At 35.8% G+C, this 72,089-nt stretch overlaps 1 protein-coding gene and 1 long non-coding RNA gene across 28 annotated transcripts; one reads left to right on the forward strand and one right to left on the reverse strand.

The window, feature by feature from the left end:
* The first annotated feature begins 37,554 nt into the window (after window positions 1-37,554).
* Window positions 37,555-43,044, forward strand: LOC110873592. 27 transcript variants are annotated; one of them, XR_002555275.2, is made up of 13 exons: window positions 37,556-37,763; window positions 37,889-37,984; window positions 38,129-38,201; window positions 38,277-38,367; window positions 38,493-38,566; window positions 38,815-38,969; window positions 39,693-39,913; window positions 40,399-40,442; window positions 40,678-40,770; window positions 40,841-41,099; window positions 41,720-42,007; window positions 42,367-42,477; window positions 42,637-43,044. It is a non-coding gene; the product is annotated as an uncharacterized LOC110873592 (long non-coding RNA). The 27 variants fall into 27 exon arrangements; XR_002555280.2 differs by having other exon boundaries at window positions 41,761-42,007; XR_002555281.2 differs by having other exon boundaries at window positions 41,764-42,007.
* Window positions 43,045-48,251: 5,207 nt separating this feature from the next.
* Window positions 48,252-50,778, reverse strand: LOC110873591 (autophagy-related protein 8C-like). Its single transcript, XM_022122539.2, has 6 exons — window positions 50,623-50,778; window positions 50,443-50,502; window positions 49,729-49,784; window positions 49,594-49,646; window positions 49,039-49,157; window positions 48,252-48,509 (listed from the first exon to the last, which is right to left on the reverse strand). The coding sequence occupies exons 2-6, from the start codon at window positions 50,477-50,479 to the stop codon at window positions 48,415-48,417; spliced, it is 360 nt and encodes a 119-aa protein (XP_021978231.1). The 5' UTR covers window positions 50,480-50,502; window positions 50,623-50,778; the 3' UTR covers window positions 48,252-48,414.
* Window positions 50,779-72,089: the final 21,311 nt, after the last annotated feature.

The raw sequence follows: 72,089 nt of genomic DNA on the forward strand, positions 1-72,089 counted from the left end.
TACGTAGGACCATTTCCAGTAATCCAACGAATAGGACCAGTAGCTTATTGTTTACAACTACCAGAAGAGTTAGTAGGAGTACATGATGTGTTTCATGTATCCAATCACAAGAAATGTCTCACAGACGAATCCCTGGTAGTACCTCTTCAAGATATAGAGATAAATGAAAAACTGAAATTCGTAGAGAAACCCTTACAAATAGAAGACCAGAAGATTAAGTTTTTCAAAACACAAACGACTAGTGCTAGTGAAAGTCAAATAGAATCCAGAAGAGGACCAGAGTACACTTGGGAACTGGAATCAGAGATGAAACGAAAATACCCTCATCTATTTCAGTAAATCTCGAGGACGAGATTTTTCTTAAGGTGGGGAGGATGTAACAACTGTCACTAAAATCAATAATTAGGACGATAATTAATCAATAAGAAAACCCTAATTGAGACACCCAAGTAATTCTGCATTAGCCCTAAAATTTTTAGAACAATCGGAAACAGGATTAGGGCCCCCAAAACTCAGGGAGGTAAACCCTAATTGATAATTATCATCTAAAATCGCTGTCTAAATTGAATTTCTCGAAACTGTCGACTCACCTGAGCTAGTTGGACACGTACCTACCCTACCCTAAATTGACATCCCAGGCGATACGCGGCAAGTGCCACGGATTCTTCCGCGACACGCGGGAGGTGCAAATTTCGGTTATAAATAGAAGGCCTTGGGACTTGAATTCTGACACAGAAACGACGTCCAAATTCTCTGTAACCATCGAGTTATAGCGAATGTCGTTCACAACACACACCGATCACGAAGTGCTGCCGCAATCAGGGTAATAACTCGATCGCTATTACGATTCAACGTCCGATCGATTATAACTATCCAACGATTGTCCGAGTGCTGCTCAAATTGAGTTGTACTTTGATTATTCGTCGTGATTTCGACTTGAATATTTGAGTACTGTTCGAATTCGGACTATGCTCTGTTATTCGTTGTGAATCCGATTGAATTATTAAGTATCGCACTTGTTAATCGATGTGAGGGTTTGATCTCGTGAATTGACGTAACTGCTGAATTAGTTACTAATCCGTTTGTGTGTGTGCATTATTGTTAAATTAGGAATAATTAAGGCTAATCAGTAGGCTTGTACACTGCTCGTTAAATCTGCAATGTGAGTCATTCTCTTTTTATCAACTGTTTTACAATACTCCAAATTTATTTTCAAAAAGTTATAATTACAGGGACTAAGTCGTGGATATCTTGATTTATTGGTTAGTGGGGTATTGTGCACATTACTATTTCTCCCAGTTAGGTTCATTGACCTACTAGGGAGGAACGTCACTATTAGAGTTCATTGACCTAGTAGTGGTATGACCATCGTCACCATTGTGACTTGTCACCATTGTGACAGAAAGCCAGATAAAAATAAGATATGAACCATTGTAATCGCTCTTATGCTGTAAATTATAACTATGGGTCATTTCCTAAAACCTGAATGAACTCACTCAGTATTTCCCCGCTGACAAAACCTTTTTCAAACATGTTTCAGGTAATCTGTTGTGAGCAAAGAAAAGTGTCAGGAAGCACTACCAGCTTAGAAAAGTGGCTCAGTGTAAATAAATAAAGAAACATGTTTTGAAAAATAAAGATTTCCATTGAAATCACCGTATTGTAAATTATCGGGTTTTATCCCTAAATTATGTAACGTGCAGTTTTAATAATAAAAGATCCTGTTTTAAAAAGACTTCCGCTGTCGCCTAAATTAAATACCACGGGATTTCTGTCTCGCGGCTCCTGAAACGGGTCAAACCGGGTCGGGGCCGTGACACAAAACATTAATGATCTGTTCATAGACGCTTACATACCGGTTTTGATACTCGGATTTTCAAATGTTTTCAAGATACATTTGATAAAAACTCACAAATACATGATTTACGAACTTTGGTAACGATTTTCAACTTATGTACAAGTTAGAGGATGCGTTGGTCCTGCTTACAAAGACTCTTTTGGGCTCGACCCATTCTCTCTCGTGCAATGCACAAAGACTTTCGTGGGCTAGACCCACAGTTTTCAAATAACATGTCGAGAAAATGATTTTACTAAATTTTCTCCATAACTTTTAAACCGGTAAACAAAAAGGATTTGTTTAAAATCTTTTCAAAACAAACTATGAACTCGCTTAACTTTATGTTGATTTTTCGCATGTTTCTTTCTCAGGTTACTTTTCAAATCATGGCGCGGTTGGAATAGGAGAACCCATGGGAATTTGAGTACTTAGCAAGCGTTCAATTTCTAGAAGTCTTAGCATTATTAGCTTCCGCTGTGCAATGAAGATACCAGTCCAGTCATGCCAGCTCTGATATTTCGGGGTGTGACAGTATCACCTCAGTGTTTATATGTAACGGTATTTATCACATCAGTGTTTATATGTAACAGTATATATAACAACAGTGTTTATATGTAACAGTATTTATCACATCACCTAAGTGGTTTGATCTATACTATAAATAGAACATTTGTATTTTTCTATTTGAGCGAGTTTTCTCCTCCAATCCATTCATCTTGTACGATCAACCAGTGAGCTCAGGCTGAGGGGGAGTTTAGTATGTAAGCATGCATTTAATAATTGATTGTAAACCTTTGATTGTAATCTTTTGACTAATGAAAAGCATGTGTTTATCAAAACTATTTCTCTTTGATTGACTGCTGCTAAGGGTTCATCTCAAGTCATTAAAGACCTATGTTCAGGAAAATTGCATTTATGCTTTTGGTAACATAAGAGAGTTGAAAAAAACCTTAGGAACAAGATTTTATATGTGAATAACAATTTTGAAAAAACTTGCATCTAAAATGTGTTTATCAAGAACTAATTCTGCAGGAAATTCACAAGTCAAAATCACTTCCATTATCAGAGCAGCAAATGTTCAAAATAGCTGTGAAAGCTCAACCACTGATACACCAACAATGCTTGACCAAAGTAAATCTCATAAACCTTTGCCAGCTCACCCCTAACCACTGTTGAGAAAAATCCATCAAAATGGATAAAAATCATCAGTGTGCCATACCTATCTTTCAAAACCCTCTGTTTTCATTTCAAACAGCTGTTGGATCATCAAAAGTTACCAACAGTTGTTAGCTCAAATGACTCACATCTGTAGCATCACCTTTTAAACATCAATCCTTTTTAGAACTCATCCATTTTACAAAACACTTGACAACATCAATGAAAAGGAATTCCTACAAAAAGTCAATCCTAAAACATTTGTCTTATCGGCATTCTTCCATTCCTTCAACAAGTCAAGTACCATGGGGCACTAACAGACAGAAAGTTGGGTAGCTATTATGTAAGAGGAGCTTCAACAGTTCAGTGACAACAAGATTGAAAACTTGTACCACAGCCAAAGGATGATAATCTAATTGGTAAAAAGTGGGTCATCAAAGAACATAGCATATGTTAGAATTGGCATGCTGAACATGGAATAACAGAAAAAATCCTATTTTTCTAAGAATAAAGCATTAAAATGTTTTCAGAAATTCAAAAATTTATCCTTAAAATAGTTAAAAATGATAGAAATCCCCAGTACCAAGACAAAGGGGCATCAGTTGTAGACCCGCCTCAATAATTTAAGATTTCAGACTACAATACGCATTTTTAAAATCAAAATGCATAATTTCAACACTTAGTTATAAAAACTAAGATCACATGGTTATGATATTCTAATTTAGTCAACTAACTAGTTTAAAAACATTCAACATTTTGTTAGTTTTTACAAAACAAACATCGTCTAAAACAAGATTTAATTAGCGCGGAAGCTTCAAAACTTTGTGTTCGGTTCTTGAATTCTTGCTTGATCGGCATCCAGAATGAGACGAACATCACCTGAGGTCAAAACCACATCAATTGTTAGTTTTGACAACATTAAAACGTTTGTAAACAAGTTCCAATATCAAACAACGGAAACAAAATAAAATTTCAGCATTTTGGGTCTGTCGCGCCCCGCGACAGATCCCATATCAGCTTTCGCGGGCCGCGAGAAAGCCCCGCGTGTCGCGACAGGTTCAGGGTCTCCCTCCGCGTTCCGCGAGGGAGATGGTTTTCCAGCGGGTGCAGGCTTTTGACCTGCATTTATGCCCAGCTCCATAATTTCTAAAAATCTAACTTTGAAAGGCCATAACTTTTTACCTACATGTCCGTTTTAGTCGATTCTTTTTCCTACGCGTCCGTAATAAAAATACGGATCTAACCATTTAAATTTCACGCAACGAAACCTGGTTTATAAATGAATTGTTCACAAATCCTTGTTTCGATTATTTGACCCGTTTGTTTTGTGACATATTTGTCATCATTCAATTTCATTGATTTCTAAGCTTTGTTACCCATTCCCCGGGCTTGTCAACTATGGCGTATCATCACCATAACATGGTTTTACGCATGCACTAGAATTTCATGCTCGTTTTCTATAATTCGAGCAAACCACTTTATGCATATCTTGCAAGCGAATTCTAGACATTTGACCCAATATCAAGGGTTCATAAACATCAATTTGGTGCATCCAATCTCTTGGCATATCACCTCCTATTGTTAACATATAATGTGACTTCCAAGTCTCTACTTACTTTGTTATTTTGAAAAACCAGTTTTGACCCATTCCGTTGTCAAGTGAAAACCTTCACTTTGATGGCTACCAAGATTTATTCAAATTGACCCGTTTGATCTATCGAGTGAACTTTGTCACTTCAATTATATATCAAACATTCTTATCACACTACGATATCATTTACAAACATAATAAACATTCTTTGTAACTAAGCAACGGAACTAATAGTTACGTACCTTTAATGCACTCCTTTCAAACGCGTGTCTCCACCGGCTTGTCCAGTTGACGATCCGGATTCCTTGCCTATAGAGTTCAACCAAATATTGTTTAGAACTCTTTTCACAACATATTACGCATAATTTGTCATATTGTTCAAACATGTGTTTTTATCTCAAATTCGCTATGTTAGCTTTCTCTTAAGCATTTTAGCAAACACTGTAAGAGCTTGGTTTTCAATTAATCATTATCAAGTTCATGTCTCAACTATTTAGCCAAACTTTTATACATTTTGCAAGTTCTTTACTTCTAGCATGCATACTAATATCAGATTCGCTTCATGCAAGCCGTTAACATCAGTTTTCTGATTACATTATTAGGATTCCTTATTATTCACAAAACCCATTTAATACCTATATGGGTAAACATGAATATTCATAATTTGAGCATCAATTTCACAAATTGTTAGCTAGGGTTTATATCTAAACATGTTTCCAACACTATTTTCATCTAAACATCAACATATCAAGCTTAGATTTTGGTTTCACAAATCATCAAGAAATCTGATATGGAACTAAATTATGGAATTTTGCATACCTTATGACCACTTCACTGAGGTGATCACTAATTTATGCTTGAAAATCGATTTGGAACTGATTAAGGCTCTCAGTTTGATCAATTTGTTGAAACTAGGGTTTGATGGTAGTTTGGTCGCCCTCCCCTGCGTTCTATTCGATCCACACACACAAAATATGTGTTTGCTTTTTTATTTTTTTTGTTTTTATTAGGACTAGTTTGACCTTTAACATCTTTGGCCCCTCAACTATTAGTTCTTTCTTTATTTTAGATGTTTTTATTCAAACTTACATATTACTACAAGATAATTAACTAACTAGGTTATTTTTATTCCTAGTTAGTTTATTTCATTTATTGCCACTTAAATTTATAATCACAGATTTATATTTCTCGGGGTGTTACATCAGTGGATGAACCATTGGAGACTTCTCCTGGTCCAACTGCTGATACAATCACTGCTGGGGGGAAATCAGATGATCCCATTAGCTTAGGTGATGGTTTAAGATATCAGGAATTGACGGAGAGAGTTACCAATATTGAAACATCTGTGGAAGATATCAAAAATATGTTGCAACAGTTGTTACAATCATTAAAGTCTTAATCCACTGCTTCATCATCTGCTACCACAACAAGTGAGCTATGGCAACTCCTACAACCTCTGCTTTATCAACAAAGAAAATATGTTGATCAACAACATGAAATCCAGTTACAACTGTTTAGAAATATGATGGATGCAAGGTATAAGGACACTCAAGCTGATATTAAAGCCATCAAAGCTCAGTTACTCCAAACCACCGGTACTTCTCCTCCTACCATTATCTATGTAAACACTGATGATGCCAAAAAAGGGGAGAAAGGAAAGAAACGAAAGGAAGGTTTACACCTAGAGCCTGATCCAAAAGCTAAACCTGTTGTAGAGATTCCAAAACCAGATGGTACAAAGAAGGTTGATGACTATCAACCTGTTTGCTGAAGAAAAAGCAAAAGGAAAAAAGAGAATGGAACGAAAGGGTTCTATAAGATTTGAAGAGGAAAAGAAAGTTCTAATGGCAACAGGAAGACCAGGGTACCTCAAAAACAAGGAGAGCTACCAGAAAGGTCAGCCAACCTATTTCCACACCTTCCAAATCCATTGAACAATTCATTGAAATCCCCAAAAGTTCTTCACCTCAAACCACAAAGCTAACAGATGTTGAGACACCTGGTATATCAACAGTTGTTGATACATCAGTGGTTTCAACAGATGTTGTTTTAACCAATGCTCTCATCACTTTACCAACCACCACTCAATCCAAAGATACACATCCAAATTCAACACCTCCAACCACACCAAAAATCAAGAGAAGGAGGCAAACAAATGTCATACTTGAAGATGACACTGTACCTTCTCCACTTCCAATATCTTCACAACCTCTGATCCTATCCACCATGCAAAAACCTACTTCAATTCAAATCACTGAGGAAATTACTGCCTTGGTTCCTTTGGGAGTGAAATATCCTCTAGATCTTCCAGCAGTTAGAGAGGAGATTAAATCCTTCTATTCTGAAGATAATCCTCAAAAGAGAAACTTCCCATCTCTTCATGGTTATCCTTTGCCAAAAAACATTGATGAGTATCTTCAACTGAAAGCCAAACAAGCAGAGGATATCTAAAAAAGAGACACAAAAGGAAAATCTGATAAAGAAATACAGAGAAATCTGCAATATTTTCTTAGCCAAGTCAGAACACTAGAACAGTTTTCAAAAGATCTTTGTCAGCAGTTATCAGAAAGAGATTATGAAAGCCTAAGGCAAGATTACATTGAGCACATCATGGAAAACAAGAAATACAAGGCAGAAAGGTATCAATTCAAAGACTGGACCATAAGTGAGCTCAAGCAAGAAATTGGAAGAATACAAAAGATGCTTGATGACTCAACAATAAAACCAACCCCACCAGTCTGGTCCCAGTATAAAAAAATGTACCTGAAAGGGTTTTGAAATTGAAGAGAATGAAGGAAGAGCTTATAACTGCAAATTATGGCTCAAGGAATCAAATCATAAGGTGGACAGAGGTTAAAGTGATAGACACATACAAATTGGAAGAAAGAAGAAAGAAAGATCCCTCTGTTCCTAAAAAGCCAGATTATCCAACATCAAAGGTTTCAATCAAACAGACCCTACCAACTAAAAGATCTGCTAAATCCACTGTTCCATCTGCTATTGTTGTCTATCAAAGAAATAGGTAAAAACAGATGGACGAAGAAGAAGAAGAAGCACAAGAAGAATCTGAAGTATTTAAAGTGGCCATCAAGCAGATGTTGGTAGAAAATCCTGACTCAGCAAAGCTACAAGAAATAGCCAAGAGATTCATGAGTAGGCCTTCATCACCAAAGCACTGATGAAGATCATCCACTGTTGAAGACCAAAGCACTGATGAAGACCAAAGGCCTGTTAAGACAAGCACTGATGAACCAAAGGCCTGATCAACCAAAGGTGAACCACTGCCCAACAACAACAGTGGTTCAGCATCAACAACATATATTGCATCAATGTTTATGTTAACAATGTTTATATGTAACTGTATTTATCACATCAGTGTTTTATAGTCTGGACAATGACTTTGAATGTCAATATATATCAAATCCCCGACAATCTAAATGAACCTATTACTTACTAATTAATATAATGAAACGTTACTAAAACTACCCGTGTTTTACACGGGTTCGACTACTAGTTATAGTAAATAATGCATCCAAATTTTAAAAACCATCATTCTTGTAGCAATATCATAAACGAATATAAGAAAAGAGTTAATTACTTTTTTCGTCCATGTGGTTTGTTGAAAATAACTATTACAGTCCATTAGTTTAAAAATTAGCAAAACAGTACCAGTGGTTTCATTTTCGCTTCAATTAAACCCACCCACATTAACTCCATCCATTTATGTTGTTAAGTTTTGGTGAAATGACCAATGCATCAAAATTTTAAAAACCGTCATTCTTGTAGCAATATCATAAACGAAGATAAGAAAAGAGTTAATTACATTTTTCATCCATGTGGTTTGCTAAAAATAACTATTACAGTCCATTAGTTTAAAAATTACCAAAACAGTACCAGTGGTTTCATTTTCGCTTCAATTAGACCCACCCATATTAACTCCATCCATTTATGTTGTTAAGTTTTGATGAAATTACCAAATTGCCACTATCAATTAAAGATAGTTATATAAAATTCTAAAAAATAAAACAACTAAAGGTGGGTCCCATTGACTTCAAATTTCCCACACTATGTTTTCCAATCATCTTCTTCGGCGAGCTTTTCGTCTCCGGCGAGCTCTTTCAATTTTACAAATCATTGCAACCCTAATCCGCTTGAAACAAACCCAACAAAAAAACAACACAAAAAATCCATTTGGACCAGCATCATATTCTTGCCTTTCCCAATGTCGTGTATCATCTATGGTGATTGTGCACTTTAGATCCTTTATTCACGATATTAAGACACATATGTTTACTCTTACTCTTACATGCACCACACCTCCCTCAATACTCAAAAATACATTACTATGTGCAACTAAAACCATCATTAGCCTTCATCGATCATTAATTAGGATTTGCAGTTCGAATTTTGTGTTTAGAGAATGATGAGATTAAAGTAAATGAGTAATGATGTTTCTCTGATATGTTTGAATCTAAGAATTTCAAGTCCCCAAAAGGGTGGGGTTTGGCCTGGGTAGACAATGGTTCTCAATTAGTTAGGAAATTCGATCCGGAAGTGGTGACATTGTTCGCTTAGAGGTGGAGATTTGTGACCCGGATTGGATACAAAGTATCTAGGACACGACACATTTATTTTAGGGCGATGGTATATATGTCTGTTAAACTACAAGTGGTTTTAAAATGTACATTGTAATGGTTTAAACGTATCATTATAATCGTACAACTCATTTATGCGTCAGACCTTAACAGCTTAGATGCACTGTTGTAATGTTATATGCATCGTTCTAATTAGTTTAAACGTATTATTATAGTAAACTAGTATTGAAGCTCGCACTTCGCGGCGGGTTTGAAGGAGGGTGCTAGTGAGGATGTATTGGTTACATGATATATCGATGGGTTATTATAGATCATCAAGGAGTTAATCTTAATGACAATAAAATTAAGCAATAAATATGGTTAAATAAAAATGTCTAGAGTTAAAAGTAAGCTTGAACTATAATAAGGTAAATCAAAAAAAAATAATTAAATTTGTTACTTGGTTTATTGAAGCTATAATTTAGACCATATAGGCTTTAATCTAAACGGCGAGAAAAATAAGCAAGCAACACAATAAAATAACATCTCTTAAGTTAAAAGTTAGCTTTAATTAGAGTAAGAGCTTTAATTACAATAAGTTAAATAAAAGTATATACTTTTATAACTAATTTATCTTACGTAATATTATATGAATTTACAAAGGAATTAAGCTTATAAAAAAAGATAAAAGAACAAATTTTTATTAAAAAATGAAAAAGTAACTTTGTTAAACTTAAAGTGTCGTATATAAGTCCGGGGGCATAACGTAAATCATTAGTAGAAATAGAATTATTATTAATAATTCCGTATTATAATCTATTAAAGTTAAGGGGTATTAAAATGGATCATTTATAAAACAAATTATCAGAGTTTAAGCAGTGGCGGACCTAGGAATTTTCCCATGGGAGTGCGGAACATTTTTAAAAATTTTAGGCCCCTAGGTATATAAGTAAAAAAATCGATTCGTATCGTGTCAGTTCGGGTCGGGTCATGTAAAGCAAAAGAACATCAAACTAAATTTATATAATCATCAAAAACACGTCAAACATTGTTACAAACACAACTAAAACGTCGCCATATGGGTTTTCATTTTTTGAAATATATCAAAAACATCATCTAAAGCTACTCTCTTAAGCAAGTCTTTCTCTATATAACATATACAAATTCGGAAGATATATCAACTTTCCGAAGGCAGAGTATCCACATCAATGAATTCGGAAGATGTGTCAACTTTCCTCTTGAGAAATCGCGCCATAACGTCCCTACTTATGGTTCCTATCACAAACAAATTGATCCATAATTTCATCGCTCTATAATATAATGTTTCAATTTTAATTTTCAACTATTCAAGCCCTAGAAATCGTGTGTAATCACCCTAAAAATCATCTAAACAATATACTCACCCAAAAAATCATCTAAACAACCATAAACAACGTCAAAACACACGAAATTTCAAAACTATTTAAGAATTTTATTACACTTTTTCTCCTATAATATCTATTAAAATCATCAGAAAACATAAAAACTCACCCTTTATCGGATTCAGGTTGGTTTGGTGTCGGACGATGGCGATTTGGTGTCAGACGGTTGTGGTTCGTGGCTGCATATGACGTGCTATTGTGGTTGCTGCTGTGTTCGCTGATCCCTGGCAGGAGACAACGCAAGAGAGGGAGGGTGGGAGGAATTCTAAGGGACTATTGGGCTTATTTTCATTATTATAGTTTGAACTGAGGTTGGTTTTGGTCAATTGGCTAGGAATTAGTAGGCTAGTTATGTTTAATGAAATAGTGGGTTAAGATATTGGGTATTTGGGTTAAGTTCGATAGTATAAGTTTATATAATTTAGGTAGTGTTTTTTTTAATCAGAGTTTACTAAAAAAATAAATACAAATCGATAACATTTTTCATCTAAGGGGTACGAACGAAAAATTCCAATGGATACGGATGGGATTTTCGACGAAAAATAACGTTAATTTTTTTTCCTCGGGGGTGAACCTGCCCACCTTAGGTTGGGGGTGGGTCCGCCTCTGAGTTTAGGAGCCATATAGTAACTATATTAAAGTTTAGGTTTAGAAACATTAATTAATTAAAGAAAAAATAATAATATTGTAGCTATACAACCAACATTAACCAAAAATGAATTATAATTATAAATTAACTAAAGAAATAATAATAATAATAATAATAATAATAATAATAATAATAATAATAAGAGTTAATTTCCCGGATGGTCCCTGTGGTTTTATGTTTTTTCACGTTTAGTTCCTACCTTTTGAAACTAGCAGGTATGCTCCTTATGGTTTGTCATTTTGTTACTCGGATAGTCACCTGACATTTACTCATGGGACCATCCGAGTAACAAAATGACAAACCATAGGGAGCATACCTGGTATTTCCAAACTAATTGACATCTAGACAGTGGACTATCCGAGTAACAAAATAACAAACCATAGGGAGCATAACTGCTATTTTCAAAAGGTAGGGACTAAACGTGAAAAAACGTGAAACCACAGGGACCATCCGGGCAATTAACTCTAATAATAATAATAATAATAATAATAATAATAATAATAGTAATAATAATAGTAATAGTAATAATAATAGTAATAATAATAGTAATAATAATAATAATAATAATAATAATAATAATAATAATAATAATAATAATAATAATGTAATCCGACAATCAAGATACACAAATAATGAATTACTACTATGCACAACTAGAAATGTTATTATATAAAATAAGCTTATTATTAATACAATAAGCGTTTGTCTTTTATTATTATAAACATACCAGTTGATGTTTTCAAACATTTTGTCGAGCAATTTAAATAATAAACATCTGATAGAATAAATTTGGACCAAGTACAAAATTTAGGGATGGCACATGTCTAAATTCACATGATAAAAAAAATCCAAATAATAATAAAAGGTGCAATAGTACACTTATTTGATAATTGATGGTTAACTAATGTATTTTTAATATGTATTTAGTATGAGAAATTAGATGAAATTTGGTCCAATGCATAATTAGCACTGTTCATGTTTGTATTTGTCATTTGATAATTGATGGTTAACTAATTTTTTTTGGAAGGTGTACATCAGCTGGCAAATGACACAAGTCCAAACGAGAAGAACCAGGATCGAATCCCACACTTGACCGGTTGGTCTGACCGGGAGTTTCAAGCGGGGACTGACCCCCACCCCCCCACAATCCTGTGTGGGAAACCGCCACAGACCGGGATTGAACCCGAGCCTATGGGAAAAACCCTCACACCTCCGTCCAGCTGAGCTGGACATCATTGGCTTGATGGTTAACTAATAATGTATTATTAATATGTATTTAGTATGTCGAGAAATTAGATGAAATTTATGAAATTTGGTCCAGTGCATAATAGAATAGAATAGAATAATGTATCAAAATTTTAAAAACCATCGTTCTTATAGCAATATCATAAACGAATTTAAAAAATCTCTATGACTTGTAAAAATATATTAAAAGAATTGGTTGTCCTGGTAAAAATCTCTATGACTTTTGTAAAAATATACTAAAAGAATTGGTTGACCTGGTTTTATATAAAGAGAAAAAAAAAATCTACAATGTATAATGGTACTCAGTTTTTTCTATCATTTAACTCATTCTAACTTTCTATTATTTCCAATTCTAACCATTGAAATAGCAAAATTAACGCACCAAATTTTATCTTCTCATGGAAAATTCACTTATTCGAACTCTATGTGTGTGTTAAAACACAAATTAGCTTAAAAAATTCATTATAACGAAACAGGGCCGTCTTCAAAAATCTTCGAAAATATATAGGCCTTGTGCAAAGATAAAATACGAGCCCCTAAAATATAAACTTCTTAAAAAGAATATACAAAAAAGTTTTAAATATATGAAATGAATTAAAAATTTGTGGAATAACCCGCGTGTTGCGGCGGGCTACTTTTTTACATGGAAACGTAGATAAAAAGCACATCAAACGCGCATTTGGACAACGAAACGTAGAAAGAAAACACGTTGTAAGGGTAAATTAAGAAAATGTAGAACAGTTACGCTGTAACTTTAAAAATCGTTATTTACGATCATGTATAACAGTTACGTTGTAACTTTAAAAATCGTTATTTACGATCATGTATAACCATCCTAACTTGTCCAAATTTATTTAGAAAATACACAGAGTTGAAAAAGAAAAAAAAAACAAAATAAGACTTTTTTTCATAAAAAAAATGAAACACACATAACTAATTGTAGATTGAATAATATTTTAAGAAATTAACATAAATAAACATTTAGATTTGAGAAATAACTACGATTCCTATTTTGATTTAATATAACACAAGATTAGTCAACTAATGTCATTTGCATTTAATGCAAGGAAAAAAATCAACTAAAAATGAAGCTATCAAGAGTAGAACCTAAGACATATTTGCCAATAAAATGGCATGGTAACTACTAGACCATGGGCCTCATCTTGTCTTTATCCAATTCAGTAATTATATATTCTAAGTTTAGAGCGTAACTTTATTAAAAAAAAATTTGGGCCCTCAAAGTGTCTGGGCCCTGAGTCGTCACCACCCTACATCCCCTTCGGGCCGCCCCTGTAACGAAAATCCAATAGAATCTTAGGTCAAGTGATTTGTCATAACCTATAACCATAACCTAATATCGTTTCCAAAAGTTTTACAATTAAGACTTAGCATTTTTGTTGTTTGGGATATAAATAGGAAGTTGACATCGACTTGACGAAAAACTATCTTTTTTTTGAACGATTGACAAAAAACTATCAATAACTATCGGGTACATGTGCACTATTTGGTAAGTTCATTTATGGCATAACTAAACATCAACTTAAATTCTTGTTTTTTAATAACATTTATATTTAAGTATTTTCTGTTCATCGAGAAAAGTTAGTTTATTACGGTTTAAAAATGGACGGCAGATCCCCAACCTAATATGAAAATCATAAATATATTTACAACGGGTATTTGGATGCAAAAAGAATAATATATAATTAGTTAAAGGGGAATTGGACTGTAATAAACACACCTAGATCTTATTGGTCATTAATAATCCCATCTCGGAATATTCCCCCCACTAGTCCCACCTTTCACCTATTTTTCCTACAATAGTCCCCTGTTAAAAAAAAAACTTAACGGAGTTAAGCTTTTTTCCAAATCACAAACAGATTTTTTAGGGCTTTTGATTAGAACGACGATACGAATCCATTGTTGTAAAACTTGCCTCGAAACGGTGCTCCAAACGATGAAAACGACACTTCAATTCGGGTGTTTAAATTTCCAATTAACCAAAATCAAGTCACTTGGAGCATCATTTCGAAGTAAGTTTTACATCAATAGACTCGTACCATCGTTCTGATCAAAAGCCCTAAAAATATGTTTGTAATTTGGAAAAAAAAAAGCTTAACTCCGTTAAGTTTTTTTAACGGGGGACCATTGTAAGAAAAATAGATGAAATGTGGGACTGGTGAGGGAAATATTCTGAGGTGTGATTATTAATGGTCAATAAGATCTATGTGAGATTATTATAGGTCAATTTCCCTTAGTTAAATAAATTTTTCGTGTATATGAATACGATGATGACAATATACGATACTCGTCCGATTACAAGAAATGAAACCAAAAAATAAGAAAAAGTTATTTCAGTATTCTAAAATTAAAAACTAGAAATTATTAGAAGTATGAGATGTTTGAATTGGGTTTTTAAGGCGTTTTTAATATGAGATTGGGAATGATGGAAATCCCAACGTATAATTTTAAGCACATAAATTATAAACACGGATCCAATATATCAACGGGAATTCCGTGAATCCAACGTTGTATGAGTACACATATGAGATACAATTGTACTTTTGGCCATGAAAATGTGAAATATAAACTAGTCTCATATTCGACCAAATGTAGTTTCTGATTTGTGATTACCAAACTAGTGTGACCACTTATAAAAAAAATACTTATTTATTAAAAGTACGCCATGTGTATATTAAAAGTGATTGGGTGAACTAAAATTGAAATGAATATCGACCATGTAAAGTGATGGTGTTTAACATGATCTAATAATGGAGTCAAGTCCGTGTTTATCTCATAGCATATTAACAAATCTTGCATGTGGCACGTGCATATTGAAACATTCCTTTCTATTTTCATTGTTTACTTGTCATCTCTCAATCAATGGTTTAGATATCTTACTTGTTTAACATTTAGGTGTTGTTTGTTTTTTTCAAAAAGAGATTCCTGGCTTCTTTTGTCTACGTGGCGCAAACCTTTTGTTTTGCAGATTGTTTGTTTTTTCGGAAGAGATTTCATTTAAAAGGTCTGCGTGTCCTCTTTCCCAAACAGATGTGGACCTCCCACTTCTAAACACTTCAAACATCTTCTCACAAAACACACATACATAACAAAACCCTAGCACCTCTCCTCCACCCCTCTCCTCCACCACTCTCCTCCTCCTCCTACCGCCACCGTCGTCTTCTTCCCCCACAACCGTCGCCGTCTTCTTCCTCCTCCCAACCCAAAAGCTCAATTTTTAGTCACGGCTTCGACTTTAACATTCAAGACGTACAGAGAGGGTGACGACGGGTTGATTAGGGATGGAAGGGCAGAGCGGTTCAACACCGGTGGTGTAACACCTCGGAAATCCCTGACCAATAAAAGAAAGACACGTGTCATGTGGGACAAATGTGTCAGGAATCTGGATCAGATAAGAGATGTATGGTAGGATTTTAAAGAAGGCGTCATGTTATTAAAAATACCTCTGAACGACCCAAGGGCGACATGTTATTAAAACACCTCTGAGCGACCCAAATTATAAATCCCAAGATCCTTAAATCATTACGATAAACATCTAGCCGGTTGTTTCTAATTAAATAAAAAAAATTCCATCCTTTATATGGAAATTGGGTCTTTAGGAATATTACTACAAAACTCTAATTTAAATTCTGGATTTAAAAAGAAGTTGAAATAAGTTTAATAAGTCTTGTTCAACTATATTGAGAATCCAAGACTTGTTCTTGGTATTTCCGTCACGTTAACCTCCCACAAGAATCCAAAGTGAAGTAAAAACATGTAAGGAACATTCAAGCATGCAATGGCTGAGCAAAGAGGACCCACTACTGAAAAAGATGGCATGACATTCGGACTTGTAAGATTGCATGGTCAATTCTTGGAAGTTTGCAAATTTTTGGCTTCTGGCCATCGGAAATGGGAAATGGTGATGAGGATTTCATCACCAAGTTGCCTAAGACGCAGAAGGGAAATGATACTATATGGGTCATAGTTGATAGACTGACTAAGTCAGCACATTTCCTACCAATTAAGGAAACTTACAGTTCGGACATGTTGGCCCAACTGTATGTTGATAAAATCGTATCTCTGCATGGGGTACCAGTATCTATTATCTCTGATAGGGATACCAGATACACTTCGCATTTTTGGAAAAGTTTCCAACAGTCTCTGGGGACGCAATTGAATTTTAGTACGGCTTACCATCCTCAGACGGATGGGCAGAGTGAGCGTACCATCCAGACCTCGGAAGACATGCTTCGTGCATGTGTAATTGATTTAGGAGGAAGCTGGGATAAGCACCTACCTTTGGTCGAGTTCTCCTACAATAATAGCTATTATACCAGCATTCAGGTTGCGCCTTTCGAGGCACAATATGGTAGAAAGTGCAGAACACCCATTTGTTGGGCAGAAGTAGGAGACACTCAATTGTCAGGTCCAGATCTAGTCTTTGAAACGACGGACAAGATTGTCCAGATTCGTGACCGCCTAAAAGCTGCCCGGGATAGGCAGAAGAGCTATGCTGATAAAAGGCGAAAACCCCTCAAGTTCGAGCTTGGTGATAAAGTTTTGCTCAAAGTATCACCCTGGAAGGGGGTGATGCGATTTGGTAAGAAAGGTAAGTTAAGCCCGAGGAATATAGGGCCATTCGAGATCATCGAATGTGTTGGGTCAGTGGCTTATAAGTTGAACTTACCTGAAGAGCTCAGTGGTATTCACAATGTGTTCCACATCTGCAATCTGAAGAAATGTCTAGCTGATGAATCACTAGTCATACCACACACAGATGTGCATATAGATGAGAGCTTGAAGTTTGTGGAAAAACATATGTCGATTGAAGATCGACAGGTAAAGAAGCTTCGAAGGAAGCACGTGCCTATTGTCAAGGTCAAATGGGATGCCCGCAGAGGTCCCGATTATACGTGGGAGTTAGAGTCCACAATGAAAGAGAAATACCCTCAATTATTTCAGTAAATCTCGAGGTCGAGATTTCTTATAAGGGGGTGAGGATGTAACAACCCGGAAATTCCTGACCAATAAAATAAAGACACGTGTCATGTGGGACAAACGTGTCAGGAATCCGGATCAGATAAGAGATGTATGGTAGGATTTTAAAGAAGGCGTCATGTTATTAAAAATACCTCTGAACGACCCAAGGGCGACATATTATTAAAACACCTCTGAGCGACCCAAATTATAAATCCCAAGATCATTAAATCATTACGATAAACATCTAGCCGGTTGTTTCTAATTAAATAAAAAAAAATTCCATCCTTTATATGGAAATTTGGTCTTTAGAAATATTACTACAAAAATCTAATTTAAATTCTGGATTTAAAAAGAAGTTGAAATAAGTTTAATAAGTCTTGTTCAACTATATTGAGAATCCAAGACTTGTTCTTGGTATTTCCGTCACTTTAACCTCCCACAAGAATCCAAAGTGAAGTGAAAACATGTAAGGAACATTCAAGTATGCAATGGCTGAGCAAAGAGGACCCACAATTGAAAAAGATAGCATGACATTCGGACTTGTAAGATTGCATGGTCAATTCTTGGAAGTTTGCAAATTTTTGGTTTCTGGCCATCGGTTACGGACCGTATGGCTTCAAGCTTACGGTCCGTAAGGTGCATACCTGGGCGATTTCAGCAAAGGTCGGTTACGGACCGTAACCACCTCAGCATACGGTCTGCAAGAGCTGCATACGGACCGCAAGAGCTTAGGCTTACGGTCCGTAAGACTGTCGCTGGCAGCAGAAAATGGACAGCTGCCTGTTCAGCCTGTTACACCGGCTTATAATCATGGTTTTCGAAACTAGGGACTTGCTAGGCAGTATTTAGCCCTCTAGGGACACCTGGGGTGATCACACAACAATTGTAGAGTTGCATGTCTTGATCTTGAGCTCATTGGTGCACTATATAAGAGCATGAGTTGTAACCATTTTGGACATTCATTTGCAAATTCATCTCTGGAGCTCTATGGACAACAAGCCATCTTCCTAGTGATCTCTAGCAGTAATTAGGACTCTTGTAAGTGTCCTTAACCTCCCTTAATCCATTTTAGCTTAGTTAATCAGCTAAAAGTCAAACCGTCGTAATTAAGGTTTGACTTCGAGATTAGTCCATAATTACTCAGTCAAATCTCGAATAAAAAATACCTATAAGTAGGTAATTATGTGGGTAACAAACCCTTAAAAGGGTATTTTCAGATTCCCACTCTAACCATGTTAATTGTCGAGTCAAAGTATACTTTAAAAAGTCAACAGAATGCTTAAATCCAAATTAACTCATAATTAGAAATGTAGGATACATGCAACCTGTTTGATCATTAATATAACTTGGTAACTAATGTAAGAACATGTCCCAACATGTTCAACTCGACAATTTTCTGTTTAGACCCGGTTTGGAACCGAAAGTCGCATAGTTTGACTTTCGCTTTGACTTTCAGTTCTGACCCGTTTTAGTCAAGTTTAAGATTGCCTTAGAGTTTCTTTTGGACCTAGTAACATGTTAGTATAACCCTCTGTGACTATACGGCTTAGTTCACTAGTTGTCTAATTATTATGCAAATTTCCGTTAAATGCCCATATGTTGACCATTATGCCCAAATGTCCATAAAATATGATTTTTGAAAATATAAAAGGGTAGACATCTTAGTTACTGAATTATAGACTTGTAACCAAAATTTGACATTAGCTTGAGGTCTAGATTAAGAGTTATGCTCATTAGCGTAATTAGAAGCTTTCTTAGTAATTAATTAGCATAATTAGCATGTAGCCTATCTAAACCCAATTTTTATATCAAAACTTTATACCCACTGATATATAATAATATTTTGGGAATTTTAAAGATTTTTATTTATTTTTAGGCTGAGCATAACTTAGAGTTTTAAACTTAATTCGGCTAATGCCGGGTTTGCCCTTTTGGGCTATAAAATGAGTTTTATAATTCCTTTTTACCTCAAACCTTTTTCTACTGATTTATTACAATAAATATATTATTTTGAGCCTTCTGGAATTATAAAAATATCAGCTTTTCTTTGAAAACCCGGAAATGGCTCCAAATCGCCTTTTTAGGCATTTTTACGACCTAGTATGTGTCAAAACTAGTTTATATATATAAGAGTCAATACCTACTGATATATTTAGTAACATTTTATGTTCTAACAGTAAACTAAAGTTTTAAACTCAGATTTCCAGTTTTGACCTTTTAGGCTTATGTGAAATTACCAAAATCCCCTTTCGGTAAGATGGTTATAATTAATAAAAATTCACATATATATGATACCCTACTGTTATAACATGATAAACTAAGTATAATTACTGATTTATTCAGATATATAACTCAGATTGCTAGTTTAACTCTTTTATACCCTTTTAAATGACCAAAATGCCCTTATGAGGCATAATTTGAGTTTAAAATTATTTGGGCATAATAGGACATATCTTGCTAATATCACAACATATTTAGTGCATATAATCTCAGGAAACTTGTATATGATTTATATGATTACCCGTTACGCACTTTCACGTTCGGATCGGCTTGTGTAACTAGTTTAAACATATTAGCCGAAACGGGTCAAACCGTATCATCTTTGTCTCAAAATCCAGAATGTGTTTAGTCTACCTGTAACATCCGTAAAAAAAAAAGGATTCCTGAAATCCGACCCTTTTTGAAATTCGAATCCTAATCTTGAACCAACGGAAATTCTTCGCGAAATAAATAACCGCCGAAAGTTTATTTTTATATGGTTATTATCTGTGTAATTAATTATTTATTTGTCAAAAGAAATATAACAATAATTCAATATAGTAAGTAATTATTTAATTTAACTAACTTAAAAGGTTATTAGATAACCTATTTAGTTATAGGAAATCAAAATATCAAGTTAAGTTAGTTATTTAATTAACTCTTAAGTTGAGGGGCTATTGGTGTAATTATTTGAAAGTATAAACAAAATCTAACCCTAACCTTATTTGTATCAGCCGTCACATACTTCTACCCCACCCATCTTCATCTTCTCTAGGGATGACAATGGGTCGGGTTTGGGACGGGTTTAGGTAATCCCAAACCCAAACCCGGTTAGATAAGCTTATCCCAAACCCGTCCCAAAACCCGTCGGGTTTCTAACGGGTAAATACCCGTCGGGTTTCTCGTAATTTTATTTACATTTTTCTTCTTGTAACAACAAGTGGAGACATATCGTCGAGATAGGAGTGATATCCTTACCTTGACGATTAACTGCGCTTCTTTCTCTCATCTTACAACGACCTCACCAATGGGTTAGGGGTGATTCCTTTACCTAGGTGACCGTTACCGATACTTTCTTTTAATAGACTATGTTATGTAAACACGATCCTTTATACATCTAAATCGATTATCATTAGTCAAATCTCTAATTATTTCAAAATGCATTGTTTATATGAATGAACTTCTTATCCTACAATCTATATTTTCATATAGCTTACACACGTGAAATTTTTAACTTTTCCGTAGACACTTGTTTCTTAATATTCAAAATTTCACGAAATACTACTCGTCAACTTAGTTGGTCTAACAAATCCATTGCCCACGAATTTTGTATTCAACATAACTATTAAAACAAGCTCATCACATATCATTAAACCAGAGATTTTCTATTTTTAATTGAGAATCAAATCGACTTTTTCGCACACACCTATAAAATATTACCAGTATTATTTAAGCATTTACTAAAACTCCTTTTCAAAACCAATAAAACATTTTTCAACAATCACTAAGTTTGTATACCAAATTCCTTTTTCTAAGGATCAACTTTTCCTCAAGAATCTATAAACTTCAAAACTTTCTAATGTAAAAGTTACTTAAAACGATGCAAGCTTGTTAATCCCAAGAACTTTTCAAAACCTCGCTCGATACGCCAAATAAATTCGAAACACGTGGGCAAGGAAACCTCATAAGAACCGACAAATTTTCAACTATGTAAATTCTTTTAAAACCATAGTAGCATTCCCATACTTTTACAAAGAACTATTTGCATAAATAGTGGATGATTTATACTCTCTTTACATTCACAAACTAAAGCCTATATTTCGTGACAACTCGATTTATTTTAACTTCACGTTTTGCGCAAACAACTATATATGCATATCATTTTACACGTTTAGTCACAACAATCTCACGCACGTCACTCGTTCTTTTTTTTCTCTCATACTCAAAATTTTTAATCTTTTACGCGCATAAACCAGTGTATTTCGATTTATACTGTAAACAAAATCATTAATTCCTATATCCATATTTATACATTTTATGCCTTCACTTATGTTCACACTTACACATTTATGTCATACTTATGATTCAAAATTCATACATTTTACGTTTATACACACACTCACAATTATACATTTACGTTGTCCTTACATTCATGTCTATACTACATTCGTATTCATATTCATACGAGTTATGTTTTCATTTGCACTTTTACAACTTTGCTACACTTATACTCATACACATGTATTTTGTTCATATTTAAACATTCATGTTTTACACTTAATTTTCACATTTACATCCATACTCATGCATCTTGTGTTTATACTCATATTTATACTCGTATTCACACTCGTACTCGCATTTATACTCTCGTTTATACGATTTACGTTATATTCGTACTCGCATTTATACCCACGTTTATAAGATTTCTGTTATACTCGTACTTTTGTTTGTACTCTCATTTATACGAATTGCGTCTATACTCACGTCATTCGTTTATGCTCAAATTGTACTCCCGTTTATATTCATTTTTTTATACACGTTATGCTTATACTGGTAATCGTACCCTTATTCATGCATTTGTGTTATGCTCGCATGCGTATTCACGTTTAAACTTATACTAAGCTCGTGCTTTCATTTATACTCAAAATTTATACATTTGCACCTGTACGCGAGTGAAACCCGAGGGATTCGCTTACGTAGGTTTTATACTATTTGAACGTAAACATGCTTATATGCTACATTTCTATACTCACGCATTTTGTTTTCAAAATTTATGTATACCTTGAGTCATACGTAACTAGTACAAGCTATGCGGATCATGCGACGGTCAGTATAATCGCGGGTGCACACGGGATTATAGTGATTGGCTCATGAGAACCATAGAGTGTACTACTGTGTATGGTAAAACACAGAACGTAACATGACACCGAATACGAAACGGACATAATGTGGTCAAAACACGGTGGATACGCCGCTGGTACTTCCTATATATAAGTGTTTTCATCTTATTACCAAATTTCGTAAAACGTGCCATGAGAAATTCAGTGTTTTGCAGACCTTTGGACCTAATACGAACTTGAAACAACTCACAAACGCATTACATCCGAATATCCACGACGAGAACTCATCCTTAACACATCGCTTTCGTCTATCCTGTACTTATGCTATTCTTACACGCGCAATTGTGTATTTAAAATCAATCGTTCGATTTTATACTCCCATTGTTCTCCTTTATTCTTTGTCTTATACAAACCCCGTTCGCGATCTAGTCCCAGCTATTCTCTCTGTTGAATCTTTGGATGTCAGCTTTTCAAGAGTCTTCCTATTAGATTTCGAGGACGAAATCTCCTAAAGTAGGGGAGACTGTAACATCCGTAAAAAAAAAAGGATTCCTGAAATCCGACCCTTTTTGAAATTCGAATCCTAATCTTGAACCAACGGAAATTCTTCGCGAAATAAATAACCGCCGAAAGTTTTTTTTTATATGGTTATTATCTGTGTAATTAATTATTTATTTGTCAAAAGAAATATAATAATAATTCAATATAGTAAGTAATTAGTTAATTTAACTAACTTAAAAGGTTATTAGATAACCTATTTAGTTATAGGAAATCAAAATATCAAGTTAAGTTAGTTATTTAATTAACTCTTAAGTTGAGGGGCTATTGGTGTAATTATTTGAAAGTATAAACAAAATCTAACCCTAACCTTATTTGTATCAGCCGTCACATACTTCTACCCCACCCATCTTCATCTTCTCAAACTAGACATACTCACTAAAAATAAAAACCAGGTTCACACACACCCCCCTTGTCTCTACTGGTTCGATCTCTGCTACCGGTGACACCCCTTCCTTTCCGGCAAGCTCGATCAACACACACACACACTTACCTATCTCCCTCGCTGATGTCCGACGGTTGGCGAACCAGGGGCGTCGACGCTGTTACATGGTGTCGGCCACCACTCTCGGCTACAATCACAACCACAGCCCCTTCCCCCTCTCGCGACGACGTAGGTGATAGACGACGGCGGCAGTGGTGGCGTGCTTGGTTCCGGCAGTTCGGGTCTTGATTTGGGCTCCGGTTTGAGTCTCGCAACACGGTCCGTTCAGGTTTCGGTTCAGCCGCGATTCAAGCTTGGTTCGGTTCATTTTAGTTCGAATTCTAGTTTGGGTTTTACTTCGGATTCATGCTCGGTTCAGGTCAACAGCCTTGGGTTGGGTCAGCGGCTCAGTCAACACGGATCATGCCATCTCGTGTTCGGTACACCCTTACCTTCGATCCATTCGTGTTTTTTTTATCATCTGTTATATATATAGATATCATAACTGAAACAAGAAAAAGAAATTATAATCTTTTACATATAACAGTGTTGTTTTTCGATGGCCTTAATATGGGAAGATGATATTGACTTATAACTTAGGAACATGAATATTATTTAACTAAATCTATTGCAAATGCTTTTTATACCCCTTTTTGAATGGCATCTATAGCCTATTGTTTCAACTGTGTTCGTTTTCATATTGAAACTAAAATGCTTTGATCAAATAATATCTATAAATCATCTTAATTATAAACAACTTTTTTTAACAGTGGACTTATCCTTTTCATAAATTTGCATTCTTTTAAATTAAGATCCTAAACCTACACATAAATAAATAACAGATTATTTAGAAATTATTATATAATTTATCATATATTAGTATTCAGATTTCATTATGTTATCCTTAAATAAGAATTTTATCTATTTAATAATACTAAATCAGAATTTGCTATCGGATTCCATAACAAGGCTTATGAATCAATAGTTTCTTCAAATCAATATATATATACCTGTAAACCCATATGAATCAATATCATATGCACATATGTACTTATACATAATAATTTATGTATTTTACTCAACTAATATAGTTACATTTATTCTCTAGAATAATAAACTATAACCAAGCATATTATTTATTTAACCTCATTATTTCTTTTACCTTCTATAAAAACCTCAAATTATCTTAATTTGTTTCTTTTATTTTTAGATAATAATAACCATAAATATTAGGAAATCTATTAAAACGTCTCTCGTGTGGTGTTTTCATATCTAGGATAAACCGTCCGTTCGTTCTCTTGAATACCCAATCTTTACTCGTGCGTTCTTACAAGAAATCTCCATACGCAACCAAAGTGAGTATACTCGAACCCATTTTTACTTTTAACACTTTGGGTGCAACATGTATTCTATATTAAACGCACATGACACTTGAAACTTATTTGAAACTTACTCTATCCATTTAAACATGAAATATGAAACTTGTGAATCTTGAGACTATTTTGTGCTATGTGAACGTTTAATTCTTGTGTGTAGTTCCGCCTTAACAATAGTAGCGCTATAGGGGTAATGCACCTCCCCGTTAGTCTTTGGGGTATTGTTAGGATGAGACATATAACCTCCCGTTAAACTTTGGGAAAGGCACTTAACGCATTGGAAACTTGGGCTATCACTTGGACTGCGTTAGCTAGCATGGTGAAACTTGTTATATGTTTTTGTGTTGGATATGAGTCTTTAAACGTATAAACTATTATGCTATGTATTCAAACTTGTATACTCGCTCATTGCCTTTGCATTGAAACTCTATTTTAATACATGTTGCAGGTTGTTAGACAAGGCGATGAAGAAATCAAGTTAGGATGGACTTAGATACTCATTCAATAATAAACAATGTTGTTGCAATTTGTCTTTATTTGAAACAATGTATTCAAATTTTAGTCATTAATGAAATTGGATTTAAATTATATTGTCACATAGTGTTATGATGTCTCTTGCAATCTAGTTTTCGTCTCATCCCGATGTTTCCGCCATCGGTTGGGGTGTGACAGATTGGTATCAGAGCCATAACTATAGGGAATTAGGAAAAGTAGGAATGCTTTAACCTAGTCTATAGTTTTAGAGCTTTATTCGTATGTTTTACTTGAAACTACTTGCATGCTACTTTATTTGCCTCATTTATTCTTTTTTTTTTGATCTTTTAAACATATGTGTCACTTATGTGTTAATACTTGACATGCCATCCTTATGTGTTAGTATTTGTTTCATTGTGTGTTAATGCTTGTTTATTATGCTCGATACTTGTTGTATTATGTGTTGATACTTGTTTTATTGTTCTAATCCTTATGTGTTACTCTCGACATGCCTCCTTATGTGTTTATGCTTGTTCGTTTGTCCTTCTAACATACGCTCTCCCTAAGGCATTTTACTCGATTTTTCTTAAAATCGAAAACACTCATATTATACAAAAGAGACGAGTTTACCAAAATAGGCGTGAAACCCACAATTTGGTAAACAACCCTCATCCCGCTTGATTTCATTTTGTTGCACGAAATTACACCATTAAGTTAGGAGTGAAATCCACATCTTAATGGAAATTTCAAATTTCAAATTCAAATTTCTAGTGGACCCTCGTTAACGTGTCGAAATTAAATTTTGACCCAACAAGTACCAACCACACTTAGGGTACGAACTCGTCAAGCTAGGGGTGAAACCCGCACCTAGTCGACTAGTCCCACTCCTTGATTTTACATAAATCTCGCCAAGTCTCGAATTTTCGATTGAATTGGGGCATGTAGTAACCGGAAGGGTGAATACCGTTAACCGACTTGTCGGCGAGAGTATACCATCTATTAGGCCAAAGCATGCTCTTCAATTTCAAATGACCTTTTGACCACTTTGGTTAGTCAACGTTCCGTTTTGGAACCATCCAAGTCTCTTTATATCGAACTTACGCCTTATTATTTTCGATCTTTTATGATGAAATTCTCTCTTGCCAATTTTGAACTATTTGTAAGATTCACTTTTACGCATACATCATACTATTACTTTTCATACGATTACGCATTATTAGCATGCATAATTTCTCGTAATTTTATTTACATTTTTCTTCTTGTAACAACAAGTGGAGACATATCGTCGAGATAGGAGTGATATCCTTACCTTGACGATTAACTGCGCTTCTTTCTCTCATCTTACAACGACCTCACCAATGGGTTAGGGGTGATTCCTTTACCTAGGTGACCGTTACCGATACTTTCTTTTAATAGACTATGTTATGTAAACACGATCCTTTATACATCTAAATCGATTATCATTAGTCAAATCTCTAATTATTTCAAAATGCATTGTTTATATGAATGAACTTCTTATCCTACAATCTATATTTTCATATAGCTTACACACGTGAAATTTTTAACTTTTCCGTAGACACTTGTTTCTTAATATTCAAAATTTCACGAAATACTACTCGTCAACTTAGTTGGTCTAACAAATCCATTGCCCACGAATTTTGTATTCAACATAACTATTAAAACAAGCTCATCACATATCATTAAACCAGAGATTTTCTATTTTTAATTGAGAATCAAATCGACTTTTTCGCACACACCTATAAAATATTACCAGTATTATTTAAGCATTTACTAAAACTCCTTTTCAAAACCAATAAAACATTTTTCAACAATCACTAAGTTTGTATACCAAATTCCTTTTTCTAAGGATCAACTTTTCCTCAAGAATCTATAAACTTCAAAACTTTCTAATGTAAAAGTTACTTAAAACGATGCAAGCTTGTTAATCCCAAGAACTTTTCAAAACCTCGCTCGATATGCCAAATAAATTCGAAACACGTGGGCAAGGAAACCTCATAAGAACCGACAAATTTTCAACTATGTAAATTCTTTTAAAACCATAGTAGCATTCCCATACTTTTACAAAGAACTATTTGCATAAATAGTGGATGATTTATACTCTCTTTACATTCACAAACTAAAGCCTATATTTCGTGACAACTCGATTTATTTTAACTTCACGTTTTGCGCAAACAACTATATATGCATATCATTTTACACGTTTAGTCACAACAATCTCACGCACGTCACTCGTTCTTTTTTTTCTCTCATACTCAAAATTTTTAATCTTTTACGCGCATAAACCAGTGTATTTCGATTTATACTGTAAACAAAATCATTAATTCCTATATCCATATTTATACATTTTATGCCTTCACTTATGTTCACACTTACACATTTATGTCATACTTATGATTCAAAATTCATACATTTTACGTTTATACACACACTCACAATTATACATTTACGTTGTCCTTACATTCATGTCTATACTACATTCGTATTCATATTCATACGAGTTATGTTTTCATTTGCACTTTTACAACTTTGCTACACTTATACTCATACACATGTATTTTGTTCATATTTAAACATTCATGTTTTACACTTAATTTTCACATTTACATCCATACTCATGCATCTTGTGTTTATACTCATATTTATACTCGTATTCACACTCGTACTCGCATTTATACTCTCGTTTATACGATTTACGTTATATTCGTACTCGCATTTATACCCACGTTTATAAGATTTCTGTTATACTCGTACTTTTGTTTGTACTCTCATTTATACGAATTGCGTCTATACTCACGTCATTCGTTTATGCTCAAATTGTACTCCCGTTTATATTCATTTTTTTATACACGTTATGCTTATACTGGTAATCGTACCCTTATTCATGCATTTGTGTTATGCTCGCATGCGTATTCACGTTTAAACTTATACTAAGCTCGTGCTTTCATTTATACTCAAAATTTATACATTTGCACCTGTACGCGAGTGAAACCCGAGGGATTCGCTTACGTAGGTTTTATACTATTTGAACGTAAACATGCTTATATGCTACATTTCTATACTCACGCATTTTGTTTTCAAAATTTATGTATACCTTGAGTCATACGTAACTAGTACAAGCTATGCGGATCATGCGACGGTCAGTATAATCGCGGGTGCACACGGGATTATAGTGATTGGCTCATGAGAACCATAGAGTGTACTACTGTGTATGGTAAAACACAGAACGTAACATGACACCGAATACGAAACGGACATAATGTGGTCAAAACACGGTGGATACGCCGCTGGTACTTCCTATATATAAGTGTTTTCATCTTATTACCAAATTTCGTAAAACGTGCCATGAGAAATTCAGTGTTTTGCAGACCTTTGGACCTAATACGAACTTGAAACAACTCACAAACGCATTACATCCGAATATCCACGACGAGAACTCATCCTTAACACATCGCTTTCGTCTATCCTGTACTTATGCTATTCTTACACGCGCAATTGTGTATTTAAAATCAATCGTTCGATTTTATACTCCCATTGTTCTCCTTTATTCTTTGTCTTATACAAACCCCGTTCGCGATCTAGTCCCAGCTATTCTCTCTGTTGAATCTTTGGATGTCAGCTTTTCAAGAGTCTTCCTATTAGATTTCGAGGACGAAATCTCCTAAAGTAGGGGAGACTGTAACATCCGTAAAAAAAAAAAAGGATTCCTGAAATCCGACCCTTTTTGAAATTCGAATCCTAATCTTGAACCAACGGAAATTCTTCGCGAAATAAATAACCGCCGAAAGTTTTTTTTTATATGGTTATTATCTGTGTAATTAATTATTTATTTGTCAAAAGAAATATAATAATAATTCAATATAGTAAGTAATTAGTTAATTTAACTAACTTAAAAGGTTATTAGATAACCTATTTAGTTATAGGAAATCAAAATATCAAGTTAAGTTAGTTATTTAATTAACTCTTAAGTTGAGGGGCTATTGGTGTAATTATTTGAAAGTATAAACAAAATCTAACCCTAACCTTATTTGTATCAGCCGTCACATACTTCTACCCCACCCATCTTCATCTTCTCAAACTAGACATACTCACTAAAAATAAAAACCAGGTTCACACACACCCCCTTGTCTCTACTGGTTCGATCTCTGCTACCGGTGACACCCCTTCCTTTCCGGCAAGCTCGATCAACACACACGCACACTTACCTATCTCCCTCGCTGATGTCCGACGGTTGGCGAACCAGGGGCGTCGACGCTGTTACATGGTGTCGGCCACCACTCTCGGCTACAATCACAACCACAGCCCCTTCCCCCTCTCGCGACGACGTAGGTGATAGACGACGGCGGCAGTGGTGGCATGCTTGGTTCCGGCAGTTCGGGTCTTGATTTGGGCTCCGGTTTGAGTCTCGCAACACGGTCCGTTCAGGTTTCGGTTCAGCCGCGATTCAAGCTTGGTTCGGTTCATTTTAGTTCGAATTCTAGTTTGGGTTTTACTTCGGATTCATGCTCGGTTCAGGTCAACAGCCTTGGGTTGGGTCAGCGGCTCAGTCAACACGGATCATGCCATCTCGTGTTCGGTACACCCTTACCTTCGATCCATTCGTGTTTTTTTTATCATCTGTTATATATATTGATATCATAACTAAAACAAGAAAAAGAAATTATAATCTTTTACATATAACAGTGTTGTTTTTCGATGGCCTTAATATGGGAAGATGATATTGACTTATAACTTAGGAACATGAATATTATTTAACTAAATCTATTGCAAATGCTTTTTATACCCCTTTTTGAATGGCATCTATAGCCTATTGTTTCAACTGTGTTCGTTTTCATATTGAAACTAAAATGCTTTGATCAAATAATATCTATAAATCATCTTAATTATAAACACTTTTTTTTAACAATGGACTTATCCTTTTCATAAATTTGCATTCTTTTAAATTAAGATCCTAAACCTACACATAAATAAATAACAGATTATTTAGAAATTATTATATAATTTATCATATATTAGTATTCAGATTTCGTTATGTTATCCTTAAATAAGAATTTTATCTATTTAATAATACTAAATCAGAATTTGCTATCGGATTCCATAACAAGGCTTATGAATCAATAGTTTCTTCAAATCGATATATATATATACCTGTAAACCCATATGAATCAATATCATATGCACATATGTACTTATACATAATAATTTATGTATTTTACTCAACTAATATAGTTACATTTATTCTCTAGAATAATAAACTATAACCAAGCATATTATTTATTTAACCTCATTATTTCTTTTACCTTCTATAAAAACCTCAAATTATCTTAATTTGTTTCTTTTATTTTTAGATAATAATAACCATAAATATTAGGAAATCTATTAAAACGTCTCTCGTGTGGTGTTTTCATATCTAGGATAAACCGTCCGTTCGTTCTCTTGAATACCCAATCTTTACTCGTGCGTTCTTACAAGAAATCTCCATACGCAACCAAAGTGAGTATACTCGAACCCATTTTTACTTTTAACACTTTGGGTGCAACATGTATTCTATATTAAACGCACATGACACTTGAAACTTACTCTATCCATTTAAACATGAAACATGAAACTTGTGAATCTTGAGACTATTTTGTGCTATGTGAACGTTTAATTCTTGTGTGTAGTTCCGCCTTAACAATAGTAGCGCTATAGGGGTAATGCACCTCCCCGTTAGTCTTTGGGGTATTGTTAGGATGAGACATATAACCTCCCGTTAAACTTTGGGAAAGGCACTTAACGCATTGGAAACTTGGGCTATCACTTGGACTGCGTTAGCTAGCATGGTGAAACTTGTTATATGTTTTTGTGTTGGATATGAGTCTTTAAACGTATAAACTATTATGCTATGTATTCAAACTTGTATACTCGCTCATTGCCTTTGCATTGAAACTCTATTTTAATACATGTTGCAGGTTGTTAGACAAGGCGATGAAGAAATCAAGTTAGGATGGACTTAGATACTCATTCAATAATAAACAATGTTGTTGCAATTTGTCTTTATTTGAAACAATGTATTCAAATTTTAGTCATTAATGAAATTGGATTTAAATTATATTGTCACATAGTGTTATGATGTCTCTTGCAATCTAGTTTTCGTCTCATCCCGATGTTTCCGCCATCGGTTGGGGTGTGACACTACCCATATTATACAAGTCTCCAAACTTGTTGGGTCTAAATCACATTCCTTTCCGGTTTTCGCCTTCCATGCGATTAAACCGTAATTATCCTTCGAAACTAACCGGTCTAAGCTTAGGCTATATTAAAGACCCGTTAGGATTCTAATAGGTAATTATAAACTTTCGTTCCAGAATAGGAGACCAGTAAAAGACACTTGCATTTACTCATTGTGGTTTATACTTGCTCAGGTAAATACTTTTAACTTATTTTCCCTTATACGGGCTTGGGGTACGGTATATAAAATACCGCTTGGTCGGGCAATTGACCTTAACTCATTAGTAGTTGAGTATTATCAATGTGACCTGTTTAAAAATTTGTTTTGTTTGTTTTACGCCTTTGGGAGTTTAATGACCATGTCCCGGATATCCTTGGCATCATTTTACGAAATGGCCGCGACCTTGACAAGCGGGTGTAGGCGTCCACCCGACAATGTGTCCATATTTATTAAGGTATAACCGTTGGCATCCCGCCGCGGATTTATACTATGTGGTGTGTCTATTAATCTTAAACCCGGCACGAACCGGGCGACTAAATGCATAACGAACATGTAATTCTTTTACAAGATTAGATTTGATTAATTATCCCAAGTTATAAAAAGTTTTGTGCCATGTGCATTCAAATCAATTTTAAAACATTTTCAAAATGAGTCAGTTAAATTGTATTTACCAGTGTAAACTGACGTATTTTCCCCAAAAAGATTAAGTGCAGGTTCTACACGAAATAGGTTGGCCACTCCTTATGTAACACCTCGAATTTTTGTGTCCAATAATGTGTTAACACGTGTCATTTGATTACACGTGGCATTCGATATTAAATAAAGGACTAATTTTGACAAGCCTTGAAAGTATGTAAATTCGAGGGTTATAAATGTCAACCAAGGGTAAATATACTGTATAGTAACCCTGAATGATGCTCGTACCTTCAAACGAATAAATCATGGATCGTACGGAAGCGAAACGCGGAAGAGAGTGGGAGATTACAAGCTATAGGGGTTAATTGTGTCAACATGTTTAATTATACCTCTGAGTGACCCTTTGACGTACCCAAGGCTTTGTAACAGTATAATACACTCACTAGAATGCAATATATAAGTTTCGCGAAGTTCCGTTTTAAAACGAGAAAGTTACGATCGAATTCGTATGAGAAGGGTTAAAAGCATCAATAATATAATTTAAGGCTTTCCGAATAATAAATAAATTAACCAGGGGCTTAACGATACGGATAAATAACGCGAGGTCCTTAGTTGTAATTAATCGAGGACCATATCGCAAAGTTACCCCTTCAAACCCGAAAGGTCAGGTTATTAATTACCAAAGATTCGATATTAATTACTAAGATTTAGTAATCATTTAAAAAAGATACAATTTTAACCCCTTACGGACCGTAAAGGGTATGCCTTACGGACCGTAAGGAGGGGAATGATTGCTGGTGATCCGCCTATGGCTTACGGACCGCAAGGCCGAAGCCATACGGTCCGTAAGCGATGCCCAGCGACAGAAATGTGGCTGTTGGCTGATTTAAATGGCCAAACATGTGGGAATGGGTTTCTCAGAGGTATGGACGCCCCCTACTCGACCCATAACACCTAGTGACACCTGCCATTCATCCATGGTCACTTGTAGACCAATGTGTGATGATCTTGGACCTTGTCTTTGACTATAAATAGGCCTCCTTTGTTCATAAGTTACATCACAACTCAAAACACCTTCTCTGATCATTCTAAGAGCTCTCAAGTGTTCTTCTTTGTTTTCTAAGCAAGCCTAAGTTTCTGTAAGTCGTTTAAATCCTTTGTGGTGTAATTTTACTTAGTAATATAGCTCAAAATCAAACCGTCGTAACTACGGTTTGACTTTGCGATAAATCACAAATGGTCCAGTGAATTGTCGAATCAAAAGTAGTTATGAGTTGGTATTTATGTGGGTAATAAACCTCTAAAAGGGTTCCCTCTGATCGCCACTCTAACTAGCTCAAATGTCGAGTCAAACGAATGCTTAAAAAGTCAACAGGAAGCTATTTTTGCGATTCTTGCATAATCTGTAATATAAATGATATGCAACCTGTTTAGACACTCATAAAACATGATATTAAGTATATAAACTTGTTTACGCTCGTTTGAATCGACCATTTGCTATATTGACCCGGTTCGGAGCCGAATGTCGCAAAAGTTTGACTTTTGCTTTGACTTCAGTTCTGACCCGTTTTAGTAAGGTATAGATATGCCTTAGGACTCTCTTAGGACCAGGTTACATGATGGTATACCCCTCTGTGACCGGTTCATGATTTGTCCGAGTCTTTTACGCGTTTCCGTTAAATCGCCTAAGAGTTGACCGTGACGCCATTTTTAAAATAAAACGAGTATTTCGGACACATGAACGGACCATAACCTTGCTTACTAAGTTATAAGCATGTCCTTAAAGTTTCACGTCAGTCCGAGGTCTAGAATGGGAGTTATCCTAAAAAGCGCAATTTAAGTAAACTTTTATAATAAACGGCGCAATTAGCATAACGCCTATCTAAACCAAGTTTTCGCCACCAAAACTTTTACCCACTGTTATAAAATAATATTTTGGGAATTTTAAAGATTTTTAATTATTTTTACCTTGCTCATAACCTGCGGTTATGGCTACGGTTCGGTAAATACCGAATATGCCCTTTTTGGCCAAAACTTGAGTTCTACAACGTCTTTTGACCCGATTCCAGTTGCGACTGATTTTAAATAATAAATAAAGTATTTTAGACTTTATAAACTGTTCGGAAAACTCAGATTTCCTGTAGAACTCGAAAAGCTCTTTAAAAAGTCTTTAAAATGACCGAAAAACCCCTACGGGGCGATATATTAACTTAAACTCGTTACGGGCATCGCAAAAGGTATCCTACTGATACCACAACCTCTTTAAGGCATATTGACTTAGGAAATAAGCGTAGGACTCTCATGGTTAACCGTTTCGCCTAATGCGCGCACGGTACGGCTTATGAAACTAGTTTTCGTAAATTAGCCGATATGGGTCAAATTATATCATTGTGACCCCAAAATCCAGAGTGTGAACCTTAAACCCATATAAAACAAGTCTCTGAACTTGTTGGGTCAGAATCACACTCCATTCTCGGCTTTCGCCTTTTCGCGCGATTAAACCGTATTTATATTTCGAAACCAACCGGTCTAGGCTACGGCCAATATAAAGACCCGTTAGGATTCTAATAGGTTAATTAAAACCTTCGTTCCAGAATAGGAGCCCCAGTAAAAGCTATCTGTGACGTAATCCATTAAGGAATATACTTGCAAAGGTAAATACTTTAACTTATTTTCCCTTATACGGGCTTGGGATACGGTATATTAATACCGCTTGATTGAGCATCATATCTTCCATCGCTTAGGTGGTTAATTGAATAATGTGATCGGCTCATTTAAACAGTCTTGTTACTTAAAAGCCTTTGGGGGGTTAATGACCGTTGTCCCGGATATCCTTGGCATCATTTTACGAAATGGCCACGACCTCGACATCCCGGTGTAGGCGTACACCCGGTATATTATGTCGACATTATTATTATTAAAAGACGTAGCCGTTGGTATTTACACTACGGTTTTACGCAATGTGGTGTGTCTATTAATCTTTAACCCGGACAGGATCCGGGCTACTGAACGCATAAAAGGACATGTAATTCGTTCACAAGATTTTAATAATTTTCCCAAGTTATAAAAGAGTTTGTGCCTCGTGCATTCAAATCAATTTTAATAAACATTTTCAAATGTGTCAGTTGAACGTATTTACCAGTGTAAACTGACGTATTTTCCCCAAAAGATTAAGTGCAGGTACTACACGAAATTTGGCTGGTATTAGCTTCCTAGCATCACGAATAGTCTCGCAAACTTGATGCTGTATCTGACTGAACAATACTTTATTTTATTTATGATCCCCTGTGGATACAATTCGACTTCTGTAATACACTTGATATTACATTCAAAAGGTTGAATTATATTTATCTTTATGCTTCCGCTGTGCATTCATATAATTGTGTGGTTTGACTATATTGTTGCCAACTACGTCACGGTAATCCCCCACCGGGCCCACCAGTGAGACACGTGGAAATCGGGGTGTGACAACTTAGCATCGTTAGAGTCTCACAAACTTGGATGCCACTATCTGTTGAACAATTTCTCCTTTATATTTCGATCCGCCTGTGGATCTATTTCAGCTACTATGTGATACTTGGATATTACATTTTTGTTTGGTTGAAATAAATCTATTTTATTGCTTCCGCTGTGCATTATAATTTGTGTTGTTTGACTACGATGATATCAACTACGTCACGATACTCCCCCACCGGGCCCACCGGTGACACGTGGAAATTAGGGGTGTGACAGGTGGTGGTTTCACGGCGGGCAGATCCGGTGGTACGATGGGCGACGATTGTGTCCGCGGGGAAGATGAGTTGATTTTCATATTCTTCGACCCATATTCTCGATTTGTTCTTGATTATTCTTTATCTACTTATATTTGTTGCTATTGAGGATAATCTAATGGTGTTGTTTACGTATTTGGTTAAGATTCTAATAGTTTTTTATGAACATTTGATGAATTCGGGATTTGATTATGTTGCTTAATTGTAAAGGGAATTGATTATTAATAATTATGACATGAATTGAAGGAACTTCAAATGGTCCTTTGATTCTTCATCTACTGTATTTTCTTCAAGGTATTTGGAGGTTTGGAGATGGCCAATGTGGTAGTAGTCAAGAAGGTGGTTGGGCTGGGTGAGGAATTTGATAATCAGTGGCTAATAATAGTTTTCACCCCGGCATAAAATCAACTTTGCACTAGTGCTTGTTAATTTTTTTTTTCTGAATTTTGATGTTAATTTTCAGATTTATAATGTGGGTTTTCTGAATTTTGATGTTAATTTTCATAATTTATAATTTTTTTTTTCTAAATTTTGATGTTAATTTTCAGTTTATGATGCCTATTATGTTGTTTGGTGTTATTTTAGCAGTTTGAAAAAGTTAAAAAACAACAGTCTTCTTCTTGTAGACTGCAGAGGTTTGGTCCACCTCTTCTGCTACAGATGTCTGCAGATGTTGTCCGCAAGCTGTAGACATTTCTCTAGAAAAACAAACAGCACCATAATGGTTCAGACGGTTTATTTCGTGAGCAGATGTCTGAATGATTCAGACATTTGCCTCTGAATGGTTAAGCATTATACTGAGTATGAATAGTTAAGATCTCTTATTTGAATTAGTCAGATATTTACCCCTGAACGATTAAATATTATATTAACTCTAAATATTATACTGAGTCTGAATGGTTAAGACCCCTGAACACTAGTATATCTTTGTCAAAGGACAACAATCTAAGTATCTAACTAACTTCTATAATTTTATATTATACTGTTAATATAAGTGTCTATTTTTTGTTAAAGAGCCCCTTACACCGGTAGATCTTTGTCAAACGACAATATTCTAAGTATCTAACTACCTTCTGTAATCTATATTTTACTGTATATATAAATGTCTTTTTTTTTTCAAACACAATTAAGATAAAAGGAACAAACAACTCCTTCAAAAAAATTATGAGATAATCACGAAATTAAACAAGCTAGATCAACAAGTTATGAAAATAAACACCAACTTGTATATTAAAATTATGCCTTATACACCTATTGAAGACACATGTCACCAACTTGTATATTAAAATTATGCCTTATACACCTATTGAAGACACATGTCATGATCTGATTCATCCCTCTCATATTATATACGTAAATTTCATCATGTGTGTCCAAATCTATTATATATAATAAATGAAAGGATTTGGGCTGACATGGCGCGTTATTAGGGCATCTTGGATTGCATTTTGGCGGGAAAATAAATGGGTGAAAGTTATTTGTTAACGGGTTAACACGGGATCCGGATTGTGACCCGGTTATATAAAACATCCAAAAAAACCCTAATTCCTTAATCGCCTACCCTAATTTACTCCGAAATCAAGAAATCGCCGCTCTTCTTCCCACATTCAACGGCACCACATCCATCTTCTGATGATTATATGCGTGGAAGGGTTTATCTTTTCTTCACATAGCCAAGAAAACCCTATCATCCATCTCTTTCGCCATTCCCTTTCATCGATCTACCAGAGAATCATTATCAATAGGTATGTTTGTACATGATTTGTTTACTTTTGAACATAAGAAGTTTGTTTAATCAGATTTCATCGATTTCCAAATCAGATTTGATTTTGATTCTGATTGTTTTATGTGATCTGATGAATCATAGCAGGGGAGATTCTTTCTTTTCTAAAACCCTAGATATGAAATTCATTTTCTTTCTGATCTACTCATCTTCGATCCAGAAGATTCAAACTTCAATCATCAGGTAAGAAATCTTTTTTTATGATTGCTATTAATCCGGGTATTTTCAATCCTCATTCATTCCTGTCCCGTTCGCGTTTTCTTCATCCCTATTTGATGATGTGTTGGTTCTTTAGATTCAAGAAAAATGTTTTTTTTTTCACTGCAGGCATGTTTTTAAATAATTATTTTATGATACCATATAGATGTCCTGAGTTTTTTCGGCCGAAGAAAATCATAAGGTAAAACAAACATCATTTCAAAACAATATAAAATTTGAATGGTTCAAGAAAATTTATACTAATTGTTGATTGCAGTTGTTTTGTAGATTTAAGATTTATATGTTCTGGTCAAACAGTCCTCCTGACTGCATCAGCTATGGTAGTTTCCCTTTTGTAGCATAAAAAGGTCTCATAGTTCAGTAACCATGTTTAAGTTTATTGTAGTGGATTTTATTTAAAATATGTCAGTAGTTTATATCAGTTGGAAGATGATATTAATGTTTATTCTTCTTTTTCATGTGTTGTATACAGCAAGTTACCATTCTAAGAGATTGGTGAACAAATGTGCTTTGTGGTTTTGCATCTTTTTAAATTGAAGACTGAAGGTGCTCTACTAGACCTAGAATAACTATTTGGGCTAGCACTGAGATTAATAGAGGCGCATAAGAATTAAGAACATATAGCTTGGTTTGATTGTTTTTTGTATAGTTCTTCTTGATATGGCATGCTTGGGTGTTTGGCAAACAACTTTTATGAGCTTTAGAGTCTAGATTGTCTTTATATAAAAAAGTTTATGAAATTTACAATACAAAAAAAAAACAAATATGTAATTTCTAAAATCTTCCTCTTAAAGTCCTTCGTGTGGGGCAAATACAGGAGGCGTCATCCAGCTTAGCCCACCATCATTCTTTATCTGAAAATGCATGCTTTTCAACAAGTTTTTGGATCTCGGGTTGATGATGCTCTTTTTGTCATGTTCTTTGGATACTTGGAAATACTGCACGGAGGGTAAGTTTAGTTAAACATTTTACTTAGAATTATATACATAACAGATTGATGTAATTCAATGTTAATACTGGTCCCGATAAACGGGGAAAATGGGTACCATTACCGGTACCGAATATACCCGGTAAGGTACGGCCCAGTTTGGTATTGGTACCCGGTATCAAATGCTCATCCCTAATTGATAATAGTTAATATGTTCCTTTTATTTTTAGCGTAATTATAAATATATTTACGTATAATACATACATAATAAAAATTCTATTATGTAACAAATATGTGAAATTGGAGCTTTTTACATCAAGTATTTTATGGATTATTAGTGATGTTTTGAAATGAAAAAAAAAGGGAGAATAACAAGGTTTTACATGTGGTGTATATTATATGTATTGATGTGTTTAAGTTAGTAACCTTTGTTTTCTGTGATAACGTGGGAGTCCACCGATGTTTTCTTTTTGTTCTCTAATAATCAAACTCCTTTCATAACACTGATGTGCTACTTCAAGGTTGAGTTCTAAAAATCATTGTTTTCTTAACTGAGCATTTTATCATTTAGTCTGTGGGTGTAAACAAGCCGAGGTTCGTGCTCAGCTCGCATAGCTGCCTGAAACCTCTGGCTCGATCTTGAATTAGTATTCAACTTATTAGTTTGTTTAAGTTTTCGGCCCAATGAGTTATGGGTCAAGTTTTTTCGGGTATTAAACAGTTTCATTTTTTACGAAATTGAAGCATTGGGGAAGGATAAAGTTCAGAGTGGCGATGTGATTGCATTTGATAAGGATTCGGGGAAAATAACAAAACTTGGGAGGTCGTTTTCGAGGTCTGGAGATTATATGATGCAATGGGGCCGTAAACGAAGTTCGCGCAATGGCTTGATGTTGAGCTGCAGAAGAGGAAAGAGGTGATCGATTGTGTTACACTTCATGAAATTGGTGTGTTTTTAAAAACAGGTATGTTTTTGCACTCTACTGGTTGTTTATTTTAGTTGCCACTTGGTTGGTTACATTACATTGCAAGTAGCATAGTTTTTTTTGGTAAAAAAGTCAAAGGTTGGTGCGGCTGACCCACCATACTAGCTGGTTCTGCTTAGCTTTTCCAAAAACCATGCTTACCTGTTCGGCCTAGAAAGTTATGGTACCGAGTTCAAACCTTCTATTGAGTTCTTGAGCAAATAAGTTTGACTTGTGTGGTGTACTTATATTTCAGTTCCTGTTTATGCATTACTATGCAATAGGTTCAAATTCAAAGTACAAACCAATGGATACGATCTAAGAAACTCTTGATCGGATCCGTTAAAAAAAGGTTTTGATGGAACACATGGGTTAATCAACCCTGTTTTTATCTGTTGATTTGGGGGGTTTTAGGGTTTGGTTACATTCCAAATGGCAAGCTTTCTCCATAGCCATGACAATAATTATTTGTGGCACTTTTGCAGGAACCAAAGGACATTTCGTCCAAAGAAAAGTACACCTTCGGAGGGTAAGTTTTCTCCATTGCCATGGCAGTAATTATTTGGGTAGTGGAAACCTGAGAGAAGTTGTGAGACTTCCTCCTGTGGGGGTATAAATGAATGGCCTGTTGTTAACAGCTGATCCCTTTTCTTATTGTCATTTAGGTTAAAAGCAATAAACTTCGTTATCCGAAAGCCAAATGAAGGTGGTTTCACTTTTAAATTTTGACCTTTGACTTTTGATTTTTGGTTTTTGGTTTTTAGCTGTGGATTTCTTCAATCAAGTGAGTCTTCTTTATGCACCCTAACCGAGTTCTGTACACCTGAGATTTGCCCAACTATGACTGCGGGTCCCAAGTATGTTATATTAGAACTAATCCATCTTATTTATAAATAATTCTTAAAAATATGTAAATAAAATTTACAGGTATGACTATCGATGGCTCATGGTGTGCAAATCAAGAAACCAATTGAAGCTTTGGCTCCACAGTACATTGAGTTTTTGATGGATTGGATTGAATCACACTTAGATGATGAATCCATATTTCCTCTAAGGCTTGGTAATTCCTTGGATTGAACCAAGTCAAAATGGGTTTGATTTTAATTGTGTCATTTTTTAAAATACATTCTTGAACGGGGCCAGATCATAGTTGGTAATAGTGCTCATAGCAGGCTCTATCCAAAAGGTACATGTTTCAACTGTGAATTTGTATATCAAATTTATTTTCGTGTTTACTTTTACAACTTTCTTTACTGTTACAATTTGAGTTAGCGATGGTGGTTTGGTTCTTTTGGTACGGGTGTTCACCATTTGGTTTCAAACCATGAAATCGCCCAAATTGGTTATCGGTTTGGTTTCGCAATCGGCCTTTTTATTTAATTTTGGTTGATCGGTTTCAAAATTTCAAACCATAACGTACAGTTTGGCTTACGGTTTATATAAAAAACTGGCTGTATAAAACCGGACTGGACCGTGATATCTAATAATTTATTTTTGATTTTTAGATATTTCATATTATAATTATTTAATTTTTGTCTAAAATAAGATTAAACTTAACTGGATGAACATTGAGGTGGTTTTTTTGAAGCTTCTGTATAATATACCAGACACCATACGCCTTTTGTAAACTTCTTTTTTATGTGTTCTGTTTTAAACTTATAATATGCAGTCTGCATATATTTTTTACTTCAGTTGTTTTGGACGGTAGATGTTTTCTTAAAAACACATCTATGTACTTTGGCTACATGTTTAAAGAAGCTTGTATTTTAGACAACTCCATTGAATTACAAAAATCTATTTTCGCAGTTTTTATTTATATATTATACCAGTGCAAATTTGATGAATAGAAGCAATGGAGATGCTTTAAGAGGTTCTGGTGTTGTGAGATCGTTTGACAATATGGATGTAAATGCACAATCTGCTGGCGCTATACATGGGAGAGATGCCATATAAAAAAACTTTTAAAAGTTCGAGGTGCCTGATTTTGATTGGAGAGATAAGATGCCGGAGTGCCCGGTTATTATCCAGGTAAGGAACAGTTTGAGGACCCTTTGGCGTACTTGCAAAAGATTGCCCTAATTGCTTGGAAATATGGTAATAGTTGATTTATGACTCTTTCTATAAGTTTGCCTATGATACATTGTAGGCCTCCTGTTATGCTCATTAATTTACAACACATTTGCTAATATTGTTAGCTGTAGATGTGATATTAGATGCCTTTTCTGTTGGTTTCCCTTCCAAATTCTAACCAAAGTATGTATGAGTTGGATTTAACCATGTGTTCGAGTGCAACGTAAGTTGGTTTTGAGTGCTAGACATTGAATTCATTAAAAACTTGGTTGTGGTATACAACATCATCAACCGAGCATCTACCACTCTATCTTCCGACCATGAGCAATGATTAATAGTAGTACATCATTGATATTTAATGCTTTCTTAAAATTCATTTTCAGGTATATGCAAGATTGTTTCGCCTTTGAGTGCTTCTATTCTCACAAGCGTGGTTTTTATGAAAGAGAAAGCTGGCTTTAGGTTTATAGCTATAGTGCAACCTCTTCGTCTTAGTAAGTGAATGGATTATTGAGGATAAGGTTACCTTTTGCATCCTTACACCACAACCACTTCTTTAACTCTAATATATTGACTAGATCTTTACCATTATTTCACCATATTTTTATGTATGTGGTATTATTGGTAATAATAAATAGGTGTTGTTTTGTCAGACAAATGTTGCAGAACCGGTGAAGACGGCAAAAAAGATCCCGAGCCAGAAATTCACAGAGCTTTCTGGAAACAATATTTTCAAAGGTGACGAGGTGCCAGCATCGGCAAACCACTGAGCTCAGCAAAGCTTTGAGAAATGAGTGGAAGTAACATCTTTGCTGACGGAAAAGCGGAATCTAGAGACTATCTAGGGGCTCGCAAGCCGCCAGGTGGAGATAGTAGCATTGCTTTGGTTTAGGTTCTAACACATTTGTTTTCAGTATCATTGTTTATTTTTCATGTCTTTGGTAGTTGGTACTTGGTGGTGCTATTCATATGGATTTGACTGTGCGTTTGTGGCTCTTTATCATCTGTTTTTCTTAGCGTATATTATAGTTTATGGACCCAATATGTGTTCTTTTGGCTAATTAGTGCGATTATTTTCATAATTATATCTATCGTCTGCATGGATTACTTTCGTTTTTTTTTGTTCTTTTTTAAGGATTTTTTTCATCACTCATTTTAATCATAAATAATAATTATATCAATAACTTTCTTGAGCCCGGGAAGCAATCCCGGATGATAACCTAGAAGTCTTTGGTAGCTTATAATGTAAACTGTTGGTTTTTGATTTCATATAACATGTTACTTATTTTTTATCATTTTATTTAAGTATTTATTGCTTATAAATAATAAGTGACATGTATAACTTTCTCGAGCCCGGGAAGCATTCCCGGGTAATAACCTAGTATTTCATATGTAAGTTCTTTTATAGGTTAAAAAAGACGTTTATGAATAAAAAGATTCTAAATCTTCATTTCAACATGTACATTTTCTCAAGGTAAGTGTCCAAATGAAGCAAGCAATTTGTTTACAACATATGGATTTTTCTCAAAATATATACAAAGCAAAAAGAATGTCATATGTAAGTATTTTTATTGGTTGAATAAGAAGTTTATGATTCCAAATTTCGACTTGTACAATTTTCTCCAATTGAGTACAAACATATAAATCGTTAAAGCTATTTGAAGGTGTAGATTTTTTGACAACTTTTTTCTCAGTATAAGTTTTATTCAAAATCGTGCGACGCGCTTATTCAAACATTTACATTTACATATAGGATGACAGACAAGAATAAGAGTGGAGGGGACGCCCATGGGTTCACCATGCAGAGTGGGCAAGTTAGGAAGGGTACATAGCCGCAACCTTGGTGGGTTCACCATGCGGCTTCATTTCTGGGTTCATGAACCTAAACAAGATTTGTAGATTTGTGTTTTTTTTATGAACGACCAACTAAATCACCTGATAAACATCCTGGGAAACCCTCAATTGAGCAAATGCGTCTCCTCCTCCATAACGGTCAGAGTTGGATGCGTACCCGAGTCACCAAGCCACCAGTACCGGGGAAAATCCGCCCGTCCGAAGGCCCACTGCAGTAAAACTCGGTTCGGCTCGGTTTCGAACAAGCGACCTCCAAATAGGCCTAGTTCTAAACTTCAATGTTACCATCAATGTCCTTCCAAGTGATGCTAGTGAGAGTTGAACTTGGAACCTCAAGGAGAGAAAGCAAGTGACTAACCACTAGACAACTTGTCAGGATTGTAGATTTGTGTTTTAATTTGAGGTTTTTTTTATTTAATAATAGATTTAGGATTGAAGTGGGTTCGAAGATATATATCTCATTCTTTTAGGGTTGGAGTGGGTTTAAATGAGAATAAGATCATCATACTAGTCGGTTTATAGGTTCAAATGAATGACATATCCACATTCCACATTAAGGAGTTAGATACTTGATGATGGCATGGACCCATAAGTACACTTGGTTAAACCGGCATGAGCCCTTAGTCAATGTTTAGCTACATATGTCAGTCACTCAAAGATTCTATTTCTTTTTAACAGGCACTACCAAAAGAGCATGTCAATTTAACTAAAAACGCGTCTAAAAATAAATAAATATGTTTGACGTGACATATCGTTAAATATTTAGCAAGTATAGTTTAATTGTAAAATGAATACAGACGCCACCCGTATTCTTCCTTCACCTGGATGTCATAAAAAATAATGGGAAGAGTGGGAGTTGAATCTGGACACAAGAAACACCAAGTCTTTCCCCAACCACTCCACCACTACCTCATTGCCCCTAAGTTTCACTTGTTGACTGATAATAATCTCAACTCTAAATATTCTCTCAAACGATCCCAACTTGTAAAAATTTGGCCCCCAACGATTCTATTCAAAGTGAAGGTGCACTTAATTCAATTAAGGAGGTTGCAAGTGCAAATAAATCTATTGAGAAGACCAAATTTTTAAATGCTATAAAAGGATCAATGAGGGCCAAATTCTTACAAGTTAGGATCGTTGAAGGAAATTTTTAAAGTTTAAATTATTATCAGCCAACGGGTGAAACGTAAGATTATTAAAATCCAATAACCTTTTTTTTAATTATCATATTTATATACTAGGTTAGAACCCCGTGTATTACACGGGTTGAATAAATGTAATTTTATATATTAAATAATAAAAACTTATATCTTTATGAACCTTGTATATTGTACGTGTTAAATAAATGTAATTTTATATATCAAATAATAAAAAAAGTTATATCTTTAAAAACCATGTGTATTACACAGATTAAAGAAATGTAATTTTGTATACTAAATACTAAAATCGTCGTATCTTTAAAAAACCCGTGTATAATCGGGTTGAATAAATCTACCAAATAATAAAAAAATTACATCCTTAAAAACTCCGTATATTACACGTGTTGAATAGATATAAAAAAGAGTTATATCTTAAAAAACCATGTGTATTACACAGATTAAATAAATGTATTTTTTGATATTAAATACTAAAAACGTCGTATCTTTAAAAAACCCGTGTATAGTCGAGTTGAAAAATCTACCAAATAATAAAAAAATTATATCCTAAATAAATGTAATTTTGTATATTAAATACTAAAAACGTCGTATCTTTAAAAAAATCCGTGTATAGTCGGGTTGAAAAATCTACCAATAATAAAAAAAATTATATCCTTAAAAATCTCGTGTTTTACTCGAGTTGAATAAACATAATTTTGTATACTAAATGATAAAAAAAGTTATGTTTTTAAATAATTAGGATAACATTTAATATTAATTTATTATTTATATATTTAATATAAGATAAGTAGATAAGAGAGGTATTTGTTTTAAAAATATATTAAATTAATAATTTAGATTTGAGGATAATATTTTATTAAAGTATAATAAGATTTAATATTAATTTATTATTTATTTATTTATTTAGATAAATATAAATTTGAGGATACCTTCAATGAATGACACGTATCCAAAAATTGGTTTCTTTTAATTATAGTAGTTAGATAGATGTGTGTCGAACGTTATTATATAATGAAGTTTATTAACATTGTTATATATTATTTACTGTTTTATAATTTTTTTATTTTTATTTACACAGGTTTGTATTTGGATTATTGTTTTAATAGTTGAATCAAGAGTTTAGGCCGGTATTGAACGTTTTTCAGAAGAGAGGAGGATGGACTTTATTGTGCAAAAAGTTCAAAAACGAGTTAGGTGAGTAGGGTAGGAGAGAGAGAGCTTGTTTTTAAGCTGCGACGGGTTAAATTACTTTTTGAGTCCTTTTGTTTAAAAGTTTTAATCAATTGAGTCTAAAATCAGAATGTTTAACGCTCTGAGTCACTATAGCCACTTTTCTTAACAAGAGTATAATAACAAGTCTTTGATGCATAATAATTTTAATATTATATAAAATCAATTGCACAAACTGCACACACCCTCTCTCTCTAGACATCCTACCACCACCCTCCACCACCACACCACCTCCACCACCATCGCATCATCCCCACCACCATCCCACTACCGCCAACACCACCATCCCACTGAAATCCCAACACCACCATCCAACTGCCGACACCTCTGAACAACCACCGACACCACCATCCTCTCAAAACCCTAACAACCACCATCCCCGACGGCTTCAACCACCATCCCCACCACTGCACTGCCATCATCCCCAAGTTGTCCGATAGATAAAACCAAAAATTACCTAGATTCTAACTTAAAAATCAAACAAATCATCCTAAAATTAGGTATTCTAAGGAACAATTCAATTGTTTCCTGAAACTCATTTTTACTTTCGTAAAACTGGATCAAATCGATTAAAATGGACTCGCGTGTTTGGAGTTTCTCGTGTTTCTCTAGGTGGTTAAGCACTGGAGGAATTTGGTGAAATTGTGTGGTTTGAATTAGGGTTTTGAGGATAAAATGGTTGGAATTTGGGGTTGGGTTGCAGTTGTATAGAGTGAAAGATTCGGTGAGAGCTGAAAGAAGATTAATGGATGATGAAGAAGAAGCAAGACCCAAACCACTCCCCTGTTCACCGTCACACCCTGGAGCGGTTGCGGGCGCTGGCCACGGCGTGGGGGAGGGGAATAAGTGAATGGGGTGGGCGACCTTTGGCTAGATGAAGAACAATATGGGTAGAAGAAGAGTGAAGATTTTGGAAAATTTTGGTCAAAGCGGTAGCAGTGCTGCTAGGGTTTTTTATAAAGAAGAGAGGGATAGAGATAGGAGAGAGAGATGTATAAGAGAGAGGGAGAGAGAGAGAGAGAAAATCTAAATAAATTAGTTTTTTATTATTTAATTATAGGGATAATTTGGTCATTTAATAAAATTTAAGAACAGAATTCTAACTGTGCTAGAAATTTGGACTCAAATGTTAAGAAAAGTGACTATAAGGACTCAAGGCGTTAAGCATTTTGATTTTAAACTCAAATGGTTAAAACCACTAAAACACGACTCAAAAAGTAATTTACACCAATAATAATTTAGGTGTTCTTAGGATTATAGATTCGTTCAACCTTTTGAAAAAAGATGTAATGGGTGAATTAAAGCTGAAAAGAGTTGCAAATAAAATCCGACAGCATTTGGTTTGGTTGAATAAAATAAACTTCAGATTCCATTATTTGACTTAAATATTTTTTTTATGCACTTCCTTTTCACACATCCCTTATTCTTTTTTAATAAAGTATTATCAACCTTTCGATCTTCATAATATTTTCGGTACGAAAAAATAATCTAAAGCTTTTTAAATATTTTTAGTTCTTAAGCATTTAGTAAAAAGAAATCAAACATTCAAGCTTAGAGCTATGATAAAAAATAAAATAATTGTTGTTATATATAAAACTATGATAAATTTAACTAAATATTACTTTGAGTTAATTACATAGTTAGTCCCTGTAGTTTGCACAAAGTAACATACTTAGATACTAATAGTTTAAAATCACATTCTAAGGTATTAACTTTTCATTTTGTAACGTTTGGAGGTATTAACGTTATTTGTAGGTTTAAAATCACATTCTATTAGTACCTTAAGTATGTTATTTTGTGCAAACCACAGGGACTAACTATGTAATCAACTCTATTCCTTTATATATAAAACAATGATTACAAGTAAATAAATTAATTATACATGTAAATATATAATCAAGTAAAATTTATAACTAACAGACTTACAGGGTCGAGTTTAGAGCTTGAGCTTAAAACCTACTCACAAACCGAGCTCAAGCTTAAGCGAGCTCAGCTCATATCATCTACAACCCTAATCAAACCATACATTAAAAACGTAGAACAAACACGTACTATTAAATTTGTTTACGAGTAAACCATCACACGAAACAAGTCACAAGTACCGCGAAACCAAACAAAGTGACCATGATTGATTAAAGAATGTACACATAATAAACCATATTTACATAGATTGTAGTCTTCCAAACAGCTTCAGAGCAATCCAAATGTGTTCTCACCACTGTATGTCATGTATAGGAAGCCATCTTCATCTTTGTTTTCCTCATAGATTGCAGACATCATTGCAGCTAACAATCACATCAAACATCAATCAGAACACACGATATGCACCACTATGCCACAATTTCAACCCACTTATAAGTAAACGGGTCAACATGGGTTTTTTTTTCTCTCAAGCGTTCAGTTTTTAATGCAAAAGAATCAACTCGAAAGATGACCATTCAAACTGATAATTACAAAACATTTCACAGCTTAAAAAAGCAATCTCAAACACCAAATGGGTCAAAAGTCATTCGGTGTATTCAAAATGTAACTTTATTGATTGTTTGTGAAAACAAATTAAGTTAATCTTGTGCATTGTAATTAGGGCAAATGTCAATAAAAAAGTTAAGAATGGGCTCTTTATATCAAGCCCATGAACTTTGTTTTTTGCACGATTAAGTCCCTACACTATTCAAAAAACTCTCAAAAGTCCAATAGTGTTTTCTGATAAGAGTATGAGAATATAACATAAAAAGAGTATGTGGGTTGACCTGACCCGTTTTGACGCGCCCATATTGCGACCTCTAAATAGTGCCCTAAAGATTTTAAACTAACCAGTGGGTGGAAGAACGTTTTTAACAAAGATAAAGATAGCCTTTTCAGCACTGAGCTTAATCCTCTTTCGGACCACATAAACAAACTGTCCAACGGTGAGATCAGCAGGCACCAGATATCTGCATCCATCATTTAAAATTAACGATTCAATCAGTCTAAAAAAACAAATTTAATATTTAAGTCCATGCCATTAAGTATACGGTGTATTAGAAAATGAAAACGCGATAGGTCTCTCTGTTCATTTGATGTGGACACCACAAGATGAACAACGTAAAAACAGTAAAACGGTGCAGAATTTGATTTTCATGTGAAATATCTACTCAAAAACATGAAATACTTGGTTTTATAAAGCGCGCTTCAGGCGCTCAGGTAAACACATCAGGGGCATCGCCTCACGTACGTGATGTGTGCACAGTGCACCTAGACTTTTTAGACCTAAACGCCTCATGCTTTTTTAAAACAAGCACGGAAAATAATATATGATGTTGCCATGCGACCACCAAATCAATATCACTAATAAAAAAATTGGCACAAGGATATAAAGAATTGACGAACTTTTTCTTGTCAATGTCAGGTACGTCGCTTCGTTCAGCTTTCTCTACAATGACCTGTAAAACAAAACAAGAACAGAAAATTATACAGATATATGAGAAAAAAATATGTGAACTTGAAAACTTTAAGATCTTATACCGGAATTCTGTCGGGATACTTCTCCCTGATGCGAGCAGCTTCCGCTTGGCGCCTCTCTGAATGAATTTATTAAATAAAAAATATAAATACATAATTAATGTCGTAAAATTCGCTACTATAGACATAAGATTACTCCAAATGTGCAAAAAGCAAAAGAGAACCTTCAAGTGAACATATTTTAATCTTATGCATACACACCTAACCTAAAGTTATAAACTAGCCAAACATGCAGTGAACCGTTTGACTAAAAGATCATTTATGTAACTGTCAAAACAACACATTTTGTTCATTCCACCGAACATGGGTCTTGTTATTTCATTTACAATTGTTCACATAAGAACTCGGGTGCACACATATATATTTGTTGCGTAAACTAAAGAGCATAAACAAACAAGATCAAATAAAACCAACCACCCAAGCGATCAAGTTTTCGTGTGCATTCATCAATAAACAAACCCCAAACATTTGAAAGATTAAGCACACATAAGCTCAGCCAAATTAAAATACAAATACACAAAAATAACATAATTTAAAAGTACAATTATCCTAAAAAACAATCTACATTAAAAAAAAAAAAAAAACTGTAATCAAGTAAATGATTAAAAGCTAATAAACCATCACACAACAACCCACAATTGAATCAACAAAAACCCAACTACAAGATTCAAAGTTTCTAACTAATAACAATAACCAATAACACAAGTAATAAACTACCAAGAGGATGTTCCAATTTGAACGAGCTTTTAGCCATAACGATCAAGATGATGCAACCAACTGCGAAACAACAACAACAACAGATGATCAGATCGAATTAGGGTTTTGATCAAATACATAAAAACGTTAAAAAGGTTGGAAATTGAACGATAAATTCGAAAAAATAAAGGAAAATTGTACCGAAAACGTGTACGAAAGGTGATTCTGTGAGAAATCAATGGAGAATTTCGATCTCTATGAAACGAATTTGTTGTATATATTGTTGATTAGGGCTAGGGGAAATAGAAAGGGGAGAGTGTGTAATACGTCGACGTTTCGTGTGATTCCTTCATGGGCCCAAGTTGGTATGGGATCTTATCTATGGGCCCTTTTGGTTCAATATCCGATAGACCTATAGGCCTTGTTGTTGTGAGTATAAGTAAGAAAAGAAGCAGAAAGGAAAAATAAAGAAAGATATATAATCTAATTTTTTTTAATGGTTAACGAATCCTTTAAATGGACTATTGGCGAAATTTATCACATCGAGATACACTCGTCTCCGAACTGGGGAAAACCCTCACCTAGGGCAGAAGCCCGTGAACACTCGCCCAAAGGCATGACAGTGCGGTGATGTAAAACCCATTCAGTTCAAGGATCGAACTAGCGATCGCCACCTACTCGCCTAGTCTTCCATCATCACCAGGTGTCGCTGAAAACTAGTGGGGAGAAGCAGGAATTGAAATTGGGTCTATTGGAAACCCAACTCTCTCCATTACCACTCCACCACAAGCTCATTGGCTAATCTAGTTTTGTGTTTGAGGGTTCGAAGGAAAGAAAGGAAATTAAATTTTTATGTGTGTCCAGGTTGAAAAGAAGAGAAAAAGAAAACTATAATTTTACAATTATACCTTTGATAAAAATAAAGCAATTAAAGACTGAAAGGCTAAGTAAATAATAATACTTCTTCGATCGTTGACTTTTGTGGTCAAACTAATTCCATATTCACGTGGACCTGCTTGAACTAAACAACTAATTTTTGCTTGATTTCAAGTTATTTCATTTTACTCAAAAAGTCAAAATACTTTGTAATTTTTAACTCATGTTGTATTCTAAATCAAAATCTTGTTTCTTAGGTTTGTTTCCAACCATATATATAGAGAAATTATTTCTGCAATTTTTAACAAATTTATTAGATAAAACAAATACGAGGTTAACGATCACAAATACCAATAATCAAAACATACACATACACATAAATCTAATCAACCAATGAATAACATAAATCCTTCGACCAGTAATTATCTTCAACATACATAACCAAAAAATAAAGTACCCAAGAAAATAAATAAAAATGTCTTAATTTTTCGAAATCATTAAACAAAAAAAATGAGTAATCCCTTAATCATCTTCTAAACTTGCTTATTTATCTGCACACATCATATCTTTAAGTACATTCGTGCGTATCTGAAGAGGACAGCTAAATAATGTTCTTGTTTGTTTTTGCTTGATTGGTCGCCGAAAATAATAAAGCCTTCAGTAGTTCATTCATGGGGCTCCAAATCCATCAGTTCCAATTCCTTATAAATTTCTTCACCGGTATACTCATGATGATGAACTTTATCTAATATTTTGTTGCTTTCTACAATAGCATTAGCAAGATTCTCAAATCAATTTCTAAGCTTTGAATCAAATATTTTATCTTCCTGTTCAAGTTTTTTTTTATTTTTTATACTTCTCTGCACTAGAAGACTTTTTAGGTGTAGGCGTGGTACCCAACGTTTGAATATCGTCATCAATACTGTACTAGTTCTCCAAAGTACTTCATTAGCTGCTAATAAGTCATCCACATTTGTATTATTTCTATAATAACGGTGTCATTATTGTGCAATCGAGCATTCCTTTCTTTAGCAGTTTCGGCATGTGTACCGGATGTCCTATCCCATGCAAATAGCTCTAATTATTCATTGTAGTTTAACAAAAAAAAGATAATTAGTATTATAAACAATAAAAAAAATATTTAAGGAAATTTTAAAACTAAAACACTTACCTGTATGAGGTTATTCCATACTTCATCCTCTGTTTCAATTAGTTGAGTATCAAGATTCCATGAGAACCCACTCAATGAAGTTCCTCGAAATATACCATATCACTGAGAAAAAACGTACGTTTAGCGTTTTTAAACGATTCCTCAAATGGTTTTTAGTAAACTCTATTGGAAGCTTTGTAGTCAGCCCTGCAATCATATTATTGCATGGTTGTGAAGTAAATGTCCCATTGATCATGTTGCCCTTATCTTGTTGCGTTATCATTGCTTGAATGAATGCATTATCCATCATCTCTATTCACTTTAATTGTTCCTTCTAACCGGTATTTTCATTGACTTCAAGTTTGCTCATAATGACTTTCTTCATGGTAACATAAATAAATAATACATAGTTATAACAGTTAAAAACTTACAAATGGTAAATGTAATAATGATAATAAATACAAAAACTAAATAACATAAATAAATTCAAACACCAATCATCAATAAAATGTCAAAAGGAAATATTAAAATGTACTATTCTATCACTATTTTGACAAATAGTTAATCCACATTTCATTAGCAATTGAGTTCCTTAGTTGGTCTGCTCTAGTATCACTCTCACGTATGTCTCCTTTACTATGACGTTCTTCCTCTTTTGGTCAATTCAACACCTCGTGTAAGACCTCATCTTCAAGATCTTGTCATGATATTCCTCTAGTAAAATGTTGTGTAAATTACAACATGCTTCACAAGAGTAAAATGGCTTTGTCGTACTTCTAATGATAGGAAACCTCTTTTTAGGACACCAAATGCCCGTTCAATTGCGGTACGTAATGATACATGGCAAAGGTTAAACAATTCTTTTGAATTCTTAGGGGCATGAGTGGAGTACTCTTTCAAATTCTTAGTCAACTAGTCATGATCCATAAACTTTTAGTTTTTGATCGTATATGCATTATATGAGAGAATTTAGTGTTATCGTTTCATACTGTCATGTTATATCACTTTCATGCTTTTCAAATTTTATTCTCATATAACCATTCCCTTAATTTGCCACTTCTAGTGGTCAATCTCATTATAACATCATTACAATTCTCATGATCGATCTAATCATCATAATATTCTCTCCATGATCATTATCTTTACATCATTCAATATAAAGTCACATTTACTTCAAAGAATGTAGTCGAACCGAAACAAGCTTTATAGCTTTTATTCATTACTCGGTCACACAAATGTAGAATCATTTCAAACTTTTTGTACTTTTTAATGGTACTGCTGCTTCAGGAGTGTATCCCCAAGTGTGACAAATGAGATTACTTTATCTGAGTTTTCCTTATAATTAATCTTCTCACCACATATTATATATTGAGAAGTAATTACATAATCGAGTCATGTATGATTTATCGGTCTTAAATCGTACGACCTTATATAGATTATTAATGAGATATTAGGAAATCGACACCTCAAAGTTTCATGTCTATGCATATTTATACTCTTTCATGAATTTAATTATTTTATATTATCTATAATAATAAATTATTGCATATAGAATTTGATTTAGTTATTCTATCTATACTATCTATAATAATAAATGATTGCGTATAAAATAGAATAGAAGGTGTACATAAATTCAAATTTTATAAATGCATGATATTATAAGATATCACTATATAATTCAAATTAATCATGCAACTTTACAAAACAAGCATGTACATATATTTGTTACTCAACTTTTAAACATAAACAAACATCCTCGTGATGTTTAAATAAACATATGACTCTTTTACTGTTTGCAGATAAGTTTTTTCTTATGGTGACAAATTTTATAAAAATAATCTCAATTTTGCAAATATATCTTTTACCATATAAAATTCATATATTTGTACCATTCGTATATATTCTTTTAATGAAGTTAATATGTAACACATATATGAGATCCATTACAATATATCATGGTAATGATTTAACACATGAAGCAAGCAATGCCAAGTGAACAGAAAAAATGTCGTAAATAGATCATGAACCAAAGCATAAGTAGACACACGTGATCAATGAATTAAAACTCTAAGTTGATAAATTATTATTGATCTCTTATTTATTGCAACTTAAATATATACCAGATTATAAGGAAGAATCGTCATATTGAAGTGGTCATTAAACACAAGAGAATGGTAACTAAATAATCCTTGTAACTCTTAACTAAATCATTCGGTAATTCTGATAGGGATATTAGTGATAATCACAATCATTATAAACATATAAGGTGAAGACAGTGATATGATATTGGTGATAATCACAATCATTATAAACATATAAGGTGAAGTGTAGTTACAATCATATTCAATACAAATAATAATTAAACCAACATAAATAAAAATTAGAATAATAATTAACTCACTAATGAAAATAACCATATGATGTGATGTGTTAATCTCCACTAACATTTGAGAATACTATAATTATATTAAAACGAGTTCCTTTGCAGATAATAATTATAGCAAATAAACAAACATTGATATAGCTTATAATTAACTTGTTAAATCGGGCCATTTTAATTAGTTGTAAAATTCTCACAACCCCATTAATTAACATTCAAGTTTATTCTTTACTTCTTGATTTTTATTATAAGCAGTGTCTTTAAATGAAGTATACATTTAATGAACACATATACGAAACCGAGACGCTATATTTAATTTAATATTGTATACATTTATAATAATATCATCTAAGCGATAATATTCATATATAATTCTTTAAAATATTAATAAGCTATAGTATTAGAAAATGATAAAGAATATATATATATATCGAAATTAATTACTAATAATAATTTTTCTATTCAAAACAAATATGTGACTACATTATTAAAATGAGAGTTTGGAAATTTAGATGATTATATCCCTTTTGCTGAGGATAAATCCAGAACATCTCATAACACAATCAAACGACATATAAGAATATAATCAATACGAACCTATTATGGATCCAAACTAATAATAACAAAAACTCAATTGAAAACTTACCAACAAAATCGGATGTGTTATGATGTATGAATCAACGGAATCTTCGTTAAACCTCCTTTTGGTAGGATAGTGTTATTGAACATGCTCGGATGAATCTGTATTAACTTTGATTGTTATAACTTCATGAAAGGGATTAGGGTCTTGATGAGAACACTTTCGTGCTGATAACGTGTTGTGAAACAACAAGCCTAATAGCTAAACCATATGAAAAAGAGGTGTATGGAGAAAGATCTTTTTATATTATTCATGATGTGTTCATACAATAAATACAATGGCGTATATATAGGGTAAAGAAATTTGGAGAATAACAACATACATGTTATTTATAACAACATACATGTTATCAAAGTGAAAACCATTAAAAAAAATTTTCTTAAGCTAATGTTTAAGATTTAGCAACACTAACAAAATTTTCTTTTGTAGGTTTCAATTTCAAATTATTTATAATTCAAGTTGTGTAAGTTGTAAGTTTTAATTTATCTATTTATTGATGATTACCAATAATTATCTCTTATATATTGGTCTCTTAAATTTATTTCAAAATTATTCTGTTGTCTTTAAAATTTCAAAGAAATAAATTGATATTTTTTCGATTATGGGTGGTTTTAAGCAATTATCTTTTACTCATGTGAGATATTTCTTTTATTCAGCTCGTGTAATACACAGGGCTATAATCTAGTAAGACATATATATGAATCACAAATAAATTTTAAAACCTTTTACAGATCTTTTTTATATATAAATGATTATATGACGTTATGGTATTGCAACTTTTAAGATTAAGGGTTCGAGCTTCACAAAAGACGACTTTAATGTAATTTAAGCCATTAAATAATATTGAACAGGAAACAATATTATATCTATACTATATAATAAAAGAAACCTGTTTTGGGACACTTGTCATTCTCTCATTTAATTGATTAAAATTATTAATAATACTAATAATAATAATAATAATATTTAATCTAATCTAATACAAATAATAACAATATCTATATCTATCTATCTATATAATAAAAGAAACCTCTTAGGGGACACATGTCACTTCCTTAGACACTCTCTAATTATTTTTCCCTATTAAATCAATCTACTAATATGATAAATTTGTTAGTGGTGATAAGGATTAAAAAGATAAAGAGAAAAATGGTGATTATAAAATTTAAATTTCGAAGATAACAATGAGTATGGTATGAAAAAACAAATACGCCTCATTTATTTTTTTCATTTATTTTTTTTTGGGAAAATTGAGTAGTATTGTAACAAAATTTTATAATATTTTCAATTAAACCACTTGAAGTTTTTTCTTTTCAATTTAGTCACTCAACTTATAGGTAAAATGTCAATCCTATATATTTTACTGAAACAATTTATAAAGTTGGTTATATATGGTGTTGAATTGTTATACTAAGTCTCTCAATGGAGATTTACATAATTTTGTTGAAACACGTGTATTTCTTAATTTATTTGAATGTTTTATCATCATCACCATGATTGGGTGCAGATGTTTATGCAACAGGTCGTAAATGTTTAAAAATAAACTTAACAAAATTTATAATTGCACACGAATGTTCATTTTCTTAAATACATATCTTGACAATTCTATATGTTAACAAATTACATTATACTTTATTCAATTACTATTCAACCCTTCAATGCATATATTTTTTAAAACATTATTTTTTTTTATTATGAATCATATAACGTCACATATATGTTTGGTATATAAATGTCTTCATCTTTGTTTTACATTTAGAGGAAATATTTATTATATAGTTTAAATTGTTCAACCCGTGTAACACACGAGGAACTAACCCAGTTATTATATAAACGGATAAGGAATATCATGGGGATTTGAAGACATCTAATGCAGGGATAGATGCTATTTTGGTTGGTGTTTATTTAGTGATGGAGCATTGTTCGTTTATTCTTCTGACAACTTTTGGAAAAGGAAAGAGTATACATTGACGAAATTCAATGTATAATAACAAATTAAAATGTAACTTCTATAAAAAAAGGCTAAAATACATCATACTTTTAAATCTACATTTTTATCTTTTATAAAAGTAGAACCTTATATTATTATACACTGAAAGGGTATGGTCTTAAATCCTACGCCGACAAAATAAGTTAGCCTCATGTCCTGCGCGAGACCATACCCAAAGTAAACCAAAGCCTTGGCTTCCTCGACTTTGCGCCGACTACAAGGGTGTGCCCCCAGCCGCGCGCAAGGTCAGAACCAAGACAGAACCATTTCTAACACTTAGTTCCTTTGACAAAAGACTTAGCTTCCTTGAACTTGCGCCGGCTACACGGGTTTGCCTCGGGCCGCGCAGGGACAAGAAGCGCAAGGCAACATCGGACAATACAGAAAGTACAAGTGGCAGGGCAGTGGACCAAAGGCGCTCAACAGGCAGTATCTGATCATGCTGCACGATTAGCAATCGTGCAGGAGACAAGAAGTACACAAGGACACATACGTGGCACCAATCAACTTATGTCGACCACTCCATGATCTTCACTTAACTGCTGATGTCAGGCTAGACAACAAGGACAGTTGTTAGGACACGTCGCACCGATCAACTTGCGCCGACCACTGCTCCATGATCTCCACTTAATTGCTGATGACATACTAGACAACAAGGACAATTGTCAGGACACGTGCGTTAACTACCCTCTCGCCTGGAATCACTCATGGTCGTGGCAGAGGAGACAAAATTTGTCACACCCTAACCGATGGCGGAAACATCAGGGTGCGACACTAAGCGTTCAGATTGCTCATGAGATTCCATAACATCAAAAGTTTCATTATAGATTAATTAAGTTTCATGCAACATTTTTCTAAAACATCATCATAGTTTCAAAAGTTTCTAGATTAGCTAAGTGTAGTTTCTAAGCTTCGTCCTAGCTTGTTTCAAGAATCCTAGCATCCTGTCAGCCTGCAACATGTATTAAAATAGAGTCAGTACAAAAATGTACCGACAAGTATACAAGTTTGAGTATATACAATAGATTCAAAGACTCATATCCACAATGTAAATGATAACAAAATAGTTTGCCGTGCTAGTGTTCGCAGTCCAAGTGATAGCCCAAGTGTCCCGATGCTTTAGTGTTTTCCCAAGAATCAAGGTGATGAAACAATGGTTAACCGGGCAGGGTTAACTCACTGGTCTCGTCAAGAAGGGTTAATCCCTTCCTCTCGAGGATCGCTGGCTGGATCGTCCGCCGGTTGATCTCCTGCACAAGGAAACAAGTCGTGACTCGTAACAAGGAGGATGGGGTGGGGGGTGCTCCTTGTTACCACTCTCCGGCGTGAGAATCAGTAATTTGCTTGGGAAGCGAAGTGTGATAGTAGTAGTAGTGAGAAAGTTGTGAAGAGATACCTCAAACCTGGTTTTGGGTTGGTATTTATAGCCGAGGAGTGGAGGAGGAGCTGAAGGGACGGACTGACGACGTGCAGCCCCTTTGCAGGTGTGTCAGGCTTGTCGGTTGTGGAGGTGAAGCCACGTCCTACTGCAGTGTCAGTCCATTGCTTACGTATGGCCTGACAGGCAACTGCCAGTGGTGCCACTTGCTCTGTGTTGTCAGTCCCACTTGCCTAGTGGGCAGGATGCGGTGCGGGCCGCATCGCTGCCTGCGGTAACCTTTGATGTTCCCGCGCTTTATGCTTTGACAAAGACATATGCGGGATGCGGTGCCAAGCCGCATCGCCGCCTGTGGTGACTGTTGTTGTTGCCTAGATCCCTTGTCGGGACGAAAATGTCCATATGATGCGGTGCCAGCCGCATCGCTATGCACGTCCGCTTTCATACTCAAGGTAAGGCTTCTTCTTATCCTTTGACCGATTGGATTCGAAGGATGCGTCCGCGTGGACGCAGTTCTTTGCTGGTGGGGTTTTTTTGATAAGGGTAATGGTCACTCACGGTCAGGTGGCGCGAGATTTAGGACCATACCCCTTCAAGTCCCCCAAGTCTAGTGTTGCTGCCTCGTGCAAGTTGCATGTGGGAGGAGCACTGGACTATGGTGTCTAGAAGGTAGTTTCCAGCCTGGAGAAAATTCTAGGCCATGTAGATGGCATTCGCTTTTCGTAAATCAAGCTGGGGATCTGGTAGAGTCATGTGACGTCTCTTCCGTACCGGTGAGCAAGTTTCGTCTGATGCGAAATTCTCAACCGGTTGGGTAGCGGGCTACCTTTTTCTGATGTCATCAGGTTGGTTGCCACCTGTTGGTGTGTCGAACCAACCTCTGAGATCGTGTCTCCGTCTTCGAACCAACCTTTGAGGTGGTGAATGAAGAAGAGAGGAGGCTTCGAACCAACCTTTGAGACGGTGATCGAAGATATCTATGTCTGCAACAGCTGATGCAATGCTGCAAGTGCTTTGCTCAAGCTCTGTGTTCAGCAATTGGACATGTAATGATGATCCCTTTTTCGTGGGGTCTTCGTGTTCTTGAGTTTAGCTCTCAAGTAACCGCACGTCCTTTGTGGTTACCTCGTTGCGTCATTGTTTGGCCATGTTTGGTCGAACAATTTGAATCTGTACTATGGGCCAATAAACATGGTTATGGGCAAGGGTATGCCCACCATTGTTTATTCTATGCGGCGCATAGGTGGGCAAACAAAGTCATAAGCAGACTTGTTACCGCTGTTTGGTCGCTTGTTGTTCAACGAGATCTCCTTAGATGATTGGAAATCTCGTCCGCATTTGTTCTGTAGCCATTTTCCTTCACGCTCCAATGCCGAGGAGTTTTCCTTGAAGTAGCTTCGTTCATCTGTGTGATGACTTAGTCGTGGCTCTTCCGTAGCAACCATTTGCGGAGCTATAGGTGTGTCCACAGCGACTCATAAGTGTCTGCGGTTTTGTAACCCAAGACTTGCTTGAAAAGAGTGTGTTGCTTGGATGTGGCTCTTGAAGGATCAGGAGTCAGGGTTGCTGATGTGTGGTCGCGTACATTCCCATCCTTTTTCCCTATGGAGAAGCTGTTTGCGCACCCTCTGTGGTTGTGAACCGGACACGAGGGATTTGAAGCTTGAAGAGAATGTAGGTGATGCGGGTTACCTGTTTCTGAGATGCGGTTCAGTCCAAAGAACAACGCTGGTTCTGAGCATCTGACACACCTGTACGGGCTCATGTGTGTCATTTCCGCATATTCCACGTGTGCTCGTGGGTATATGCGGATATAATTTATATCCCCTTATATAATGTAGAGATATATATTTTTTTGCCTTTTTTGAGGGGTATGTAAAAAAACGACATGTGGTATGGGTTATGGTGCGGTATACCAGAGAAACCGCATGCCGCTTGTGTTTAGATAATGTTGTCGCTTTTTGTTGCATACGTGGCTGAGCGCACGTGTGGGTTGGTGGAAGTTGGTGAGATTTCCTGGCATGTGCTGAAATGAAAGGACGTTTGCACTGCCCGAGGTCATAAATGCACTGTAGCAGGAGTGTAAACGTCTCCTTTGTCAGGCGCGTGTGCGGCCACGCGCGCGTGGTAGCCGTCAGCGGAACCGTCGCTGAACACATGGCATCGCGTAATTCGTCCTTTTTGAATGTGATGATTTAGTTATCCCTCCGCATTTATTGCGATGAGTATATAAGGGGATACGTTTGTGGTTTCCCCTCACTTGTTTCAAAATTTCAAAAATTTCCCGGCGAGAGAAAGAAAGTTCCTTCGTCTTCTCTGATCAAGTGTTTGAAGTTTCTAGTGAGGTTTCCAAGTTCTTCGAGAACTCGCTGTATACTTTCTGTTTTCAACAGTGTTATGGCTGAACCATCGAATCCTCATAATGTGGAGGGTGAAAACCCTGAACAACAGTCATTAGCGGCGGTTGATGAAGATGAAGATGATGGTGGTGCACCCGGTGGTGGCCTACCGGTATTAAAGTGGTCGAAGGGTCATTTTGAGACCCTGATGACCAGTATCCAAATGCCCAAAGAGTTTGGGGCTATATACCCACAGGATGGTGATACTGGTGCCGATGCTCAGGCGGGATGTCTCACACTGTGGGCCGAGTTCTTCTATGATGGCAACCTCCGACTGCCATTAACGGTTTTTGTTGCCGAAGTTTTGGAGTTCTATCAGATTCACATCTCCCAACTGAGTCTGTTTGGGATGTTTCGGATAAGGAATTTTGAGTACACCTTCCGTGCTCTTGGTTTAGAGGTTTCTGTTGAAAATTTCTGGCGGTTCTACCGACTGATGGTGAACACCGGGTTCTTTTCATTTAATAAACGGTACAGGAGTACCAAGCTGATGACCCCTCCCAAGGGTGTTACGAAGTGGAAGACGAAGTTCTTCTATGTTAAAGCTGTCGCGGTGGCTGCAAAGATGACTTTTCGAAATGTGAATAAGACCGTTCTTGCAGAAGATATTGCTCTTCCTACCGCAAAGACGGTGGATTGGTTTCCCTGGCTGAGCCCTATTGAACTCAAAAAACTGGACAACAATGAGCTATGGGTGCTGCGGATGATGCCGACCAGGCCGGATAGGAAGGCAACGCCCGTTGTGCGGGAGAAAAGTGGTGGGGTAAGTGCCTTCTATTTTGTGTGGTTTTTCTTATTCCCTTGTATGTTACTGAAATGCAAATGTATCATCAGAGGATGCTGCTCTATGGAGGATGTTTGATCTGGACTTTAAAGGCAAGGTTGAGTTACTTCCGTGCGGGGAACGTGAAGGCTTTAACCTGGAGATAGTTGGCAACTTTTGCGTTCCTACGCGTGGCGTGTTGAATGCACCCCTGCCGCAAGGCAAAGGTATAATCTAGAACCTTCATAACTGCTTTGTAAAGAAGTTCCCCTTGTGATTTGATGCTTGATTGTGTAAACGCAGGTAATCTTGGGGCTCTGGGAAAGTTTGAAGCGAAAACTGTCCCCAAGAAACATGCGGAGAAGAAGCATTTGGAGAAACCCGCGCGAGATCGCGGTAAGAAAAACCCTGGGGGTTCTATTGCCCCTCCTTTGGTGTCGCAGGTGGCAGGTATCTCTCGTTCTTGTTACCGCAGATATACCGATTACGTGGTAGTATCTGACACCCTTGAGGGTTTGGGTGTTCCAGGTGGTGGTGCGGCTGCAGGTGGGACCTCTGCGGGTTCCAAACCTGCTGGTGAGAAAAAGAGGAAACCAGAAGAGAAGGATGCTGCTTCTGGTGAGAAAAAACGTCGGAGGATACAGATCAAAAGGTCAACTGGTGCGACGCAAAAGAAACCTCCGGCCACTTCTGACCTTTGTGAGTATTTGTATTTGCAACTTGTATTTGATGGTAATTGCTTCTTTGTTTTCAGGAACGCGAGGAGAAGATTACTCCTCTTTGTTTGATGTTCCTTCTTCTCCCCCGCATGATACAGCTGCGGATGCGGGGGTTAATAAAGAATTTACCGGTCTTTTTGTCAAGGTGGTGAGTGAGCCCTCTGTGCGGGTAGAGGATACTGTGGAGAAGACTGCGGCTCAGATTTTTAACACTGTTGATTCCTCTGATAATCTGATCACCCCAAATGATACTGACGATCTGAATCTGAGGTTTTCTGATGTTGGAAAACAAAAGTCTGATGCTGAACAGCACAAGTCTCCTGCCGTCGAGAAGGTTTCTGGTTCCGCTTCTGGGGGTGCGGGCTATGAAGGGCCTCCTATTCAGCCTGGAGAGACTGAATTGGAGCACTACCACCGCACCTATACGGAGGACCGGGTTGTGAATTATCATCGCTCCCCGTGGAGTGTTATGCAGGGGGATGATATTTCAAATAATCCTTCCTTCTGCAAGGAGATTTTGGGTGGCGTGGGCACCCCGTTCGAAGTTACCCGAGCCCGCGCTTTGCCGCGTGAGCTCCGGATCAACCAACTTTCTTCCATGCTTGTGGGGAGTTCCATAATGGCGAATTCCATTATGGAGGAGTACCAGGCATTGGGCCGCAGGGAGGAGGAAGCTGCGCGGTTGCGGGCCGAGGCGGAAAAGTTGGTGAAAGCTGCTCGCGAGGGTGTGAAGCAGCTTGAAAAGGATAAGGCTGCCTTTGAGAAGCATAAGCAGACCGAGGAGTGGGCTGCAACTGCTGAGCTTAAACAGGTTCGTACTCTTGCCAAGTTACTTTCTGATGAGCGCAAGAGTTGGAAAGAAACCCTTTCTAATGAGCGCAAGACATGGAAAGAATCTTGGGCCAAACAGAATGAAAACCTGTTTCGTGTTCGTCAGGAGTTGGCCAATGTCAAGGCAGCGAATGCTGCTTTGGTTAAAGAGAAGGCCGCCACTGAGGCGGCCGTTGGTCAGGCCAGGGAGGTGGAGGCCCGGGCTGCAAAGGCTCTTGAAGAAGCCAAAGAGGCGGGGGCCCGTGCTGCAAAGGCTCTTGAAGAGGCCAAGGAGAGGGAGGGCCGCGCCTCTAAGGCTCTTGAAGAAGCGAATGCTGATCGCACCCGTTTAAACCAGACCATTGGGAGCCTCCAGGTATGAGTTGCCTTTGCTTTTTGGATTTGTAGACTTCTTTCATAAATGCTTATCTTTGTATGCCTGTGTTCCTTGTTTTCGAAAGGCTGAAGTGCATAATCACGAGGCCATGCTTGCGGAGGTTACTGCCCACGCGACTGAAGCTGAAAGGCGGGCTAGCGAGGCTGCTGAGGCTAGAGATAGCCTTACTTCTTTATTCAATCAGCTTGAAAACGACCGTGAGTGGATGCGGTGTCACGGTAGTGGGCATGTAAGTATCTGATGCCTTTGCTTTTATTTGGATTTGCATGTGATAACCTTATCGCCTTTGCGTTGCAGATTGTTAAGGCTATCCTGGATGCGCCTGAGACTGCAACTGGTATAGACCTGATTAAGCAGCATGCCTGGGATGCTGGTTTTAAAGCTGGTTATAACCGATGCATCAGTCATATGAACATTCTGGCTCAAGGCGAATACACCGATGAACGGTCTGGGTTCCGTGGTGTGAATACTGAAGCACTTCTTGACGCAACCCTTGCATCGTTCTATGATATGTCTATTTCTGCCCTTGAGAAGCTTGACGAATGCTTGGATGCGGAAGACTATGTAGACCGTTTACGGATGTTGTATGCTTATGCGGAAGAATCGGAAGAGGAAAAGGCTGCTGGTGACGGCAAAGATGGCGCGGGTACCAGTGGTACAAAGTAGGACTAGGTTGGCCTACGTGCCCTTTTTTGTTTTCCTCTATGTAAATGTTAGAACTTTATGTAAACCCGTTGTACACCGCATGGGTGTAAGAATTTTTTGAATATAAAGTTCAATTGTTTTTGCTCAATTTGTACAAGTGTTTTTACTTCTTGCATGTTTGAACATGTGCATGCAGAATTCTACCCGTTGCAAACGCGGTTGAGTATACTCTATACCTTTGTCGTATGAGTATTAGTCAATTCCTGTGTTTGTCCCGTTAGGGTTCAGGAATTGTGAAGGTTTTGTAAAAACCGTATGTGTGTATCCGGCCGGATAGACACTTAATGTTTTGTCTTCGCTGGCCTATTACAATATTTGTGTGTGGTCACCACTTTGTATGGGTATCGCGAATGAAGATTTTGCCAATCTGTTTTTGCAGATACCGCAAAGTGGAACACGCTTTTGTAATAGAAGTGATAAACAATATTGAATTGAATTGCTCATTTATTTATTTGCAACCTGCGGCCCGACAGGTTACATGGAAAATGTAAAAACATGGCTTACATGTAGCAGCGTCGAAGCTGTTGTGCATTCCATGTGCGTGCGATAGGCTCGCCTTCTAACGTTTGCAACTTGTATGCGCCTTTGCCTAGGACCTCTTGGATGAGGTAGGGTCCTTCCCACTTGGCGGCAAGTTTCCCTGGGCGTTCAGCGTTAGATGCTTCATTATCGCGGAGGACGTAGTCTCCTGGGTTGAAAGTACAAACGCGGACGCGCGAATTGTAGTACTTTTCAAGCTTGGGTTTATACTTGGCCTCGTTGATGGCAGCGTTTTCACGCCTTTCTTCCAAGAGGTCCAAGTCAAGCCTGCGTGCCTCATTGTTGGCTATTTTGTTGATAGCCAACATTCGAGGTGAGGGGAGACCTACTTCTGCGGGAATCACCGCTTCCGAGCCGTAGACCAAGCTGAAGGGTATCTCACCGTTGCTCGTTTTTGGGCTTGTTCTATGAGCCCATAAGATGCTTGGGAGTTCATCGACCCAGTCGCGTCTGGCTGTTCCCAACCTTGCTTTGATGCCTTCGACTAGACTTTTATTGATACTCTCAACTTGACCATTTCCTTGCGGATGCGCCACTGAGGAGAATATGTGTTCAATGTGTAGTTCCTCTAGCCATTTTTGGAATTCGTCGGCAGCAAAGTTGGTACCGTTGTCGGTAACGATGCACATCGGTAGACCGAAACAACAGATGATATGTTCCCAAACGAATTTCCTCGTTATCATAGCAGTTGATGTGAGTAAGTGTGTATATAATTTAGGTATGTATTTCAAGCCCTTTTACACTTTTTAGCCAAGTTTTAAATTTATAAAACACGATATTTACTAACACTAAACACACATATGGGCAAGTGCACCCATCGTGGACGTAGTATAGTGTTGGTAAGATACCGAGGTCGTCCAAGCACACAAGAGCTTTTAGTATCGGTTTATCCTCAACGTCTAATCAAATCAAAATGTTAGAAAAGACTTTTAAAGTAAAACTATCTAAAATGCTGAAAGATAAAAATAAAAATAAAAACAGATAGACAAGATGAATCATTTGGATCCGACTCGTGTGTTAGTGTAACCTTTGATTATTTTCGCACTTTTGCACTTGTTTAAGAGATTATCTTAGTTATTGTAGTAGGCCCCTCTTTTGAAGGCGACGTTACCCTCAACCCAGTAGTTTGAGTCAGCAAGGATACAATCCTAAAGGGTCGGATTATTGAAAGATAATTAATTAAGTTATTAATGCATAATGTGGTAGGCCCCTCTTTTGAAGGCGACGTTACCCTCAGCTAAGTAGTCTGAGTCAGCAGGGATACAGTCCTAAGTAGCTGGGTTAAAGTTTTAATAGTAGTTTAACTTATGAGGGGATCAAAGAGTTTGGACCCCCGCCATCCAATACCTTTGGGTATTGAAGGAGGTCCTACTAAATTTGACCCAGGTCCTTTGCAAGATCAATACACTGAACAATGGCAAGACTCTTACCAAACCGTTCCCTTAACCCCCGACCAGGTAGCCAACATACCTCCATATAGACCGTGGAGATATGAATGGTGAAAATCTTTTATTTTATATAGACAGTAAAATAATGCCAAGACACCACGGACAAACGATAAGGAAGAATCACCTTCAACATAAGAAACTAGTAATTAAAGTCATTAATACAAAACCAATTAAAAAGTGCAAAAGATTAAAAATAAAAAGTATTACACTAAACACTTGTCTTCACCAAGTGAGATAAGAGACTTAGGCAAACATGGCCTTTGATTGTCAAGAACTCTTACGATCAATCTTGGATCCCGAGACGACTCACACACTCTATGATGGACAATGGATGATGGTGGTGGATGATGGTGTTATGGTGGTGGTGGGTGGTGGGTGGTGGGTGAAGTGTGAGAGAGGTGGTGTGTCAAGGGAAGAGTTGAAATGGTTCCAAGCACTCCTATTAATAGGCTGAACAGAAGCCCGGGCACGGCCCCGTGCCCGCTGGGCACGGCCCCGTGTCCATCTGACACTCTCTCTCCTCATTAATTGTATTTCGCAATTACAATTAATGCGCCTGCAGCAAGTTGACCACGCCCCGTGTCCGCTGGGCACGGCCCCGTGGTGGGCAGTAGAAGCTTCTATAGGTTTGTCTTTTCTGCTGCTTCTTGGGCACGGCCCCGTGCTCGCTGAGCACGGGGCGTGTTCAGTCATCTGCTTTCTTAGTTTTGCTTGGGAAGATGCTGTTGAGGGGTCGGGCATTCCACTTTTTTCCCTTTTCTTGTATTTATGTTAGATTTTGCTGTCTTTTTGCTTCTTTTGTTAATTTGAGCTCATTTAATCCTGAAAATACAAAAGGAAGATAAAAGCACACTTTTTCCAACATCAGTACTAAAAAGGGTTAGTTTTATGCCACAATTGATATAATTTATATGTTGCATTTTGCGCATATCAAATACCCCCACACTTGAATCTTTGCTTGTCCTCAAGCAAAACTCTTTATAATGTGGCTTTATTCACTCCCAAATGGAATGGGTAGAAGAGAAAGTTTTTGTCATAGAGTGTCGGGACTTCCAAGGTTCTTTATTGAGGTTTTATTTTTATTTATTTACAATCCTATTCGGCATGACTTATTAAGAACGTTTCTTAAGATAAATTACTTATTAGGGCATAACATACCTTTTTAAAATTCTATTTATATACAAGTTCACATACCTCACGGGGGATCACTCAACACTCGGCCGAAGGTGTATTTTTTAGTGAATCACTCGAGAGCGGCATGGAACTTACTCCTACCATAAGCTTGCCAAGCAATCAATCCTCCTCCTTTTTAACTATACGCCTTTGTAAATATCAAGAGGACTTTATGGGTGAAGGGTTAGGCTTGGGCTAAAGGTGGGTGGTTGGGTTAGTGGTTAGTAAAAAGGGCGAAAGCCGTAACAAACGTCGGTTTGAAAGACTTTTTATTTTTTTTTCATATTTTTATTTTATTTTGATGAATTGTTCAAACAAAGTTATTTTTGATAAACTTTGTTTGTTTATTTGGTTTCATCAAGATATAAATATATATATATATATATATATATATATATATATATATATATATATATATATATATATATTTGAAGAAGTCATAAGAGAACCGAACGTTGTTACTAAAAAAAAGGGTTAAAAATAAAAAAGGTTTAGGTGGGTAAAAAGGGTTGTTTTGGGTTAAGAAATGAAAAGGTTTAGGCTCAAATGGGTTAACTAGGGGGATTTTGGGTAGATGGTAAAAAAAATGAAAAATAATGGTGTAGAATGAAAAAGGGTTAGTCCTAATGCCTCCATCATTTACTTACTCGGGTTTAAGTTGGTAAGAACCGGGAATGTATTGTTGTGGCAAGTTCTAGAGTCGTACGAACCAAGCGGCTATTCACACAAGAAACGAAAAATGAGCATTTAGTGTAAAGATATATATTTATATGCTCGTTAAAGGCTCAAAACTCACTTTTGTGGGAAAAGGGTTTTTTTTAGGGGTAACTTTGTAGAATAGTAACCAAGTTTTAAAAGTGTTCTAATTAAGTCACTCAAGTTTCAAAAGTGTTTCAATCAGGTCACTCAACATCCATTTTTTATTAAAATTAAGGGTTTTTTCATCCGATTCATAGGTAACCGTGGTGATTTTTGTTTCTTTTTTCTCTTTTATTTGATGCTAACATCGAGCAATAACGTGGATTTTAACTTGTTTTTTTAATTTTTAATGTAATTAAATTGTTTTTATTTTTAATAAATATAATTTCTTATATTATAATAATCCGACCCTAGCATCTTATGCTTCCTTTTTCTTTTGACACATGGAAAAAAAGACATGGCTCAATTTGAATGTTAAGTTACCTAAATGAGACAAAAACGATACGAGTGACCTAATCAGAACACTTTTGAAACTTGGTTACTATTCTGTGACATATTCCCTTTTTTATGTGATCAAGTATATATAATCAAATTTTAACTAAGTTTGTCATGCCTTTTCATAATTTTCTTATGTTGGTTCTTTTTATCACGACGCTATCGGTTGTAAACTTGTAAAAATATAACCTTGTTAAGACTTGAATTCCCAACTTAAACTTAGACAAGTAAAAAAAAGAAAATTTTTGGAAAAAATTTGGGGTGATTAGCGGTTTGATATGCGTAAAATGTAACATATAAATTATATCAAATGTGGCATAAAACTAACCCTTTTTTAGTACTAATGTTGGAAAAAGTGTGTTTTTGTCTTCCTTTTGTATTTTCAGGATTAAATGAGCTCAAATTAACAAAAGAAGCAAAAAGACAACAAAATCTAACATAAATACAAGAAAAGGAACAAAAGTGGAATGCCCGACCCCTCAACAGCATCTTCCCAAGCAAAACCAAGGACACAGAAGACTGAACACGCCCCGTGCTCAGCGAGCACGGGGCCGTGCCCAAGAAGCAGCAGAAAAGACAAAACTTTAGAAGCTTCTATTGCCCACCACAGGGCCGTGCCCAGTGGACACGGGGGCGTGGTCAGACCCCTGCAGGCGCATTTATTGTAATTGCGAATTACAATTAATGAGGAGAGAGACAAGGATGGACACGGGGCCGTGCCCGAGCTTCTGTTCAGCCTATAAATAGGAGTGCTTGGAGACATTTCAACTCATCCCTTAGCACACCACCTCTCTCACACTTCACCCACCACCCACCACCACCATAACACCATCATCCACCACCATCATCCATTGTCCATCATAGAGTGTGTGAGTCGTCTCGGGATCCAAGATTGGTCGTAAGAGTTCTTGACAATCAAAGGCCATGTTTTCCTAAGTCTCTTGCATCACTTGGTGAAGACACGTGTTTAGTGTAATACTTTTTATTTTTAATCTTTTGCACTTTTTAATTGGTTTTGTATTAATGACTTTAATTACTAGTTTCTTATGTTGAAGGTGATTCTTCCTTATCATTTGTCCGTGGTGTCTTGGCATTATTTTACTGTCTATATAAAATAAAAGATTTTCACCATTCATATCTCCACGGTCTATATGGAGGTATGTTGGCTACCTGGTCGGGGGTTTAGGGAACGGTTTGGTAATAGTCTTGTCGTTGTTCAGCGTTTAGAGATCCTGCAAGGGACCTGGGTCAAATTTAGTAGGACCTCCTTCAATGCCCAAAGGTATTGGATGGCGGGGGTCCAAACTCTTTGATCCCCTCATAAGTTAAACTACTATTAAAACTTTAACCCAGCTATTTAGGACTGTATCCCTGCTGACTCAGACTATTTAGCTAAGGGTAACGTCGCCTTCAAAAGATGGGCCTACCACATTATGCATTAATTACTTAATTAATTATCTTTCAATAATCTGACCCTTTAGGATTGTATCCTTGCTGACTCAAACTACTGGGTTGAGGGTAACGTCGCCTTCAAAAGAGGGGCCTACTACAATAACTAAGATAATCTCTTAAACAAGTGCAAAAGTGCGAAAATAATCAAAGGTTACACTAACACACGAGTCGGATCCAAGTGATTCATCTTGTCTATCTGTTTTGTTTTTATTTTTATTTTCAGCATTTTAGTTAGTTTTTATTTTCTTAGTTTAAAAAAAAATCTTTTTCTAACATTTTGGTTTGATTAAACGTTGAGGATAAACCGGTACTAAAAGCTCTTGTGTCCTTGGACGACCTCGGTATCTTACCAACATGTGTTTAGTGTTAGTAAATATCGTGTTTTATAAATTTAAAACTTGCCTAAAAGTGTAAAAAGGGCTTAAAATATACATCCATATTATAACACACTTCACGCACATCAAGTTTTTTGCGCCGTTGCCGGGGACACAAGGATTTTAAGAAAGTTAGGAATCAACGGCCTAATCATTTTTTTTATTTTCTTTTTAATTTTTAGGATTTTCTTAGTTTTTCAGCTTCTGCAGAACTCATCACGGGCCGTGCCCGCTGAACGCGCCCCGTGCTCAATCTTTGGAACTGGCAATCCTGTTTTAAGTCAGGCAGTAAGCTGAACACAGGGCCGTGTCCACTCAACACGCCCCCATGCCCAAGATTCAGTTGCTGAAAACAGAACCGTAAGATCCCGACGGTTGGTAAATTCTGACACAAAAATGAGTGATGACGATTTTTTTTACTTTCGGCACTCTTATGGTACATGGTGTCAATTATGTGGAGGCGGACATAAAGAATTAGAATGTTATTTTCTAAACTATAAGCCCCACTATATAGACCCATCGTTTCCCTGTATCCTTAAGAGGGGCGAAAGTAAAAATAACCCTTATCTCTCCCTCGAAGGCGCCCAACCAGATATTTTAGGAGAAATGCTTCTTGATGAACTATTTCAACTAGAAGATCTGATTCTTAATTGGTTAAAAGAACTTAGGATGGATTTTCTAAATTCATCTCAAGACAATAACCAAGAATAAGTGTTGGGATCGCATTCAAACAACCTCGTTGCTCCCTATAATACCTTCGACTCTAGCAAAGACTTGGACGATAGTCGTCCTGTGTCGATTGTGCCGTGAAGGACTCTCCATCGATTTCGTTCAGTGCATACATAGACCTGAGCGATTTGGCATATACCTTCTTTAACGAGAGCCCGGAAAAGGGTTGGATTTTTTCACCTAAAATAAACATAGGAATTACCCTCACCGACAACCTCTTGCGTTCTCGTATTACTCTAGAGCAATTAAGGTATCTTAGGCACTTTGGGGTTGTTCCAACCAGTAAGGAACCACCCGATACAAATAAGTTCCTTAGAAATAGACAAACTTCATAAACAGCCCTTCGACACGGGGCCGTGTTCAGCCAACACGCCCCCGTGTCCACCAAAAGATTCCCTTCTGACTTTTACTCAGAATACGGACAAATTGTGTCATAATCCTATCTGCACACGGGCCGTGTCCAGCCAACACGGGGCCGTGTCCAGCGCGCTGTCGTTTACTATAAATGCAGCCAAGAATTCTGCACATTTGGGCCATCTAGGGACAGAGAT

The sequence above is a fragment of the Helianthus annuus genome, chromosome 8, assembly GCF_002127325.2.
Source record: "Helianthus annuus cultivar XRQ/B chromosome 8, HanXRQr2.0-SUNRISE, whole genome shotgun sequence".
Lineage (NCBI taxonomy): Eukaryota > Viridiplantae > Streptophyta > Magnoliopsida > Asterales > Asteraceae > Helianthus > Helianthus annuus.

What these genes read in the sequence shown, in the direction of transcription:
- LOC110873591 (XM_022122539.2), bottom strand. Translation starts at nt 50,479, where the DNA reads ATGGCTAAAAGCTCGTTCAAATTGGAACATCCTCTTG. An exon ending in CCTGACATTGACAAGAAAAA is followed by an intron (nt 49,158 to 49,593) that starts GTTCGTCAATTC and finishes TGATGGATGCAG; the next exon opens with ATATCTGGTGCCTGCTGATC. An exon ending in AAACGTTCTTCCACCCACTG is followed by an intron (nt 48,510 to 49,038) that starts GTTAGTTTAAAA and finishes TGTGATTGTTAG; the next exon opens with CTGCAATGATGTCTGCAATC.